This window comes from Malaya genurostris, chromosome 1 (assembly GCF_030247185.1).
Source record: "Malaya genurostris strain Urasoe2022 chromosome 1, Malgen_1.1, whole genome shotgun sequence".
Lineage (NCBI taxonomy): Eukaryota > Metazoa > Arthropoda > Insecta > Diptera > Culicidae > Malaya > Malaya genurostris.
The window spans coordinates 95,041,997-95,092,550 of record NC_080570.1 but is presented as its reverse complement, the minus strand read 5'-3'; the positions used below and the strand labels follow the sequence as shown (position 1 = coordinate 95,092,550).

At 34.6% G+C, this 50,554-nt stretch overlaps 3 protein-coding genes across 4 annotated transcripts; all 3 read left to right on the top strand.

The window, feature by feature from the left end:
- The first annotated feature begins 7,557 nt into the window (after positions 1-7,557).
- LOC131425132 (neuropathy target esterase sws) lies at positions 7,558-22,352 on the top strand. Of its 2 annotated transcripts, none has more exons than XM_058586743.1 (13): positions 7,558-7,943; positions 8,102-8,183; positions 8,553-9,112; positions 9,172-9,378; positions 9,431-9,775; positions 9,831-10,060; positions 10,123-11,119; positions 13,676-13,951; positions 14,021-14,207; positions 19,592-19,708; positions 21,311-21,522; positions 21,580-21,791; positions 21,848-22,352. In XM_058586743.1, exons 1-13 carry the CDS (start codon positions 7,845-7,847, stop codon positions 22,152-22,154), a joined length of 3,831 nt encoding a protein of 1,276 aa, XP_058442726.1. In that variant the 5' UTR covers positions 7,558-7,844; the 3' UTR covers positions 22,155-22,352. The 2 variants fall into 2 exon arrangements, with proteins under 2 accessions (XP_058442726.1, XP_058442725.1); XM_058586742.1 differs by lacking the exon at positions 19,592-19,708 and adding an exon at positions 14,511-14,627.
- Positions 22,353-30,713: 8,361 nt separating this feature from the next.
- Positions 30,714-33,097, top strand: LOC131425133 (homeobox ARX homolog alr-1). Its single transcript, XM_058586744.1, has 3 exons — positions 30,714-30,967; positions 31,126-31,301; positions 31,412-33,097. The coding sequence occupies exons 1-3, from the start codon at positions 30,917-30,919 to the stop codon at positions 32,436-32,438; spliced, it is 1,254 nt and encodes a 417-aa protein (XP_058442727.1). The 5' UTR covers positions 30,714-30,916; the 3' UTR covers positions 32,439-33,097.
- Positions 33,098-39,446: 6,349 nt separating this feature from the next.
- LOC131426969 (uncharacterized) lies at positions 39,447-49,109 on the top strand. Its single transcript, XM_058589802.1, has 3 exons — positions 39,447-39,458; positions 39,521-39,889; positions 48,813-49,109. The coding sequence occupies exons 1-3, from the start codon at positions 39,447-39,449 to the stop codon at positions 49,074-49,076; spliced, it is 645 nt and encodes a 214-aa protein (XP_058445785.1). The 3' UTR covers positions 49,077-49,109.
- Positions 49,110-50,554: the final 1,445 nt, after the last annotated feature.

The window sequence follows — 50,554 nt, the reverse complement described above, 5'->3', positions numbered from 1 at the left end:
CGAAGTTATGAAACCTTTTTTTATTTCGTTATTGGGCTAGTTATTTAACTACCCGTATTAGAGGTAAAAGATTGATTACTTAGGTATTCACTAAAAACTCTAAAAATAGCAAATTTCGTGCGGGCATCTATCTATGAACGAATGTTTTGTGAACCATTCTTTGAATGCTTGAATATTTTTGTTTAGTGTGTAGCGGGTGCACTTATGAATATATAAAACTTTGTACTATATTTGTTTAATACTTTTGTAGGTTTTAGTAATACTGAGGAACATCAATTTGTTGCGCGATTTGCTAAAATATATAGAACATTTATTAGTCAAACTGATCAAATTATATTTAATAGATCGATTTTTTTTTTCTAACCGTGAACAGACCATTTTTGATTAAACAAGATGAAATTATAAACAGATTTATAACCTTTAGCCTTGTAGAACACCTGAAGTGACATTTATTGATTTGAAGTTTCAAGCTATTCCAAAAGTTTTTGTTCAATGTCATATTTTCTAATTTTGAATAGTAATAATGGTATGTCAGTTCTATCAGAAGCTTTGCTGAAGTCAGTTTATGGAGTTTCTACGTAGTTTCCATTGCCATAGCTTCCAAAGTGAATGTAATGATTTCCAAGAGATTTGATGAAGTAGAACGACGTTTGAAAAAGCCAAGTGTCAGGTTGTGTATTTTCTACTTGTTGAAATATTTTTCCATTTATCATTTTTTCAAACAATTTTAGAATGCACGAGATAATTGCAATACCTCGATAATTACGTATGTCTGATTTTGAACCGCGGGTTGGCGGTTCAATGCATAGGACACTGGTCTCACAAGCCAGTTGTCGTATGTTCGAATTTCGACCTGGAAGAATTCTTACTGTCAGTAGGATCGTAGCACTAGCCATGCAATGATTCTGTACGCTAAAAATTGGCTGCGAAGTCTGTTGAAACAGAAAGGCCAAATGGAAGGAATGTAATGCCAGGCGGGTCTAAATAAAAACTTATAAAACTTAAAATTTAAAACTTAATGCCAGGACTTTTGCTTTGCTTGATTTTGTACCTGATTTAAAGACTGGTACTGAGAAGGGGGATTTCCATGATTCTGGGAATATTGTTTCTAGAGATAAATTAAAGAGATGGTGCAATGGTAGGTGCAGGTCCGTTTGCTGCGTTGATTTAAGCAACTCTTGAATATCTTAGACACATTGGAATCTCTACATGGATGTCTGATTTCTGTGAATGAAAAATCAATCTCGAATAGTTAAGTAGCCATTCGCTAAGTAAACTAGAGGTATTACACTCCGACACAGACATCCAAGTTGAAATTTCAATTTATGTAAGAAATTTAACGGTTGTTTAAAAAAGCAGTCAGCAAGTAGAAATTTTCTGGATGCCACGGCGAAGAAAAACTTATGTACATCGCTTATGAAATAAACGTATTTATGGGGAAAAAGTAGAAATTTTCCTGTAAAGACGCTTCGAGCCGCTTACCCGGGTAGAAGTGATTTGCAAACCAAAACCAAAATCTGTTATTAAAATCAAACATCTCAATGGTAGAAATTAACATTATTTAGTTTGAAATAAGAGTTAAAATATCAAAAATCATAACAAAGCCTGCATGAGAAAATAGCAACAAAATAAAAAATTCTGTCATTGTAATATCAAACCAAGAGCAAAATATTTATAGAAGATGAATTTGTTAATTATTTTATATTCTAGCATTTAGAATAGAGTAATATCTTAAGTATTTCTCTTTTCTTATTCTGATGCAGTTTATTCAATGGTATTTTATTTGCAGATAAAACTACTGGATCAATTTACTTAATGAAATTTAAATAGCTCATCAATAACGAAATAAGATATTATAACTAATTTTGATGTTGAACAGATATTGTACAATGTCTTGATCCCTTGATGAAATATCACGAAAATATCAAGTATCGCTATGACAACACAGAAAAATCACGCCAAGATATGATGGTAACATTTGTTATTATTTTTACCTTTGTTTGCTATTTACACCTACCCGGGTAGTAGTCCCTTATGGGCTCTTGCGTTCGAGCTTTCATACAATGGTAATTCTTGCGTGCAAAGTCGTGCGCAACGGTGATTTTTACCGGATTATTACTTTTTGAAAAAGTTCATACTAGCTTAGATGTCTGTTCTCTGTGAGTCTGAACTAAACTTTCTGTCTCAACAGCTTTCGCAACCGATTCTCACGTGTACAGGAAAATTGTATAGCTTACTTGATCTGTTCCAATCGTGCTCCACGCATCACCGCTGCGCCGTTTCCATTAGTCAAACCTGTGCGCCATCATCCTCTATTACATATTGTACTAGACGCAAAGTATTTGAAATACGACTGCAACGTGTCCGACACTGTCAGCAACAACTTTTTTAGAGCAGATAGTTTAAGCGGTTTTGCAGTCCAGACTATCTCGAACATAATGAGCTACGTTATCTAGTGATTTGTGCCCTAACATATCATTCCACGTTCTCAGCAACCATCTTGACTAAATTCTGAGCTACGAGGACTGAAAAGGCGTCAAAGCTCCGATTAAAAAAAAAACTCAAAGCACGGAGGGTTTGCTCCGACAATATTTTGTACAAATCATCAAAATCTACAAACGAACATCGAAGCGCTGGGAAACTAACTACATAAGAAATGTTCAAAGTAGGCTCAAGGCTAACCCTAAAGCTTTTTGGGAAGTACGTTAACGAACAAAGGAAGGAATTCGAGGGTGGAACGAGTTGGATCATTTTCAAGAAATTTTCCAAATGTTCGCCGAAACGTTTGCCAGTGTGTTATCCAGAGAAAACATCCCGCATAATAAAAATGGCATGGTAAGGGTAAGGGGTCCCTATTTCATCTCATTTGTAAGGACGTTACCTTAAAAACCTGATTTAACCACTAAAATCACTATGATATTTCATATTACTGCTTAATTCGCCTTGCTCCACACTGGGAATTGATTCACATTCCTTGGAAATTAAAATTATATTCAAAAAATCAGCTTAAAACACTTCTGATATGTTCACTACTGTGCTCCTAATTTCATCTCAAAGGTTTTATATTCATCATATCGTTGATCCTTTATTCATCCCATAAATTATTAATGACGACAGCAATCAAAACCAAAATATTGCACTATTAGGTTTTTTACCGTCACTGCTAACCTCAATCGGATGAACACATTTGGCAATTCAGCGGTACTGTTTGTAAACAGACTTTTCTGTTTGTTTGTCTGTTGACACACGGATGAGAACATTCACGGTCCATATCGCCTAAATAGAGTTTCAAAACATTTGTTAAGGTCTGAGGACAGAGCGCCACGTGTTGAGTATTAAATCGACCACGTGGCTCGCTAATTCCCTTTGCGCATCGTATTTCTCTTGTACTCTCTCGTATATGAGCAAACTGTACCGGGTTACCAGCATACATTTTATTATTTTGATGAGAAGTTTTATCACATTAATCTATCGTATGGGTTGGACGTTACATGGATTCCAATGAACAATGAAAAAATATTCAATTTTCAAAAAGATTGAATCTGTGTGTTTGGCAGCCTTGTCGAGCACATTTTATTTCTCTCTCCTTTTTCAGAATGCTATCAGGAAACCAAAGCGAAAAAAAATGGTGGATGCATTGAAACTGACTTTGTTTCACAGAAAAATACAAGACTTTATTTTTATAGCGATAGCATATATGTTTTTATGTACTAATCGCATCTAAACTAAATTATCTAGACTTTGTCACGGTAGATTTATGATACAAGCCTTCAAAGCCGAGATATTCGATGAACAAGTAGAGGTATGCATTTCCAAGCGTTCCAATTTCCAGCAGTTATTCAGTCAGAAAAAAATACAACACGACCGCTAAACTCAAAGAATCATTCTGAAAATTTCACAGAATATTCTCAACTATATTTCGAAGACATTGTCAGGTGGGTTTTTTTCTATATTCTGCACCGTTTCCAAGAAAATTTAATTTGAAACGGGAAAATAGCAAAAAACCTACCACTTTACGGTACTGTCCTCAGCCCTTAACGATTCGTTTCAGAGATTTATTGAATAAAAGTGGCTAGTTGTTAAGTGTAAAGATGATTGTTTGAGATGTGTTTCTCGATTTTGTTTAAACTTATTTTTAGAAACAGTTTGGAATCATTTCGACGTTTAAAATTATTTGGATAGTTTCCGTTACCTTTCGTTTTAAATTTAAAATTTTTCTGTGCAGTTAATTTGAAGAATTAATAAAATGCAGAACCAGAGATGCCATTTATTTATTTATCTTTTCGTTTGAGTGTTTGAACAGAATGATTCTACAAGGATAAATTTTTTAAATATTACCATTTAATTCTGTTATAAGTATATCACGTCACGATACAAATTCACTATGTATCTCACGACACTATAAATCTTGTATAATAAACGTCACATCACATATGCGCATTTCGAATACAATTTATATTCTTCTTCAGTGTGATAGTTTTGTTTAGTTATTGAAAGAATGCTGCAATGTTGTTCCTTTTATATGAAAGTAGGTAGATTCCTACAACAGGTATAAATACCTCGAAAAAATTATCTAATTTGTTTAGGGTAGGGAGAGATTAAGTGTTTTCTATGTTTCTCTGTCCCCTGTGTGTAGGTAGTAACTTAAAGAGCCAGGAAGACCTATTTCCTTGGTCTCTGTTTAGTAAAGAAGTGGAATTATGTTTGAAAATTTCTAGACTTTCTGCCGAATCTAATTTCCATGGGTTGGATTTATTTAGGTTTATCCACAGATAACAGATATACAGGCTCGAACAAAATTTTTCAAAATCCTGTGTAAATTTCAAATTTGCTATACGTTGGAAACACTATTGCCACCTACTCGACTGTTCGCCGCGATCTTTCAAAACGTTCCACTACGTTCCGGAACGATAACAAAATCCTCCTGCCTGTTGTAGAAATATTCCAACTACAACAATTTTAACACTTATCACACGGTTTCCCTAAGTGTTGAAGACAATTTTATTTCCATGTCGCATAAATCATACGAGAATTCGATCGGAATAAAACAAAAATAAACTTGTCATTTTAACCAACAGCAAAACAAAAATCTAGCGAGAAGTGAATACTGCACCCAAAGTTGTGTTTCATGTGAAAGCGGCACCCAAATAGTGGTGGCACCTCGTGTCGATCGTGGTGACATCTGCAAGTGTTCGCCATGCTGATTGAGCAAATTTTACACACAGTTCATATGTAAGCCTGTATATCTGTTATCTGTGGTTTATCTGTATTGTATAGATTTTTGCGTTCGCATACTGATTTAAATCATAGTACAGATTTTATACAGATTTTCTAAATTTAATACAGATTTGTAAAGATTCATAAAAAGTAAAAAGTAAAAGGTTAGATTTTTCTCTCTGAGTATCTGTTAGTATTTGATTACAGTACTTCTTTAAAAGCTTAATAAAAAACGGACAAATCACATGTTAAAATGGAAATCTTTTGTTCAAATATTTGATGGTAAACACTGATAAACATTTAAATTAAAATTTTAAACCAATTTGAACTGATTCATTTTATTAGTGAAAACTGATACAGCAGATACATATTTTCTATGAAAGTATCTGGCATCTCTGTGCACAGTCGATGACGCACACACACTTAACAGCGTTATGTTGACATATAGCGGAAAGAAACCAGTGCTACTAGTTTTGCCACAATGATCATTTCATTAGTATTTAACACGCTCTTTCTGGTAATATTTGAAGCCGAAACAGTTTTATTGAAATATAAATATCAACAATATAATTAAACTAAACCATTTTTTTGTAACATTATGAGAAAACTTGATAATTTTGCGACACCAAATGAGATTAAAACAAAGCGCAATCAAGTGAACTTTTATTGCTTGTCGGGTAGTTTTTTTAAGTTTTTAATCGTTAATTAAACGAGTGGCGAGTGAACATTACTAATTATGAAGTCATCAATCATTCAATAGTAGTCTAATTGTGCGAAATAGTGATTATGTTTTGAAACGAATCGATTAGTAGATATTCAGAAACATGACGAACTGTAAATCTTGAGTCGAAAATGTGTCCTAAATTGAAAAATGAGTTGGTTTTAAATAAAAAAACGATCACCGAAGAATTTAAAACCATTTCTTCCAATGAGAAAGTGTGACAATAGCTTGAATAATCACTTTAATACATTCCAGTTTGGTTCAGGTACGTTGTAAGATATTATTCAAGTTCAAAAAAAATAGGAGCTCAGATGAAATAAGGAGCCGTTACCCTACAAAGTATTGTATAGAGATGTTATTCGCTTTTATTCTGAATAACGACGTATTGATTTTTCGATCGAATGTGGTTCGATCGAATCATAGCTACCTTTGATTTTGCTAGCGTTATGGAGAATACAAATGAAATACGAGTGAAAATACGATACGACGTTATTCAGAATAAGGGCGATTATATGTTGTTGCAGTATAATATATGGTTATTTTATAATATGCTGTAGTAAAAAAGAATTGCAGGAGATTAAAAAAAATATAAAGAACTTCTGCTGAACCATCTGAGTTGAATTCACTATGGCTTTTATCATTGTAGTATAGTTTAATATGGCTATATTTAATAATGCTCCAACCATCTATGTTACTGTAATAAATGAGCGAATTTAAAATTTTTTTTTCGCGTCGGCTCAACTGGATTTTTCTAAACCACGTTTAACATTTCGTTCATTCAACGTTGATTTCAACGCTATCGATGAATGTTAATCTAATGGATTGTATTGTATTCTCTATAAGACATGCCGCTTAATCTAATTGAGCTATAGCTGTATTTGAGTGAGTCATGCACTTCTCCTCATATATATTCCACATTTGTGCCACTTTACAGAAATCAAAAACCTCAGTAGTTTATTGTACCGGTTTGTGACAAGCGAAAAATTATCCTTGTGTATGGTGTAGAATTGGGACAAAATATATAATATATATATAACTTTATATAATCTGATTTGGCCTGGACTATTCATAAATTCAACTAGACTATTTATTGGACATGCATCGGACCAACGGTCCAACGTATTATACCAACGTAGAACATCTGTTGGCCGTTTTTTCTTACAGGGTACATACGCAAAAAAACAATGCTCCCTTTATCCATAATCCTGAAGATCCTGAGTCCTGACTGTCTGATATTTTAAGGTAAATTTTTTCCGTGCAATAGATTATTTCGACCGTCCCACGACAAAAGGGCCTAACTGTAAATGACAGCTTCTCTTTGTTTACTTTTTCTTTCATGATTTACCGAACTGATTTTATATATGACGCTTTACTCTTCTCAAAACTTTCAAGGTAAAGTTACAAGCTTTCTATTTTTATAGGAAACTAGATAATTTGCAGTAATGGCTCCGTAATAATCAAAAGAGGAAGTAAACAAAGAGAGGCTTTCATTTGCAGTTAGGCCCTTTTGTCGTGTGACTATCGATTTGAACTCCGCTCGAATTAATTTCGAGCAGTTCATAAATGTCACTTTGACACGAACGAGAGATCCCTCGTTTATCAAAATGTTTATTATCTCATTCATGTCAGTGTTGTTCGTTGCTCATTTACTTTCCGTTTTTCTGTCGATAGTTGCGTTTCAGCGTATTTTTCAAAACTGTAAGAGTGATAAAAGTGAGAAATATTGACCCTGCTGAGTTGAAAGTTTTGAGTTATTGAATTGAAGCGTAGTATTTCATAAAACTTGTGCTCCGACGAACTTAGTCATGAACAATCGCTTATGATGTTATAGTTCTGTTTTGCGAGTTCTGACTGCCGTCGTACCCGATAATTTTTTTTATGAAAATCAATATAGTTGAGAGCAGTTATGGATGTTGTTGGATTGGTCAAACGATCTTTTTCTGACTATGGCACAATTCTGAAGGATTCCTGGTATACCATTATAGCAGAGGAACTAAGAAACAATGTAAGGGTTTGGTCATTTTTATTACGCCATCAGACGATATTGATATCTTCACCTTTTTGGTTAAGATTCTTCTTATTTCGATAGTTTATTGAGTTTAATTGTTATACTGAACTTTCCGTTCAACTAATTTGCATTGCGTTTATTGCGTTACATTGCAGTTTGCCTGGTCACTGAGTTTGCTGCTTCTATCAATTGCCATCGTTTTTGGACTTTATTGTTGGAGGCGAATCTATTTGAAGAGTAAGTAACACTTGAAATCATCAGTAGTATGTTTGTTTCCCTTTATGGGCTACTCTGGCCAAGGGTGAAAAATGTAAATACCAAATATGTGCACATAATGTACAAACACAACATTGAGAAGTTCTCAATATCTACGTTTTTGTGCATTATTGATATCTTTATATTATTTAAACTACTACTTATATAAAAAATGTTTTACTTCACCAGGAAAAAAAACAATAATGTACATTAATTATTTTTGACTTGTTTCCTTGGTTAAGACATTGAATTTGTTGGACAATATCAAGTTTTACTTTAGCACTAGTCATAAAATCACTTAACCCTCCCTACGGTTCAGTTCAATAGACTGTTAATATCTTTTAATTTTAGAGCTACGCGACAAAGCAGCCCAATTGCTATTCCAAAGCCATGATTCATCACAGCTACGCTTTCGGAAACGAGATAAAATGATGTTCTATGGTCGACGAATGCTGCGCAAAATGAAATCCATTTCTGGGCAGGCATACAGTGGTCAAGGTAGAAAGCGTAAGGCTGTGATGCGCTTTGCAAAGCGTTTGCTTCAAATTCGTCGTGATAATGATCCAATACAGCTACAGGTTGTCGAACCACCAGCGGAATATTTGGAAGAGGCGGCCGAAGGAAATGATAAGGTTCCTCCTGACGCACTATACATGCTTCAAAGTATTCGAATTTTCGGACACTTTGAGAAACCTGTGTTTCTAAAAATTTGCAAGCATACTGAAATTATAAATTTAATAGCTGGTGAATCTTTGATTAAAGTAGGTGACCCTGATGATAGTGTATTCATTGTGCAATCAGGTCAGATAAACGTGTTTCTCAATAATCCTGACGGTAGCTCGATTGCACTTAAAGTAGTTCGTAAAGGAGAATCGGTCACGTCTTTGCTCAGCTTTATCGATGTACTAGTTGTAAGTACTGCATAACTGCAGCTTTTGAACAAATATTCAACTATCACTATCATTTCCAGGGAAACACCAGTCAGTATAAAACGGTTACAGCAAGAGCAATAGAAAACTCCCAAGTGATTCGATTACCTATGTTTGCTTTCAAAGAAGTGTTCGATGAAAGTCCAGATTTGCTGATTCGAGTTATTCAGGTTATCATGATCCGTTTACAGAGGGTTACGATTACGGCGCTTCACAATTATTTAGGCCTGAGTACAGAATACATACAGGTTAGTCGGTTCTTCTACTACTAGTTGGATACTTATTTTCATGTTTATTTAGTGCTCATCCCAACGGAAAAAGGTAGCCGTTCCTATGAAAAATAGTCCTGGGCACCGGCGTGTGCCATCCGATGTGCAAGTTCCAACTCATTCGTTAGTCGGTCACGCGGTAAATAATGAAACTAAACCGGACATGCTTGCTGATTTGGCTGATCACATCGCCAGTCGACGAACGTCTGCACTCCCCAGTGAACCAATGGAGGACACTGTGATGAAGTCTATTGCGATTGAGGGCTTTCTCAAAGAATTAGGTTTAAAAGATATAGATAAACCCTTCATCGAAGACAATATTGTCTTGAAAGAGATTGCACCAGGTACAACTCTAACTCATCAGGGTCGAAGCGATGTAAGTAGAGACATGTGATTCAAAAACCAAATTTTGCCGACATCGTTATTTACAGGATGTTTTACTTATTTTTGTAATAAGTGGAGGTTTGACCATCGCACAGTATCCGCAACTGAACATTGGTTGTAATAAAAAATTGGATAAATCCGATAATCATACAGTTGCCATTCATCCTGGTGATGTAGTTGGGGGGTTGGCTGTATTGACAGGCGAAAGCAGTTTGTATACCATCAAAGCTAAGCACTATTCCCGTGTGGGTTTGCTTAGCAAAGAAGTAATTTATAAGTAAGCTGTAGAGATGAGACTTTTCAATTTCGCTAAGAAATAAATCATTTTCGCTTTTTTAGCATAATGCGTGAGCGTCCTGGAGTAGTTTTGGACATTGCAGATAGTGTAGTGAAACGATTATCACCATTAGTGCGGCAATGTGATTTTGCATTGGATTGGAATTTCCTCGAATCGGGAAGAGCAGTCTATCGTCAGGATGAAAATAGTGATTGTACATATATAGTGTTGAATGGTCGACTACGTTCAGTTATTACACACTCAAATGGGAAGAAAGAAATAGTGGGAGAATATGGCAAGGGTGACTTAATCGGTATAGTCGAGATGATCACGGAAACTCCCCGTACTACCACTGTAATGGCAGTTCGTGATTCCGAACTTGCAAAGTTGCCAGAAGGACTGTTCAATGCAATTAAGTTTAAGTATCCAATAGTTGTAACACAGTTAATCAGTTTGCTTAGCCATCGAATTCTAGGATCAATGCAATCTCCTCCAATCAACGGAAATTCTCTAACCACGGTACCATTCGATACGAATCAACAAATTCAGCACCGTTATTCAACGGTGGCTATCGTAGGAATCAGTGAGGATGTTCCTTTGACAGCATTCACGTATGAGTTATATCATTCATTGTGCGCTATTGGATCGACCTTGCGACTAACGTCGGAAGTTATCCGAAAAACATTAGGGCCTCAGATAATGGAACAATCAAATGAATACCGACTAACCAGTTGGTTGGGTCAACAAGAAGATCGTCATAACATTGCACTGTATCAGTGTGATTCTACATTTGGTCCGTGGACGCAACGTTGCTTGCGACAGGCAGACGTTATAGTCATTGTCGGTTTGGGCGATCGTCCCCCAACCATCGGAAAGTTGGAAAAAGAAATTGATAGATTAGCGATTCGAACTGCTAAAGAGTTAGTACTTCTGCATCATGAGGGAGCTGCTCGACCTAGCAATACTACCAGTTGGCTCAATATGCGCGCCTGGGTATCGCGACATCACCATATTCAGTGTCCGAAGCGTATGTTCACCAGGAGAAGTCAATATCGAATTGTAAGTATAAACTTTTTATACCGATTTCATACAAAAAATGCATATGAAAAATCTTAACATAAAAAACAAGATCAATTAAAAACCAAGTACCATGTCATGCGGTATGAATAATTCACTTATTTGTCAAACTTATGTAGGCTATATAGAAAATAATTTGCAACGTTATTTTATATACTAATAATAATTTTTACGATTTGGTTGGATTTTATAGCTTTCATATAATTGCTGTTATGAAGGCCAAAATGGGTTTTGAGGACCCGGCGCCTTCCAGCAAGAACATCCGGCCATGTAATAAAGAATTTCGCTGTACCAGCTTAAACCCGCCTGATGGTTTGTTTGTTAGAAGGGTGCGTCTTACTCATTTCAGACCTTCTGGGAGAATCCAGTCATTCACTTGTAAGATACCCTGATGCACTCCCTGCCCCTCCCCGTTGTCGATATACTTGAGCATAATACAATACAATATAATATAATATAATATAATATAATATAATATAAAATAATATAAAAAATATAATATAATAAAAAAACATAAATAAATATATCACATTCAAGCTAGTACAAACTTTTTTAAAAAGCTGTGTAAAGCATACAAGTGAAAATCCATTGAAAATCACCGTTGCACACGACTTTGCACGTATGAATGTATGTTGGATATCTGTTCTCTGTGATATAACATAATAAAAAATAATATAATATAATATAAGATGATATAACACAGCATAATATAATATAATAATATAACACAATACTTATACTTATAATACAACAAGCTGAATGACCCGGCGTTGCTCGGAAATGTTTCGGGAAGAAAAGGCCGAACAAAATTCCCGAAGTTGTCCTACTTAGTGTAATACTCTGAGCAGTTTTATGTTGCTATTCAATCAATTTTACTTTACACTTCCCATGTTTGGGGCACTTGCTGCACTCCCTCTTCCTTAAAATAATCTTTTAATCTATATTGACATAAAAGTAGTATCTGTATTTCTCAAGATGCATCATTTCTCGTAGAATAAATTTTATATTGAACTCCCCTTTTATTAGTGAACTTACTACAGCTCTCCTCCATGATAACCTTTATGACCACCTCTTAGTAGTGTACGAAGTATTTGTGCTCTTCAAAAAGTATCGATTAATTCATTAAAATTAACAATAGAAGTACTAATTAATTCAAATTTACGATAGCAATACTATTTAGCACAATCTTGACATTCTTGTCCCTCTCTTATTTTATAAAAAAATCAAGATGAAAATTGGTTTTCAAGATCCTCTTCTCCTAGTCTGAATCCGCCCCTTTATCTTGTTTGACGACGAATAAGAAAATGTTACAATAAACCTTTGTCATGAATATCTCAGCTTGTCGTGACCACCTCTGAAAAGTATAAAGTACCTGTGCCAAGTTTGGCGATTATTTACTGAGTTTTTGTGGAACTATGCCCCCCCCCCCTACTCTCCCCACCTTAAAATATCCAACCTAGTTAGGTGTGGTGAGTTTGAGTTGGTTTGGAGTTACGTTCGATTATATTAACAGTTTGAACTTTGCTCCTCCCTTGGATGAGACCCTTACTTTATCCACCCGCTCCCACTCTCTTCTTAAAAATGCTCTTAGGATCATCTGAAGCGCAAATAATATCTGTACTCAGCAAGAAGTATCGTTTTATGGAAAATTCTATAAACTTCACATTAAATTTCCTTTTTTAGAGGCACTCGTTATATCCACCCCTCACAAATATCCTTAAAACCATATTTAAGTTTTTCAAAATGTATGTATGGTTTTAAAAACAGAGATAACAGAACCGATATTCTTAGGTTCAAATCAAATGTCTTATAGTCTCATACAAAACAGAATTTTGTTCGGATTCGACTTTTGGCTCCGGAATTACACGTTATAACACGAAATGCGATAATGCGAAAAACAAAAAATTCTCCTAAATTTGGTTCAAAACAGTTTCAGGTTATGTTAGTTGCTAGCCAAACAAGATTATTTCAGTTATACCGGTTCCCAGTTTCCGGATCCGGAGGTACCGGAAACAATGTTCGAAAACTCAATAATGGAATTTTCTTTTTCTCAGAAACAGTTGAGTTGATTTTCACAAACTTAGATATAAATAACAGAGTCAACGTCTATAAAAATAGACTACTTTTGACTTTGCTCGGATCTCACTTCCGGCTCCGGAACAAAAGAGCGAGATGTGTTTAAAATTTCCTATTAAATTGGATAAAACTTAAATATTGGAAAAGTTTTACTAGTGTATATGCACACAAACTTTTTTGTTTTTTTAATCAATATTCAAAGAAAAGTTTTTTGAAGAATCCCTTTATAATATTAATGAATAGCATCATAACACCACCATAATACCATTGATATAGTTAAGGCTGTGAACTATTTCGCGAATGATTTCGGTACTTTCCTTAACTTAACGATAGTTTCTTTCGATAAAGTATGCTGCAGAATATAATAATAAAAGGGGAAAAGTGATTTGCATACAAGTTTTATAGACCGTTGAAGCCGAAAATATCTATCTTATAAGTTTGTTTTTTTTTGTGTTTTTACAGAACGATTTGTACAGCAAGGTGCTGATGTCGGAGCCGAATATTCACTCAGACTTTTCGAGGTTAGCTCGATGGTTAACCGGAAATTCGGTAGGATTGGTACTGGGAGGTGGTGGAGCACGCGGGGCTGCTCATGTTGGTATGCTTAAAGCTATCCAAGAAGCTGGTATTCCAGTTGACATGGTTGGAGGTGTTAGCATTGGAGCGTTCATGGGTGCTCTATGGTGTTCGGAGAAGAACATCACCACCGTTACGCAGAAAGCTCGTGAATGGTGTAAGGTAAGATACAAAAAATGTGAAATACTTCTTTTCAGTACCCCACTTACTAATGCAACGCTTTCGCAACAGAAAATGACGCAATGGGGTCGTCAATTGATGGATCTGACTTATCCAATCACGTCCATGTTCTCTGGAAGAGATTTTAATCAAACTATCCATGGAACCTTCGGTGATGTATGCATCGAGGATCTATGGATTCCGTACTTCACGCTTACCACCGACATTTCTGCTAGCTGTGCGCGTACACACACCCATGGTAATATTCATCGTCTCTATTTTAATTTTTTTTGGTATTTCCACTAGTTGTTCGTATCCTAAAAATACGTTCTGAGAGTTATACAATTCCGAAAAGAAATCAGTAATTGCTCAGTTGTCTTTTTCAAATAATCTCTTTATCTAAAATTTTGTGGCATTAGCTGATCATAAATATCGCATTTACTTATGTTTACCCCCCTGTCACTCTGGATGAGAATGACCTTTCCTCTAAAATATGTTAATTTCATATTACACGAAACACAATCCAAAATCTGCCACCTGAAACTTCTGTTGACAAACGAAGGCTCCCTTTGGCGCTATGTTCGATCGTCTATGTCACTTAGTGGATATATGCCACCGTTGTGTGATCCGAAAGATGGACATTTGCTGCTGGATGGCGGTTATGTCAATAACTTACCAGGTAAATATTCCTTAACGTTATGCTAACACTTATTTCTGATTACTTTCATGCCATTTTATACACATTTATGTTCACTTGAACTCTGCTGATTTCATTCCGTTCTAGTATACTTCATTTGCGACAATAAAAAGTATGTGCCGTACTAAATGCTTTTATATAATCAATATAATCCGTTTATACAGTATTATTTAAATTAAAATTCAGTCAGTTGAAAAAACAAGTACCCTCTAACAGTATATTACCATCTCGAAAAATTAACCCTTTCAGCGATGGAGTGCTGACGGTTCGATTCACTTTCCAAATTTGGCTACAGCACAGCATTTTCTGCATTACTGTAAACCTCTTCGAGGTTCTTAAAAATCATGAAAGTTTTCCGACATTTTTCAATCTATGCAGTCAAAAGTTGAAAATAACTGCAGTGGGTGTTGGACCATCTTGCATACTTTGCACATTTCACAGAAACATTCTGGAAACGCGTTATTTATTTATTTATTTATTTATTTATTTTAGTTACATAAACATGATCATGTATTGTTAATCATACGGCACATGTAGAATCACATATTTATTCATCATTATCAAGATTAAGTAAAATATAATATAAGTAATATAACAAACTTAGATAATGTTACATGATAGTTACTGTACAACACGCTTTACTTTTATAATATTATTGTTGCGTGGTACATATTGAATAACTATACAAACATGATTGAATCAATATTCATTGTTTATTATTAGCTTGATACTTTGAGGCCAAATAAATATAATGAAAAGTTTTAAATTATTCCATCGAATATAGTACAACAATCTTTTTCAACATTTAGGGGTTTTTTGTTTTGTGCAAAAAAAGCACATATTTTGTTTCAACTTTCTTTGCGTTTCGCCTTCGGCTCGTCAGTGCTTAAAGCAGTTCAAGTAGAACTGCCATCTCCGCCTAGCAGTCCAACTTGAACCGCTAAGCTTTAAGAACTGACGAGCCGAAGGCGAAAGTTGAATCTTTTTCAATTATCAAGAATACAAATGTTAAACTATTGGTTTATTAGTGTCAACACGATTAACTAAACTAGTAGGGTAACGGTACCCCCATTCATCTCAGCTCCAATAGTCATCTCATATACGAAAACCATAAGTTAAAGTGAGATCTGTTGTCTCTGTTCAATAGATTGACTTCGTCTCCCATCTCTCGAAGCAAGTGCAAAATAAAGATCGGAAAATTTAAGCTACCATTAAAGGCAGCTTCTGCTCCTTAGAAAAAAATCGTTCTACACCCAGCAGGCTCCAACGTGACAAATTTATGATTTTTTAATGAGTTGAATGACTGAAATCTCTTATCTCGGCCCTTATTATTCTTATAACATCCCAGATAACATCCATGCAATTCACCAAAAAATTATTGCATGTAAGAATAAGTGTTTAGGTATCAATTTTCCCCACGGCACCTTTTTGGTTATGACAGCAAATACATGCAATATCCGTACAAAGAGAATTTTATCATATTCGTATTTGCATCAAAATGTCGTCTACAATTCGCAACGAAAAAAATGCCCGGCACCAATGTCAGAATACACTTAGGATTATTACATCTCAATTTACATGGGAACGTTTCACAACTTTTATCAATCGTTTATGGTACCAAAAGCCACCTACAATGGAAATTTCACGTCGGTAACCGTTGTCGATCCAGAGATAATGCAGATTATTGATTTTAACAATTTATTATCTTGCCCGAGGCTCCCCTACTGGCGTCATAGAACCCTTTTGAAACTTATTTAGACTCTCGCTCACTGAAGGAATTGTTTACCACTTTGGAAGTCCTTTCTCGCATATTAGAGCAGGTTGCCGGATAAGTGGTCATTATCAGCGGCTTTGCTGTTCTTCAGCTTACCGATATATTCGCTCATCTCAGATGAATTAAGTGTTTGGTCGTCGGGTTAACATGTTCTTAGGTTGACTCCTGTATAGCTCTATGTATCTAATGTTTCACCATTCAGATGCTCTTACCTGTACATAAAAGGTTACCACTGATCTCTTAGCACACGTCAGCCTGTTTTGTGTGGCCTCTATGTGACCGTCGGCACCGTCTGAAGAAAACGTCCGAGAGTAGTTGTCAAGTATAGTGCAAACCCAAGAGCCTCCACCGTCCCCAGAAAGAACACCCATATTGTTGTCAATTCGTCCTAAATCAGTTACAACTGACTGAGATTGCTCGGAGTCCTTTGGTTTTTTGATAAATCAACAAATTCACGGAATAATATACCATCAGGCCAACTGGAAGCATCAAGAGCGAGATCTCTCATCGATGGGTCAAGTCCAATTTTGAAGGAGATGAACGTAAGGTTGGTCACATTCATGTCCTTTGGCACTAAACGAAGCTGTCGGTCCAAGTCGGGTTCTATCGGTTCCGCACTTGTCTCCAACATTCCTTGTTCGCTCTCTACAGTTGCAGCTGAATTTTTCTCCACGACTAACTGCTGGTATTCACCGTGAAACCTGTCACTTCTTCGACGCGCTGAATACTTACCTAATACGATCGCCTGCAGTGCTACTCATGGGGGATCTTCAAAAGTCACCAGGCCTTTGCATTCGTTCTGAGGACGTAGTCGATTTGGTATTCCGTTTATTGGTCGGGCGATTTACTGGTGTCATTCTGGATGTTTCTATGGGAAAAGAAGGTGAGTCAGCAAAGTTCACGCATCATTGGCCGTTGTCGTTTGAGATGATATACAAGCTCTCCAATACGATCACTGCCTTGTGTGTGTCTCCCGGCGTCGAAAATTATCGTAAGCCCGTTTTAGCTGTTCACATAATGCTTCCTTCTCGTCTCGTGCAGAAAGTGTACGCTAAAGCTGTATTTAAGAAACGGCATTAAATTCACGCATCATGTCACTGATTGGTTCCCATCCACTCACGCACTAGCGAAACTTCTGTTACACTATAAGACCAATTCCTAATACATCGGCGACATTAGATATTATATTAAATAGTGACTTGATAGCGATAACTCGCCATTTGACGACCATGTTGTATATTAAAAATCATGGCTCAAACTTTCAATTTATGCAATCTTTGTTCTAATTTATTTCAACCTACAAAATACTTGCGTGTGCGTGTGGAATAATTTTAAAGACTTGTATGTGATAGAATCTAGTATGTATAGAGTTCTTTGTTTGTGATGAACTTCAAAGAATCAACAGAAAGTAATGATTACAGAAACTATAATGAAATTAACTATAACAACAAACCGAAAACGTGATTATAACTACTTTACGTTCTAATATTTTACGAAATATGTGCAGAAAAGGTTACATTTTTAACATAAACAGTATATTAAACGCTTCTAAGTTAGAATAAGCATATAACATAAGGAGAACGGAAGACACGACTCACGTTGTCTTTCATTTATCTAGAACCGATCATTTCATATAGTTTGGTATCAGATGTTTCCCGCTTAATAGTTTTCAAACTTCGATCGCACTCTTTTTTAAGTTTGACATGTGCTTAACTATCGGACGATGGATTAGTTTAGGGGATTGCTCCTATTGTCACATTAGTAGACACCCGACTATCAAGACCTAAAAAGTTCATAACAAAAACTTGTTTTCGTAGCAAGTGCTGATACAAGTCTAGTCTCTTTAGTAGTTAAAATATCAAAATTTTCTAAAAAGTATCAAAAAGAGAAACAATTCGGATACGATGTGTTGATCGGGCAGAGAGCATTAATTTGTCCTGTCAGTTCTGTCCGATTTCCAAAAATAAATTGAATCTACCTCGTAGATGCATGTAAATAAGTTGTAATTACTGTTGAGTTGTAAGACTATAGTAAATATATTTGTATTTGTTATTTCAATAAATCTGATTCCATCAGAAAAAAACACTAGTTTGACATTCGATTTCTTTACAATTCAAACAAGTTTTCTATCCATTCTATACGAACCGTTTCTTTAAATAGCCGAACACTAGAACAACAACAACTATCAATACCAACAAAATTATTTGTTAACTTCTGTATTTCCTCAATTTGTAAGTTTTTTTGCAGTAAAGGTACTGCGTTATTTCTATTTTGTTTAGGTAATCATTGAAGCTAAAATAGAAAAATGAGAGTAAAGTTTGTAAAAGACTACTACCAATCGGAAACATTAACGCTCAGAACTATTTTGTGGGTTATTCTCTTTGATTTCATTTTATTTTGTGTTTGTTTCCGTTAATCGAACTGTCAAATGGATGAAAATTGGAAAACAAAAACATTATCTTCGACAGTTGTTCGAAATTGGCCTGCAAATAAAATTGAACATCTGTGTGACTTGGCAAAAAGCACAGTGAGGATCAAAGCTATGAAAAATGGTGTATGTGTTTTCATATTTCGATGAATATTTCATGTATTGAAGTCTTCGGGATGAGAATTTTGTTAGGTGAATATTACTGTAGAACATAATGCCACATCGTTCTATTTTTACAGTTTTGTCTGCAGGAAAAATAAATTTTAATAAAATTTCATCGACATCATATCGATTACATCAGACAATCATATTAAATAGTAGCTGTTGCACAGTTTTCTGAAAAACAAATATACATATTTCGTTCTTCACTTATCTGTCGTTTCAAGTATAACTGTCCCATATAAATAGGAACTCCCATAGCATATGAGACAATTATGCGTAGAACGGCAGTTATGTCGTTGGAAATAATTTTTGAAATAAAAATTAGATGAGTTAGATTTAGTTGCAAATTATAAAAAAATGATGATCTTTCTGAACACAAAACAAGGCAACAAACGTAAGGAGTCGTTCTAGATCAGGCCTTGAATATACGGCAATCAATATTATCACAGAATGATTGGAAACACATATACCGTTTTTTCTAGTTTCTAGTTCTTCGTGCGACACATGCGGAAATCTTGAACCATTTTATCTCTGTGTTATATGATTATTGCTAAACATGTTATTTGAATCAACACCAATTAGGGACACTATGGCGTTTTGTACGTGCTAGTATGTCTGTAGCAGGAATATTCCCTCCTATCTGTGATAATAGAGATGGTCATCTACTGTTAGATGGTTGTTACACAAATAACGTACCAGGTAAATGTGCATATTCTTTATAATATTTTGTTTTTTTTTGTATATTATGTTATAGGAAAGCAAGCACTCGCTAGAAATTTGTCAATATTTTTTTCATGATTTCTATTAGTTTACTACTTCTTTTTGTTTTTACACTTTTAAAAATGAATTGATTAGCTTACTACAAAACAAAGCTCAAATTTAGATTTTCTGACTAGTATTTTGCAGATCAGTTCAATACGTTTATTATTTTTCTTCGCCAATGAATTTTTCATTTATGTTTCGTAAGTTTTGAATAACAATAGATTGTCTACATCTCACAATATGCGTCTCACCTCGATGATCCTAACCTTATTTCATTCTCATCAAGGGTTTGTATTATAATACGTTTGGCCCACCGTACATTGATCCAGTATAGAGACTGCATGCATAATTTGCGTTAATATTTTCGATTTTCGACAGACTTTACAGTTATTTTGTCTCTAAAGAAACAATTTCATTTTGCACTCGAAGTTTAAAATAAATCTTGTCATTTCACTTCATAAATAGGTGTACATATGCTTGCAAATGTACGCCGAAATTCGACGTTACGAATACGTCAAGAAGTTACAAAAACTTTCTATCGTAAAAATATTCATTAGTTTCACTGAAGATAGTATAACGATTTTGAGTGTCACGGACTGGAGGTGTCGATCAACGGTGTCAAGAAATTAGGGGAGAAGGGGTTAAAACACACTCACATATAAAATCATCAACATGTACTTAATATTATTATAGGTTTCTTCAGAAATTCTGTGTTCGAATTTTATATAAAAGCAGGAATAAAACTATACACTAAAAGTGTAGATATTAAAGTAAAGATATATAAAGCTTCGAATTGATTCTTATCAAATGATATGATTTATTTAAGATACTGTATTTTAAATGATTCTTCAAAGTGAGACTTTCACCATACAATTCTGATTCAAATATTTTATTTTAAGTCATTTTCATTTTGTCGCTTTGTTATATCAAAGATCATACACAAACGACACAAAGATTTGATATCGGCACTTAAAAGCTGGCATAATTACAGAAAAAATATTTCTGAAATCTTCCATTACGTTACGTTAGCTCAAAGAATGAGATGAAAACAAGTGCAATCGCATCAAACTATAACAGTCACTATAACAGAAGTATTGCACATTTTTCTCTTTATTTTTACATAAATATTGCTTCTTAAGATCGAAACGAATATACATCGATCGATTACAACGACTTCCGTTGATTGTAGGCCGAGTAATAAGAAAAATAATGAGCTGATTCGACTAAAGAGATAACTATTGCTACAGTTTCCCTATATACAATTTAAGCAATTTCAAATCTTTTTGTAAGTTGGGAGATTAAAATTTAACATTGAGCTGCAAATGATAGTTACTGTAACAAGTTGATTAGTAGTTAAATGCTATAGACAAAATCCAATCTGCTCCGATAGCATCAAATTCATGGAATTGATCTCTAATGCGTTTGAGTTTTGAAAATAGATTGATAATCGATAACCTTGATAAATACCGATTTCAGGCAAATTCTAAAAATGAATAAAAAAAATATCAAGCATTAATCGCAAAGCAATTTTCACAACAGCGGACGTTATGCGTGCCCAAGGTGCTGCCCATATAATTGCGATAGACGTAGGATCGCAGGACGATACCGATCTTACGGATTACGGTGATGATCTTTCCGGTTGGTGGTTACTATACAAACGCTGGAACCCTTTCACATCGCCCGTCAAAGTGCCGAATCTTCCCGATATTCAATCTAGACTGGCATACGTTTCTTGTGTGAGGCAACTTGAGGTACAAGTAAATCATTGTTTCATAGCACTTTTATTACAACTTAGTATATTTTCACAGGAGGTTAAAAAAAGTGATTATTGCGAATATATTCGCCCACCTATAGATAAATACAAAACATTAGCGTTTGGAAGCTTTGATGAAATAAAAAACGTAGGTTTCGAGCACGGAAAATCTTTCTTTGAGGACATGGCGAAATGCGGTCGATTATCTCGCTTCAACCAATGGAGCGTAAAAGATGTGCCTCATAAAGTGATGCACTCTTTTAATGAGTAATTATATGCCAATATCTGAACGAAATTTTTTATCGAATGCTCTTTAATTATAGATACACATTCATTGACTTGGCTCAAATTGTATGCAAGGTACCGGAGACATACCCTGAACGTGGTTATTCATCCAGTGAAGATGATTACTATGATGGATATGCATCGGAACCATCAAACATTCCGATGAACAAAAGTGCATCCTTACGCATAATGAGAACAGCCGGTTCGTTATCACTGTCCGAGAACGAAATGGATTCAGATGAATTAGAGATTCCAGTTGCATTCAAGAAACTGCAAGGAACGCCTACGCCAGAGAGAAATGCCAGTGTCCCACTCACACCAGAGAAGACTATTCATAGTGATTGATTAATCTCAATATCGAATATTTTTAATTTCTAAGCACATAGAAAACCTAAACGAAAGACAAATTTGGCGAATCAGAAAGAACGGATCCTCTTATTTTTATACCTAAGAATTACTGCAGATTGCGACCCAGGAGGTCTAAACCAAAGCCTTTCGGGGGTAGATTTTTTCATTGTAAATATATAAAAGATTTTTCCAATATTTTTGTTTTTTTTTTAACTCAAAATTAATTTTATCTCCTTTTTGGGTGACGCAGAACATTTACATCCAAAAACACAATTACCAAACACATGTCTAAAAAACTGGTCTCCCGTGTTAGTACAAGACACTTTCGCATTCGATTTTCTCTAAACAAATATTTCTGCTGTGAAACATATCATACAAGAAACTTGTTGCACATCATACAGTCAAAGTGCGCTTTTCAAATGCTCACAATGCAAGTATCTGTAGCAAGTGTTCTCTGGTATGCGTGAACTTAATTCAAAGGATTTTTTGTTTGTTCAAAAGATGACGTTCATGTGAAGGTTTTAGGCTATATTATACAAGGAAAATCTATCGGTAAAATGGATAAAATATAGAAAAAATTTTTGTATTGAACCGGAAATTTTCCACTCAATGCGATGATTGTTTGGTGCGTATCGAGTTGTGCAAGGTTTACCCACCAAAGAGCAAAATATGAACACTAGATTTTTAATAAAAGACGTTTGGCGTGCAACGAGCTGTTTTGTGTGCAAATTTTACTGAGCCTCTTTCATCACTCCGAATACCAAGGGTGTAAAAAAGTGGGAACGCTAATTTTGACTGACTATATCTTACCCATTTTTGGACGGATTTCAAAACTTTTTATACCATCAACAAAATAAATTCATTCTGAATAAAATCCATTTGAAATGATGGAAAACCGAATATTCGGTTCAAAGTTATTATAAAAAGTTCCAACTAAAGTCTATTGAAAAAAAGTGGGAACGCTTACTTTGGCTGGCCATATCTCAGCTGTTAAAAGTCCGATTTTGAAAATTTATTTATCATTAGACATATACGTCTATCACAACATAAATATAACAGAAAATTTTTCAATTACACTTTGTTAATGAATATTATGATCAAAAACGTAACCAAAAGTCCAAGCATAAATTATCGAAAACATCGTATTCTCGACATATCTTTAAATTCAAAGCGACGACATATGCATTTTAATATACCAATAGATTGCATTTGATATCAGCTATATGTTTTAGAAGAAATCAATTTCAACTTCACTGAAAATGTCTCAAAAAATTCGATATTTTCACAGAAATTTTAGAATATTAGAAGTATTCGAAGAATGCTAAATACAGCTAAGCATTTTTGTACGCCAATCGATTGAATTTGATACTAGCTATAACATAGTTTCAAATTTAAATCCAACAATTAGATATTCCACAGAAATTTTAAAATTGAAATAAAATTAAACCTATTTGACACTTAGCATGACATTCATATCGAATTTTTAGGCGTTGTTGACCAATCGATTGAATATAGCTTCAAAGAAAATTTTTAACAGGAAATTACAATTACAATTTGCTAATAATCTCAAGAAATTATGCATTTTTACAGAAATTTTTGAATCTTAGAGTTTTTTGTGACTTAGTTAAGCAGACATTCAAGAATGTTCGTGTACCAACCGACTAATATTGTATGATATGTTTCACAGCAGAAATATTTGTTTAGAGAAAATCGGATGCGGATTTTATTCCGATTGAATTTATCTTTCCAATGGTAAAAAAAGTTTTGAAATTTGTCCAAAAATGGCTAAGATATAGTCAGTCAAAGCGTTCCCACTTCTCATGGTACCCTTGGTAGTCCGCGTAACTTTTCACCCCCTTGGTATTCGGAGTGTTATACATGTGCTCCACTGTTACGAACAATATGCTAAATTAATGTCGTTTTCGCTTGAGAAAACTGAAACTGAGCCAGAGTAGTTTCATCAAACAAACACTTTACACGAAACGGTGTTGGTTTCGCACTTAGCAACGGGGATTTGAGCAAACCTAATATAAAACCAGGCTCGAAACTGACTCGATTTTTAGTTCAACAACGTTGAAACTAGGTTCGAATATAGCTTCAAACAAACGGTTTGACAGCAATTAGGGTGGAAACTGGGCTAGGTCATAAATCAAATAAACATAGATTTCCCACTATACGGAGGCACTAACAGGGCTTCTAGTGAGAAACGATTGTACTTTTTTCCATTAGCTACTATCATAAACAAAATAAACCTAGATTCCCCAGTGTGATGTTGAGCAACCCATGACACCAAAAGCGCCGTCTGATGGTGAATGGGTGCCTTAATGCTCCTAAAATGCATGTACAAAGTTGCCTGCGCATTTAACACAACAAAAAAAAAAGTACAACCATTCCTCACTAGAAGCGCTGTTAGTGTCTCCGTACAATGGGAAATATATGTTTATTTGATTTATGACAGTAGCTAATGGAAAAAAGTACACCCGTTTCTCACTTGAAGCGCTGTTAGTGTTACAATGGGAAATCTATGTATATTTGATGTATGCTACTATGGCGCTTTTGGTGTCACGGGTTGCTTAATTACATTACTATTACACTGGGGAATCTAATTTTTTTTATTTAGGGTTAGTTTTAGTATCAAGAGAAAACGATATAAGTATGAGTGCCAAATGAACAGGCCAGGTTATTTTATTATTCGAGGTTTTCCTAAAATTCCAAAAATAAGAATCTCTATCTTCACAATGGATGCAATTATTGCTGTCACAATGCACTAAAAATTCATTCAGAGATAATAGGATTCATATGTGCATGTGACAAAGTCAAATTATCACCGTTAACTCAAACATTAAAGCTGTTTAGCTCTCAATCTTATGGAGTAATTCCATTTGAATTCAAAGGATGTTTTATGGCTTTTTTCGGCTTAAATTTTGCTACTTTAAATTGCATGTCTGTTTATTCATTTGAGCCCAAGTGTTATCAATTGGCCCAAACACAATCCAAATTATATCAACCCATTCGAGGCGTGTTTGGGCATATCTTTCTTTCAACGTCGGTTTTTGCAGATTACTTTAAAATTTCAAATTATTCTCGGTGAAGAGTTTCGTACAATTTTTCACCTCCATGAAAAGATTTATCCATTTGCTTATAAACTGTTTAGACTTTTGCCTGTATTTTGCTTGGTTCATTTTTAAATCTTTAAAATGCGAGCACGAAAAACTACTTCAAAGAGCGATTTTTTAAAAAATCTGAAATCGAATTAAAAGCAGATGCCAGTTGAGTCATTTTGACAGAACATGAAAGACAATACTGTTCAACATGCAAGAAAAAAATACATTACATTTTACTTCATTGATCGCGAGCAATCATGCCCACGCTCTTCCGAAACCAATTAAATAGGTCGTTTAAATATTCTGATTTTGTGAGTGCTCGAAATAATTTTATCCGAAGATAATTTTTGAGAAATACGAAGTTCACCGGAACAGCTACAGTTACAGAAATAAGAGGAAACTAGTGTGATGGCATTTCACTCGTAATGTTGGTAGTTTTGTTAACTTGTTTGACTGGTCGCTCGTTCTTTTGGAACGATATTGTCAAAAATGTGCCTTCCAAACTACCAGCTGTCGCCACTATGGTTTTAAGCACGAAATGTTATCGGGGCAGCAATTTTGATTGCCAAATTCGAAGATGAAAAAGTTTTTATTCCACGCATTCCAATGATGCCTACTGATATGCTAGGGTAACGGCTCCCTATTTCATCTGAGCTCCTATTTCCATCTCATACCTTCACCTCATTACTTTGAACATGAATAATATTTTACAACCTACCTGAACCAAACTGTGAAATGTTTTAAAATGATTATAAAAGCTATTGTCACACTTTCCTATTGAAAGAATTGGTTTTAAGTTCTTCGTTTATGGTTTTTTTTATTGAAAATAAACTCACTTTTCAATTTAGGACACATTTTCGTCTCAAGATTTACAGTTCGTCATGTTTCTGATTATCTACTAATCGATTCGTCTCAAAACATGATCACTTTTTCGCACAATTACACTACCATTGAATGCTGGATGACTTCATAATTAGTAATGTTCACTTGCCACTTGTTTAATTAACGATTTAAAACTTCAAAAACTACCCTACAAACAATAAAAGTCTTTAAAAATATGAGATGAAAGTTTTTCACTGAGTTCACTTGATTGCACTTTGTTTTCATCTCATTTTGTTTCGCAAAGTTGCCAAGTTATCTCAAAATGTTACAAAAAATAAATTGTCTATCTTCTTCAAATTATTATCAAAAAGTATGTTTTTGGTATCCGTGACATTAGTTTAATTATATTATTGATATTAATACTTCAATAAAACTGTTTTTGCTTCGAATATTACCAGAAAGAGCGTGTTAAATACTAATGAAATAACCATTGTGGCAAATATAGTAGCACTGGTTTCATTCCGCTATACGTCAACATAACGCTGTAAAGTGTGTGTGTTTCATCGGCTGTGCACAGAGATGCCAGATATTTTCATAGAAAATATGTATTCCGTTGAATAGAAGGTCGATATCTGCTCTATCTGTTTTCACTAATGAAATGATGTTAACAGATAGTTCTTTATATCTCCGTAAGTCATTGCCCCGCTCACGAGAATATTCAACGAGTTGATATATACAATAACAATATATATTATATATATATATATATATATATATATATATATATATATATATATATATATATATATATATATATATATATATATATATATATATATATATATATATATATATATATATATATATATATATATATATATATATATATCAATTCAAATTGGTTCAAAATTTTAATATAAATGTTTGTCAGTGTTCATAATCAATTACCTACATAAAAGATTTCCACTTTAACATGTGATTTGTCTGTTGATTAATAAACTTTTAAAGAATCACTGCAATCAAATACTAATAGATACTTAGAGAGAAAAGTCTAATTTTTTACTTCTCACTTCCCTGTACAAATCTGTATTAAATTTAGGAAATCTGTATAAAATCTGCACTTTGATTTAAATCAGTATGCGAACACAAAAATCTATACAATACAAATAAATCTGTATAAATGGCATCTCTGGCTCTACACTTTGTTTTAAGAAGGGCTAATGAATAAATAGTAACAATTACATTTTGGTTTTTATTTAAAGTTCACCAAATTAACTTTACAGTAAAGTTTTAAATTCAAAGCGAAAGGTAACGGAAACAACCGAAAATTTTGAAATGATTTCAATCTGGTTTTAAAAATATTGTGTGTTGTGTCTCATAGTTTGCATTAGGCCGTTTTTAAGAAGAATTCTGACATTTTGAACCTGAGAGTGTAATAGTGGAATATTTTGTTTTGATTGCTGTCACCATTGCTAATTTATAGGATGAATAAAGGATCAACGATAGGATGGATAAAAATCCATTGAGATGGAATTAGGAGCAGAGTAGTGAACATTTCATAAGAGTTTTTTGCTGTTTTATGAACATTATTTTAATTTCCAAGGAATGTAAATCAAATCTCAATGTGGAGCAAGGCGAATGAAGCAGTAATATGAAATAGTTATAGTGATTTTAGTGGCTAAATCGGGGTTTGAAGCCGACGTCCTTACAAATGAGATGAAATAGGGAGCCCTTACCCTATTTGAATTTAAACAAATCATAATCGTTAGGAGTGATGTGAATTTGTTTTCTTTTCACATGAATAATTATATGTGGCCTGTTCACGTGTCTGCAAATCATCGGTTTCATATGTTTATACCGAAATTGAAAAAAAACGAAACCTCGAGCCGTTGTTCTAAATTTTCATCCCTTATAAAAATCGCCACACGAAAATTTTACAACTTCTTTGTATAGACGCCAAACAAAAACTAATCGTGCGATATGCGTCAAAATTTGACAGAATGTGTATAAAAGTGTTGCCAAAGTTAAGAGAATAAAAGTTTACCGATTGGACAAGCGCGGGAATTTTAAAATGAAAATTCCGGTTCTTTTTACCTTTTTTTATATATAAAAAAATAGGTACAGAATTCGCTCAAACTTTCGAAAATTTTTCCGAGGCCCGGAGGGCCGAATGACATATACCAATCGATTCAGCTCGACGAACTGAGCAAATGTCTGTGTGTCTGTATGTGTGTTGTCAACTAAGAGGTTGAGATCTCAGAGATGGCTTGACCGATTTTGATCAAACTAGTCGCAAATGAAAGGTCTCCCCGTCACCCAAAACGCTATTGAATGGTTTTGAGATCGGATGTTTACTTTTTGAGTTATTCGAAGTTTTATGTCAAAATTTTCAGTTTTTTGACAGTATCTGTCACAATTGACCTTGAAAACAGAATATGTTTTCAGACTTAGATTCCGCACGATAATACCTATTCAACAAGCCATAGATTGTTAAAATCCGTCCATTTTTAACGGAGATATCGAAATTTTTGTGTAAACGACTTTTCCCCCTATTCCAGCAGTAGGAGTTTTGAGCGCTGTATGACAAAGCAATGCTTGGGAGCAACGGAAAACACGATTTTTTATTCTGTTACATACAATTGTTTCTAAGTACCAAAAAGACTGTGTACAGCATCCTTTTTCATGACAATTTGCCTCGGACCGATTTTAGCACGGCTCGTTTTTGGCAACATAATCGTTCGAATATGACATATATAAACCAGATGATGGCAGATTTTTTTTAATTATATTGTTTTAAACTACTTACAGCAATAAATAACATAACATCCATATACCATTCGAATCAGTTCGTCGAGATCAGCAAATGCGTGTGTGACAAATAATTTTACTCAATTTTCTCTGAAAATTTCTTTTCTGCAAATTCAGATTCATACGAAAAGTCGTATGCTCCCAAACAAAGTTCCTGAATTATGTTTGGTTCCGACCTCTGGTTCCGGAACTACAGGATGATATATGAAACGAAATCAAAATTGTGTAACTCATTCTTCTCGTAAATGGCTAAACCGATCTAAGATTCAAATGAAATCTAAGAATCATCTAAGATGCAAATGAAAAGTTTCAAGATTCTTTAAAACATCTTGCTCTTCAGTCAGATCCAACTTCCGGTTTCGGGGATACAAGGTGATTAGTATAAAAATGTCTATTCCACATAAATTAATCAGGTTTATCGGGTTAGCAGATTTGGATAGTCGATAAAAAAAATTAACTTTTTTCAGTTTTAGTGGTATTCAGTTGTCGATTCAGAAGGCACCTAAAAATTTAATTCGTGCTATGATTTCTCAAAGATGTCTTCACTGATTTTCAAATATTTTGAAACAAATGTAAACTATACAGCTATTGAGGTGAATTTATCTGACTTCTGCCATACCGATTTTAGAATTCCGGTTCCAGTATAAAATCGTTTCTCAAAGCTCAATCGTTTTCTCAAAAAAGCCTAATCAAATTTCAGAAACAAAAATTCAAATTGAATTGAACTTATATACAAAATTAATTAGTTTTATACATACATACAAAAATTAATGAATTTTATCCAATTAAGCTTCAAAGTTGTACTCAAAACTGTAATTTATTCGTCATATGGCCATACGAATCGGTTTGGGTTGTGCTAGTTCCTGAATACCGGCTCTGGAAGTACCCTAAATTACCGTAAACTCTAAAGTGGAACTTACATATCATGGCATGTTTAATCGATTATCACACTTCTAGATTTAAATTCGATTGTATTTGCAGTTTCGACATTACAGAATAATGAGTGATTACAATCTCAAATTGTCGCTTAAAACGACGGTCATTAAAATAATGCAATGAAAACTTAAACACCGAAGAATATTCATGCAAAAAACACTTGCGGATTGATGAAAAAGGTATCATCTCACTGCTAGGTGGATTAATCACGTTTTTGATCATAAGGTAGAACCTAGTTTAGAAATTTACCTGATGCAAGCCAAATCATTGAATTTTATTTAGGAAATATTGAAGTATTTTCAATTCTCCTATGACTAAACATTGGATAGTATCAAGAATTAAATCCTATTTTCTCTGATTATAGTCGTTTGGTTGCATGATTAACACAATGACTTTTTCGGTCTGGAAAAAGAGTAATAAAAAGGTAAGATCGGAGATAGGACACTTTTGCTATTCGAAATCAACAGACTTACTGAAAGATGTGAAACCTAAACTGAACTCAACGTATTGATTTACAGAGGTCAATCGATATTGAAAATTTGAATCGACCAAGGACATTTATAACCTTAAATAAAAGAGATTCGTTTGTTAGCGCAAAAAAGGAATCTTCGTTTCATTCAAGAATTTCGTATTTCGTGGCTGACTCGAATAATTTTTTTAGTCCCGATTAGAAAACCATAATAAAGTTGTAACTCGTTTTGATATTTATACCACAAAAGATATAATTATGTACAGTTTTCCACTGCATAGATAATTCTGTTGAAATTGTTCCAAAGTTTGATTTGCTAATAGTGGTATTTATTTATATATGAAACTATGATCAAAAAATTTTAAGTTTTGAACGTTATAGCGAAATTTGATACCATTTTGATAACGACATCTAATCAGCTATGCGGTGGCAAGGAATCAAATTGCTATAGACTGCGTGAAAAATTCCCGGCGCTGTGATACAAAAAGCTAACTATGCACCACTATGCAGCACTTTTTATATTCTGATTATTGAATAATTCTTACTGTGTCTGTGATCTCAACATTATGAAAATAGATAGACAGAAATTCGTGTAAAAAAGCCGAAAGACCGCGTGAAGCATGAAGACCAATGTCGCATTAACACTCGTAAAGTTAGTGTGGCTTATAGAGGTAAAAACTACAATTTCGGTCAAGAATCGTTTTTATCAGTGTCTTCAATCATATTAATTTTCAATTCATTCATTTTTATTATTTGAAGTTTTGATAAATAAATGAAAATGAAATGCGTATTTGGTCAGAAGATATCAATACATTGTTTTGAATTCTAGAGATTGAAACACGTGGTAAGCCACTCTACTACGGTACAAAAAATGCAACGAAGAATCCTTAGTAATGATCGAATCGACATATTCAATCGCATACCTGGACTTTCTTTTCTGGATTGGTCAGTCACTTCCAGTCCGTTGGCAACAAACAGCATGAAACGAAAGCAACGCAGATACAGGTTAGTTAATAATTTATTTCCACTCACGCAGAATTTATATATTCCGCAAATGCTGCTACGATAGAAACATGTTGCGTAATGCTTCTTTTGCTCTTTTCTTTTTTCCATAGAACAACATTTAATTCAATACAGCTGCAGGAATTGGAACGAGCTTTCCAGAGAACTCATTATCCAGATGTATTTTTCAGAGAAGAGTTAGCAGTAAGAATCGATCTAACTGAAGCACGTGTACAAGTGTGGTTTCAAAACCGTAGAGCGAAATGGAGGAAAAGTGAGAAGGGTTCAGTGGGAGACGACGGTGAAAATGAAGTCGCCATTGCCAATAGTTCAAATAACTCGGGACCGACGCGAGTTGCTGCGGATGAAGTGCCTACAAGTGTCAGTTATGAAACTATTCCTCAAAATATGAATTTAGCGAATATGCAACTGAATCTGAACGAAAGCGTGTCCCAAGTACCAAGTTTCGATCAAGATGGAAAATTATCGCTAGGTCAGATGTCGCCGGGAAGACTGTCTCCGAATTTGTTCCTAAATCTAAACTTCGACCAAATCAACTCTATCGATGGCCGCGGAAGCAATTTAACATTCGAGTGGAATAGTTATCCACCAACAAGCACACCAGGAAAGCATGCAACCCATTTCTCTAATTCCATAACAGACATGAACAACACAATTTGTAATTCGACCCTAAGTTCCTCCGTCGCGACATCTAGTGGCCCGTCTTCATCTTCAGGCAACGGGCTTCAGTTTATGAACATCCATAATTTGGTTAGCTCATCCCCACCGCCTTCTTCATCTGTTTATGACGATGAAATGAAGTTCCTCAACGTTGATCAATTCAATATGGATAACTTCAAAAGTGAATCGTTGTTCAATCTCGATCAAACGCTTTTGTCACCTAGTGATCATCATGCCGCTCTCCACGCAACTCTTCACAGTTCATCGTTTCAAACAAGCATTAGTTGCCATCACGACGAAAAATCGCATCTTAGTTTAGATTTGAACAATTTCAGTTTGAACGACAATGGGCCAGAGAAATCTAACAAATCGCCATCCGAGCTACTAGATTTAGAAAAACCAATTAATATTAACATTAACGTGGAAGGGATAGATCAATTAGATGATGAAAAATTCTGATGGAATCACATGTGTGATCATAAATGCTGTTTGTGTCGATATTAGCTGACTCATGAACATTGATCAAAGCAATGAATTGGCTTTAAATTGGTTACTAGCGATCCTTTTATAAAGTGCCATTTTTTCTTTAAAACTGTGTATAAATCTTAAATCTAGTCAAATTGAGCTAATCCAAAGCGTTGAGAAAGAACAACAGTTACCATGCATAGACCAAGCCAAAACATAAAATTGTTGACCAAAATGAGCAGTTGAAAAATAATCGATAGCTTTTCCAGTGTTCAAAACAAACGTATTGATGTATCATAATACTAGAGTAGTTTATGCTTTGTTTTAGTTGAGAATAAAGTTCGAGGAAACAGAACAATAAGCAGCTTTTTGGATTTTCACCATTAGCCGTTGGCGTATAGTGTGTCAGTGGTTGACTAGTGTTTGCATGCTTCAGCTTAGAGTAATGCGAACTTCATGTGGAACAAGTGAACGAAATGAAAAACCATACAGGAAATAAACAAAATTCTACACCATAATACAATACTCAAAGAACGATGTGCGTGTATAGGTGAACAATAATTAATTAATAATTAATTCACGACTGTTCGTTCTTTTGAAGTCAAAATCTCCTAAAGCATGCATTATTTTTAATCGACAAGATCAAACTCTCTTAAACTTCGGAGAAAGTAATGATTTGAAGTTCGACTATTTGAACTATCAAGTGTCGTGTTTTGTTCTATAGAAAGCCTAGGCAATCAGTGTGAAACCCGAGTCTTGAACCGAGACCTGAACGACTATGTTTATATACCATCCCACTCAGTTCGTTGTGATAGCAAAATTACTGTATATGTCCTTTTGTATGCATGTATGCAGGCCCGTGCGCAGGGGGGAGGGGAGGAGGAGTGGTTTGAGGTAGTGTGGTAAAAGTGGGGTAAAACACAAAACACCCCCCCCCACCCCCTCCTCAATGAAAGATTTTTCAACATTAGGTTCCATGAAGAATAGAGTACTTGACAATTCATACTTCGTTCTCAGAATTTATTTTACAGTGTCAATATTGAAGATGACGCACTTTTCTTTCAAATTTTTGCGACTTCCCAAACTTTTGAAATTTTTTAATTTTTTTTATTAAACAGCATATCAAATATATAAGCAAGTCATTTCACGTTATATAAATTATGTTCAATACCGTCAAGTTAATTTATAGAAAAGTCCTGTGTGGAAACACGGACAATACACGGAATTTTAAAGACAAAATAGTATATATTAGAAATTATATTATAGAGGACAGGTTTTTCAATAACGCATAGTTTTCTAAAAATTACAGAAAAGTGCATCTTTTACTTCCAGACTTACGTAATGGATGCAATTTTCATTGTCACAATACGTTAAAATATCATTAAGAGGCAACAGCATTGAGGTGAGTAAGTGACTAACTCCTTGCGTAATAGAAACTCACGTTGAATCGATCAATTACTCAATATAATATCGATCAATTACTTAATATAATATAATAATCACCCTCATGCGATGGCCTGTTAAGAGAATGTTTTATAAGTTTTACTTTATTTATCACGATTAAATTCTAATATCCCCTGTAACGCCAGTACACTTTCACTAAGGTGTAATACTTATAAAACCGTTAAGTGTTTTAAACTACATTTTGCAGCATCCATCAGTTACTAACGAACTTATAAAACTTATAGTAATTATTACAACTTAATGAAAATGTAGTGACGTGACAGTGGACAGTGGGGTTCAATGATAAAGAAAGTGAAATTTGTTTTCGATAATAATTCCCTAAAACACAAAGCTTGATTTGAAATGACCTCTCAAAAAGAATGATGGATTTTTGAAAAATTATGCATGTAGACTGTTATTAATGTTTAGAAAGTTTTTACGTGAAATCCAAGAGACAAAATTGCACCGATCAAAAAAATTAAGCAATGACTCGTACAGTCGTGATAAATGTACTGAAGCAGAAGCTTTGAGTACATGTTTCACTAATTTGTTCAGCAGATTAGAAAATTGACCGAAAACCGCGAAAATGTTACCGCAGCGACGGGACTCGAACCCTAACGCTAACTCCTAACCGGGGAAATTGTTTTAACAATTAAACTACCCTACATTTGAAAACACATGAAGAGAAAGTCCAATTGACTAGACGAAAACCAAGCATGCTTCGCTGTACTTGATCACTATCCCGATCAGATGGGAATAACAGAATTATAACAACTAGAGTAATTTATTTCAGAAATATTTTGTAACAAATTTTGAAATATTTCTGGCTGGTAGCTGTTAAAATAACAAAAATCATAACAAAAAAGACTCTAGCGGGAACAAAATCGTAACAGATTTTGAAACGTTTGTATCACAATTATTATTGAATTTGATATAACTATGGAAGTCCAAAAGCAGGATTTTAGAACAATAGTTCTAATAAATTAGATAGCAAATTTAACACAGAAAAACTATATCACAGCCAACTTTTAGCATCGTTTCAATCCAAAATTGTTGAATGATGTTTTTATTATCAGGTGTACAACTTTGCTTCCGTCGTTTTCCGATAGGTCACTGTACCGGCTGAGACTGGTTAAAGTGAGTGTGTACAGTGCCTAACGAATTGTCATCGCCGTTTCAGTGACAGTTGTTCTTGTTTTCGTATTATTCACGCTCGAAAATGTCTGTTTATGTGCCCAATTCTCGACATTTGCGGGAAGTTTTACATTTCTGTTACAATTCGAAAAAAATGCAGTTGAAACGCATCGAATGCTCTCAGAAACTTACGGTGATGCTGTTCTGAGTAAAAGAACGTGTCGAGAGTGGTTTCAACGTTTTAAAAATGGTGATTTCGATGTCGAAGACAAACATGGAGAAAAAACCTTCAAAGATGAACAACGAGCCTTTTTAATGAAGATTCCTGCCAAACCCAAGAAGAGCTTGCCGAATCGTTGGGAGTGAGTCAACAAGCCATTTCAAAACGTCTCAAAACCCTGGGCATGATTCATAAAGAAAGAAACTGGGTGCCGTACGAGTTGAAACCGAAGAACATCGAGCGCCGTCTACTGCTTCAAAGACAAAATCGTAAGGGGTTTTTACATTAAATCGTAACCGGTGATGAAGAGTGGGTTCGATACGATAATCCTAATGGCCGAAAATCATGTGGAAAACCCGGGCATGCTACTTCGTCGAAGGCAAAACCGAATATTCACGGTGACAAGGTTATGATTTGTATTTGGTGGAATCAGCTCTTAACGCAACTGATGCGCCTTAGTCGCGCGCTAAAAGAAAAGCGGCCACAATATCAAGAGCGACATGACAAAGTCATCCTCCAACACGACAATGCTCGGCCTCACGTCGCAAAAGTACCTGGAAATGCTAAAATGGGAAGTCTTCCCCCACCCGCCGTATTCCCCAGATGTCGCCTCTTCTGATTTTCACCTATTCCGTTCGATGGCACACGGCGTGACAGATCAACATCAAAAATTTATTTAGTGATCTGATTTCTTCTTTTAGTTTTTTGAAATTCCGATCATTATATTTCGATGTAAAGCTACGGAAAAACTCCTTTTTTTTCAATTAATGAACTTTATCATGAGTCTTGCAAATGAAAATAAAACATCATAACTGATTTTGTTATTATATTGCTATAATAAGTTTTAACTTTCAACAGTTTTCATTTCTCAAAATAACATTATCTCAAAATAACACAGGCTGTCTCCATTTCACGGTACGTCACATGGCGATCTTCCATTATCAGATTTTTCACAGTATCGGCCAGACAACTGGCAAAATAACTGATTTTGGACACCCTTCTTTGAATTCATCGGCAAGCGTACTACGACCACGAATAAATTCGTTATACCAGACTTTTACAGTCGCATAGGATAGTGCTGCTCTGCCAAAGATCGAACTAAGTTGATTAAAGTACTCTTGTCTTGAAAATCCACGACGAAAATTGTAATAAATCATAGCACGAAAATGTTCACCATTCAATTCCATTTATTTTCCGATGTAACATTTTCAACTCACTCTAAACGAAACAAATAGCGCTCAAATGACAGAATGTTCTGAAGATAATAGTGAAAAATGTCAAATTTTATTAGGAAACGTCAAATCCATCGGGCAAAACAACGTATAAGGCAAATATTTAACATAATAGTTATGATATAATATTAGATGGATGCACAAGCTGTTCAAATGAGTGGGAAATATAGGCCGTAATCTGTTTGAAACGTTAAAAATTTTTCGTTATTATGATGAGTTAGACATTCTATGGCAAAAATAACGGACTATTTCATTGGTCAATATATACCACAAATATAATTTAAGAATTTGGCTCGGGGGACGGGTATAGCGTGATGGGATAGTCAATGCCTTTCAAGCAGCCCGCCTGGGTTCGATTCCCAACCCCGCACATAGAGTCAGAAAGTTTTTCTGGCTCGAAGAGGCGAATGACGTTGAGGTTAAAACCTCTATAATGGAAATAAAAAAAATGGTAGGCTAGACAAGATTAAGAAAGCTTAAATAGGATAATAATTATAAAATTGAATTGAACAGAAAAAGGGCTAAAGCGAAGGCTGTAATTGGGAATGGAAATGCCTTTTATACTAAGGCTTGACTCCGGCATATTCATAATTATCAATCCGTAAATGAGTTTGATGATCAACTAACCAGACCAACAAATCGGTGTTCAATTATATGGAAGTTGGAAATTTTTACCATCCATCAGGCTTCAACTTACAAGACCTGAATTTCGAAAGAGGTTCCAGGTTGCTTTGAAAATTTCGTTACTTTTTTCAGTCGTTGCTTATTTGACTGTTTGAACATTTCTAACAATCATCACCTTGTGATTTCGAAAGCGTGAGGCGGATCCGGACGAAATTCAGTAATTCCCTATAGAATTAAAGATCTTTGACTCTATGAAGTATGTGGATTCATGGCTGAATAAAAATCACCATTCTGCCATGGACCCAAACAGTAGAATTCTGATACGGGAAAAAGTTTCTGAGGAAAATCTGATTGAAATTTGGAAGCTACTTTAAATTTACTAGCATATTGACAATGAAAGTAATAATAATAGTGGCGTACCGAGGAAATTTGGCGCACGGGGCAAAATAAGATTTGCCGCCCTTATCGTTGGTTTAGTGAGCAAAAAAAAGCTGAACTCCGTTTCCGGAAAGATGCCTTGGGCGAGCAAAAAAAAAGTTCCCAAAGATTGGTTTGCCGCCCCCTAGAAACGTTGCGCCTCCACAGTTTTAGAGACATTATAATCGAATTTTACTATCTAGATCTTGCGACTAAAGGCGATATTCAATCACTTGGAGGCATTTAGTAGCATCCTTTCAACTCTGCATTAGCTTGGAAAAAAATGTTCAATTGTGATTCTAACCATTTGGAGTCGTCAGGGTTAATAATGATATTGAGCAGCTTGAAAACATCAGTAAACGATTGCTTGAGGCATTTTATGAAGAAATTTCTTTTTAATAAATTATAAAGATGAACTGTCCGAGATGGCATGAGATGAGATTAAGAATTACAGAATTTTTCACTATCGCCAAATGTTTCAGAATCTTCTCAATTGGTCGCCTAATTTTTCAGTCTTGTTAGTTAATATTTGAAAGAATAGACTATTTTATTCAAGGGCCATTGGAAAAGTTTCCCAAAAGTTCCCTTAGTAATATTTTGTAAATTATAGAAGCCGTTCTGCGATGTTATATTGTTAGCCTTTTTTATGTTACGTTGAATGGGATAAAAATGACAGTGTACAGAGAATGTAAAGAACTTATTTTAGAAAACTGAAAAGGTTTGCGAGGCAATATCAACATCAAAAAAATTGATATGTTTACGTTTCGTCTTTGACTCATCAGTGCATAGCAGTTCAAATTGAACTGCTTTATGCAAAACTCGGCAGTTCAATTTGAACCGCTAAGCAGACGTAAAGTTTCTGCTACTTACAGAACACTTGTTTTCTTTGCATCGAAATGCAATGTCTATACTGACGTGCCGAACGAAAACGTGCTTTCGACTTTTTCTGGCCGATGCAGGTTTGGTCATTCAGGGGTTAGCCAAATTTTGTGCTAGGGCACATAAACGTAAACATATCAAAATCGGTTATGTGCCCTAGCACAAAATTTAGCTAACCCCTGAATGATCAAAAAAATTATTGCTTCATCCATCAACGAAAAAATACTGTAGGATTTCTAACCGTTTATTTGTCTCTTTCGCCGTCTATAAAAAAATATCACAGTGCCATAGAAAACTTCGAATTTGCAAGTATAGAATGTTCATGATCATTCGAAGTATCACAGTGCCACAATGATTCCGAGAGCCCCAACAGTAGTGTTCAAGAGAGTCCCAAATCTAAATCAGAGCAATTTGTCGGGGTTTATAAAAAAAAGTATAAGCAGTACAGTTTAATTGAATAAAATAGTCTAAATTATCCGGACAAAAAAAACCATAGCAACATTGTAAATTGCTTGAGTTGTTCCATAGATACGAAATCGATTTTTTTACACGAGTCGCTCCTATAAAAACCAAGCGTTGCATTGAAATTTGATAACATTAAAATAATCGATTGACTAAGGGAAAAACTAAATTCGCACCATGTACTATTCTAGCATCAAGGGCCTTTGTGTTTAAAACAAATAGCATATCTCACTACCGCTTTCGATGTGTTATGATAACCTAGATCAATATCATAATACATGGAAATTTATTGTTTCCCTGATATTCGCATCTCATAGACACACAACATCCCATTGTTAGTGGAATGCTCAAAAGGTTTATAAATAGAATGATAAAATACACCTACTCCAATATTGTGACATGCGATCTAGTAAATCCTATAAATCCTAGTTGTCCTTTATTATGATTCTAAAGGGGTGAGGTATTCATACATTATCTTAGCCGTTGTTCTCAATTGTAGTCCATTAGTATCCAATAGATACCCGATAGGTGCATCGATATTGTAACGTATAAAAGCGGCTAATGAAGTATCACTGACTCAGTATTCCAAAGATGATTTTAACGGTAAGGACACGGATGAAGTGTCTGGAAAACTGATAATTTAATAAAAAGTCATGGATTTTTAGGTTTTTGCTTTTTGCATTACCACTGTGCTAACCGTCCCTACACAGGAAAAAACAAGCAGCTCTTCGGCAATTTTCGAAAACATTTTACTCTCTGCTGATTTTGATCAGGATAGTTTTGCAGAATTGCTGAGCACTGGCTCAGTAAACTGCTTCCCGCCGGAGGATCGAAAGCACAAATACGAATGGGCCGGAGGTTTCAATCAGAAACATATTTTAGACGAATTGAACAGTAATGACAATAGCATTGATATGGACAGCAGCTATATCGATGAAAACTCAAAGACAAATCGTTTCGACAAAAGAAATGATAAGAATATGGAATATTCCTCGGATACCTACGCATCAACTTCTTGTGCTTGTCAAACAAAGGTGAGTAAATGTGAAAAAAAATGAAAGCATTACATAGCACTGATATAGGCTATGAAGGATGAAAAATATCGAGTGATTAAACATATTAAACATAGAATACAATAATCACCGTCTGCAAGATGAATCAATTTTCAGCAGCATTCGCAAGTTCTTTGTCATTTTAAAAGTGTAGTGAGTTATTTTTTAAAATGTAAGAAATAAATTAGTCACAAGGTGCAAGGGGCTGTACGGTAGGTGATTAAAGCGTTCCCAACGGAAATTTTGAATTTTCTCCCAGTTATTTGCTGCGCATTGTCATGAAGACATAACATGATAATTGTTCAGACAGTAGAACATCCCATGGGGGAAAGTCATCAGTTGATGAATAAAACGAAGGCTATAGCAGGATAATCATGTGAATTCTGCTCCATTGTTATACTACATTGGAGAGGACATAAACTGAAGACAAGTTTCCCAAAATTTCAACCGCGTTACTGGTAAATTAACGGACTTAGTGTGGTCATATTGATTTTCTTTTTATTTAAGTTTTGAAGCAACCACTCCTTCGAAACGTATGAAAAAGTTCAGGGATGTTTAATGCGTTATGTGAAAGGTAAATTTTTTTAAAAATTTTCGAAGCTGTATTTCTTCCACTAAAAATAAATGAAAATTTGGAAACATATTGTTTCCCACGTCAGATTTTTGCATCACTCGGGATTTTTAGTAATGAGTAAATTATTTCTGGATGCTTTAAAGTGCTTGAGTTCCATATTTTTAAAAAGTGAGGATTTTCAAAACATTTTTTTTCTATTAACAATTGACTATGCTTCCGTATCAGGAAACCCTAAAACACCTTCTCGAAGAAAGTCGGTGTTGAACAATCGTTCGCACCGCACGCTTATAGCTCTTGGCTCCTGGAATTTTTTCCTGGCTACCTAGAGTTTCATGATATTAGGCTACCTAGAGTTTCATGATATTGGCTACCTAGAGTTTCATGATATTAGAGTGAGTAAGTAATACAAAGAGTGATATTAGAGTGACTAAGAAATAAATCAGCCTTTCTTAAGGCTAGTTATCCAAAGAACTATTCTTCGAACTAATCAGTATTTATTAGGACTACCACAAAATCAGTTTTTATCAAAACTTTTCCAAACTAGGAAGCTAATCGACGACTAATTTAGCCAAGTTAATTAAATTTAAAATTTCATTCATTTCAAAAATGACTGCGTCCAACCGGAAAGGCAACAAGCCTAAGGCTAAAAATAATTCAATACGGAATAAATCACAATCCGTTATTCAACATTTTCCTAATAACATTCACGATCCTATAGAATTTGAATGTAAAAATAAAAGACAACGGACAGATAGCGACATAGACGAAAATTCTTCAAAAATTTCCAAAATGGACGCTTGTCGTTCTGGGAAGAAATAACAATCTATGCCACCAGTGACGGTGATGATTTCCGATTTCAAAGCATTCCGGATTGAGCTTTCTACTTTTCTCCCGGAAGTAAAAGTCTCATTTCAAATCGGACGAAGAGGAGAATGTCGAGTCTTGGTTGATGGATTATAAGATTATGAACGTCTTATCCGATATTTGTTCGAGAAACTTCATAAATTTTATTCATATGATATAAAATCAGACAGACCCTTCAAGGCTGTCTTGAAAGGATTATCAAATGATCAAAGTACTGATGAAATTAGAAAAGAACTAAAGGAACTGCTTGGTTTTCCCTGATAGTACTGTTGTTGTACCGTTGAATTCCACTCCTAACAGCTCAAACAGAAATTTAGTGCTTGGTTTTGCCCCTTCCCAAGTAATACTTATGAAAAAAAGAGCGAATGGTAGGGTAAAGTGTTATAATATGCCCCCCTTAAGAAAACATTGAGATATTTCCAAGTGTATTGATATATTTTCCTCGAGAATGTAAGTATTTCATTGCAATACGGATGAGGAACATAATTTTCATTGAATCCAATAGAAAAGATGAGAATTGATTGATATAAACACATTTTCCAAAACGGTCACATTCTTAGTTTTTTCGCTCGCCTCAGATATAATGCCCCAGCAGCCGTAAAATATGTCTCACAACAAATCAGTGGCATGACACGCAACAAAAGACATTTTATCCCACAACAATGATGCATTATGCTTTTTGAAATGTCCATAAAGTTACTGTTTTGAGATAATTAGTATGTCAAAGAAATGACGGATAAAACATCTATTTAGTCGAAGCAAAACTTTACATCGAAAAGCTGTCAAACGAGATTTTCAGTTTTTTCATACTTTCCTGCAAACAACAACCACCAATCTTGCATAGCAGAAAGATCCTACGAAAAGATAGTGTTAGTGATAAAACTTTGGTTCAGAAAAGTCTTCAATACTTAAGACAGGAAAGGGGGCATTTTGGGTAGCAAGGGCGCTTTATAAGACTTTCCCCTACTTCTAAACCACGCTCTGGAATTTCCCATGAACTTTACCTAATACACTTCAATCGAAGTGATGTAAACAATTTGAAAACTTTAGAAAAAGTACGTTTCATTTCCCACATTAAAATCCATTGGGAACATTATAAACGGCATTATCGTATTGCAAACTTAACGCAATGTCGTCGTTGCCAAGACTTCGGCCATGGAACCAAAAATTGTCACATGGATATATGGTGTTGTAATTGTGGTAAATCGCATTCGAAAGACGTTTGTCCAATGAATGAAACCAAACCAATTATTTGAAATGTCCTGTCAGGGACAAAATTTAAAACGCTCGTTCGCTTCGACAACAAGTCAAATCAACGACCTTAAATTTACAGAACATACCTGAAAATCAAAAAACCGTTACAAATGCCACGCCTAATTCTTCTAAGGCACTTATTTCTTCGAATTTAAAATAAAAAACAGATTCGCCTTCCAATTCGTCTTCTAACGAAAACAATTTATTGACAGGTAGAACGACCTCGTCATCATCTTCTTCTAATGTCAGTTATGCTAGTATAACAGGTAGAAATCTACCACTTAATTCTTCTAATGTAATTAATCAAAACACAGGACCGCCTTGCAGTTCATCTTCTAACGAAAACAATTTATTAATAGGTAAATCGGCCATATCATCTTCTAATGTAGTCGAAGTCGATTTAGGCGATATAACTGAAAATAAAATGATCTACATACAAGATAAACTTTTTCAAAAGTAATCCATATTATGTGGTTCATCGATTTGACAGGTTTACTGGAATGGGTTGTGGAGTTGCAATTTTTGTCCAACGGCAAATTAAACATCGAATTTTACCTTCTTTCAACACTAAAGTTTTTGAAAGCTTGGGAATCGAAGCTGAAACCATTCATGGAATTTATTTAATCGCTGGAGCATATTTGCCATTCCAATGCACCGGCGAACAATTAAATTTCTTTAAAGGCGATTTGCAAAAACTCACAAGATATCGATCGAAATTTTTCGTAATAGAGGACTTAAATGCTAAGCATGTCCAGTGGAATTGTAGGCAAAATAACAGTAATGGTAAAATACTTCATAATCAACTCTCAGCTGGTTACTTCACAGTTCTTCATCCCAGTAATCCGACTTGTTTCTCTTCCGTGAAAAACCCGTCTACAATTGATCTGGTTCTAACGGATCAAAGTCACATTTGTAGTGAACCTATTACACATGCTGACTTTGACTAAGATCATCTTCCTGTAACATTCAGACTTTCCAACGAAGCTTTAATTACTCCAATTAGTTTTATATTCAACTATCATAGAGCTAATTGGTTGGATTACAGATCTCACATTGAAAATCATGTGGATCATGAAACTATTTTAGAAAATTCTGCGGACATCGACACAGCAATTGATAATTTGAATCATTACATTATCGAAGCTAGAAATCTTTCAGTTCCCAAAGCTCAAACTAAATTAAATTCTTCTATCATCGATGACAATCTTCAACTGCTCATTCGGTTGAAGAATGTTCGTCGACGTCAGGAATTACAAAATTGAAATTAAACAGATTTACTCTTTTGCGAAATGAAAATTTTGCTAAAGAAGTTGAACAAATTAAACCATATTCTAAACCTTTCTGGAAACTTTCTAAGGTTCTTAAGAAAACCAATTCCTGCTCTCAAGGAAGGAAATCAAATACTTCTTACAAATGGCGAAAAAGCTCAAAAACTTGCTCAGTAGTTCGAGAGTGTCCACAATTTTAATATGAACGTTGTGAGTCCTATTGAAAATGAAGTCTCACTGAAATATGATCATATTTCAACCCAAGTGTTATCACAAGATGACATTATTGAGACGAATTTTGATGAAATTAAAACAATTATTAGGAAACTTAAAAACATGAAGGCTCCTGGTAATGATGGAATTTTTAATATTCTTATTAAAAATCTTTCCGATGTTGCCTTGAGACTCCTGGTTAAAATTTTCAACAAGTGTTTTTCATTAGCTTACTTCCCAAAAAGATGGAAAAACGCTAAAGTAATTCCTATCCTCAAACCTGATAAAACCCCAGCAGAAACATCAAGTTATCGACCAATTAGCTTACTTTCTTCTATCAGTACACTTTTTGAAAAAATTATCTTGTTAAGAATGATGTCTCATATAAATGAGAATTCAATTTTTTTACCAGAGCAGTTTGGATTTCGTCATGAACATTCAACTACTCATCAACTTGTCAGAGTAACCAACATGATAAAATCAAATAAATCTTCTGGGTTATCCACTGGAGTTGCTCTTCTAGACATAGAAAAAGGCATTCGACAGTGTTTGGCACAAAGGTTTAATGGCAAAAATATCTGATTCCAGTTTCCTATTTATTTGATCAAAATGATTCAAAATTATTTAATTGATCGTACTCTTCAGGTTAGCTATCAGAATTGTAAATCTGAATTGCTACCCGTACGAGCCGGTGTTCCGCAGGGTTCGAGCGTAGCTCCAATCTTATATAATATTTTCACTTCTGATCTTACAAATTGGTTGTAAGAAATCGCTATTCTGTGACGACACAAGTCTGTTTACCACAGGTAGAAATCTAAGAGTGATCTGCAGTCGCCTACAAAGAAGTTTAAATATTTTCAGTGGTTATCTATCAAAATGGAAAATTAAACCAAATGCCGCAAAAAAGCAATTAATTATCTTTCCTCATAAGCCAAGAGCTTTTTTTCTTAAACCAAACAATAATCACGTTCTCAAATTGAATGGCTTGGAATTGACATGGTCTGATCAAGCTAAATACTTAGGTTTAACGTATGACAAAAACACACTTTCAAGGATCACATTGAAGGAATCCAGGCAAAGTGTAATAAATATATTAAATGTTTATATCCTCTTATAAACAGAAATTCTAAGCTGTGCCAAAAAAACAAATTGTTAATTTATAAACAAAATTTTAGACCAACCATGCTTTATGCAGTACCAATTTGGTCAAGTTGTTGTTCCACCAGGAAGAAAACGCTTCAAAGGATTCAGAATAAAATTCTGAAAATGATTTTGAAGCGTCCTCCCTGGTTTAGTACAAATGAGTTACACAGACTCACAAATATAGAACCATTAGATGTAATGTCACATAATATTATAAGCAAATTCCGACAAAAACCGATGCAATCTTCAATTGAATCGATTCGCTCTCTGTATTAGTTAGTAATTAGTATATAAGTTCCTTTTCCCCATTACACAATACAAGTAGGTTTAGAATTTTCCCTACACAAAAATCTCAGAATTGCGGAAGCAAATGATGTCCTCATGGTAATAACCAAATCATGTATATTATAAGGTTGAAAAGTCACCACTTGTGGCTGAACACCCTATTTAAATCTTAATAATTAAATTTTAACTCATATTCCATTAAATAGTTATTAAAAAAAACCTTCTCGAAGAAAATCACTTTAATAAATCATCATGATCTTGAGTTACAAGGATTTCAAAACTTAGATTATACACTAGTGTCACAATGTGAGAGAAATTTTAACTTTAGTTCACACTATTTGATATGTTTTGAACTCCCGAAAATTCTTTCTGAAAACACTGACATTTTATACCATCATAATCTTCATAATCTATTTTCTATTGTAAACACTCTAGCCCATCATTTTGATATTCAATCATACTAACTCCATCTGAGGGAATCCGAATCAACACTTTCACTATTTGACAAACTTGGAGTTCCTTGAAAACTTGTTTAAAACCAACATTCTTCCAAATGCTAAAATGAATGGTTCTTATATCAACCATATGCCAGCAAGTTATGTTTTCTACATGATATTCAGTCACTTGGTAAACATGTATATAAACATCTGAACCGGTTCTTACTGCTTTGTAGCTTTTTATGTTGTAGAGTATGAATGTGTATTTATAACGCATAGGGTTAAACTCATTTCCTTCTTTTTCTTGTTTCGATCTTCAAGACCTACACTTGAGTTGCATAAACTACTAGAACAAAGCACCATGCGCTACCTTTTAATAGAATTTGATGGGGACGCATGGTCATTTGAAAATTTTGTTTTTAGAAAAAAGGAAATACAGCGGTCATCCAAATTTGTAAAAATATGAAGCCAAAGCCTTATCAAGCATCCAAAAATTATTCATTTATTACTAAAATATCCAGAGTGGTGTAAAAATCTGAAGTGGGAAAAAATATTTTTTTTTTGTGGTATAACAATATGAATTCCTTTTTGAAGCAGATATCACATGATTATCCTGCTATAGCCTTTGTTGTTAGTTCAATCCAAGATGCAGTTTTCATTGATCTATTGGTGCATTATTAGTCATCTTAAAACTAATTCCAGTTGCTTAATTAGGCCGCATGAGGAAACATCGAAGTTTTGAGTTTACTCTTGATTTACGAAATTTTTCAAAAGTTCTAGCTTGTTGTTTATATTGAGAGAATTCTCTCTTCACGACCGCACAATACAGTTCGATAGGTTGTAACTCCGAGCAATTAGGTGGATTCGCCTCATTCGGTCCATAGAATCCATTCCGAAACGGTAAACAAGGAAATATACCGTGAAGAATGCCTAAAGTAGCATTCTTCGCGGTATACTTCCTTGTTTACCGTTTCGGTAGAGATGTAGCTTTCGTTTGATAGACCACAGTTGCCCATTCAAACCAATAAATTTTCTGAAAACTTTGTCTTTTTCTTCGTCTTGAATTTATGAAAACCAAGTTATTTCGCGAGTTTTCGTACTGAAAGATCCGGATTTTCATTGCGACCCTACACAATTGCTTTTCGCACTTGCTCTTCTTTCGACGCCATCTTTGATCTAAAACTTTGTAGTATCACCAAAAATTATTTAGTATTTCCAGAGATATATGTATTTAATGCACATAAATGGAGCGTCGTATTTCACACAAATTTGTATTCGAAAACATATAAAATTGTGTGGTATGAAAATTACATGGCTTGAAATCGAATGAAATAAAAAACAAAAGATCGATAGTAACAGCGCGACTTGAACCAAGAACCATCATATCACAAAGCACGTCAGTTAATCGACTGAACCACAGAAGCCCATATCTGCTGTATGAATAACTGATACATAAAGACTGTCCCAGAAAGTATGGACGCAACCAAAAACCGCTGCCATTTTGCAATGGTTCAGAATCTGTCAATTTTCATGACTGCGTCCTGTTGTTTACACTCTTCTCTAACTACTTGTGCAGTTGTTTATTCGTTTTCATTAGTTTGTTTCGAAATGCGTGGACGTTCAGCAGAACAACGTCGAAAAATTGTGTACAAATGGTGCACAGAACGCGGACTGTTACTGAGAAAGATAGCAAAAATGGAAGGAGTAAGTGAAAAAGCCGTGCGAAATGCAATCAGGAAGTTCGGTGAGGATAACACCTTTGAGGATAGACCGAAAACGGGTCGAAAAAAGGTCCTGCTTACTCTCAGTTGGATAAACGTATACTGAAGGCGTTCGAGCAAAAGAAGAAGGTTTCAGTTCGGGATGTGGCCAAAAATGTGGGCACTTCGAAGTCAAATGTTCTTCGTGCAAACGTTTGAATCTTCGAGCCTATAAGAAGCAAAAACAACCAAAACGTAGTCCGAAACAAGAAGCATCGATCAGGCCGAAGGTTCGAAAGCTGTATAATACGATTCTTGCTGGAAATTTGAACTGCATAATCATGGGCGACGAAACCTACGTGAAACTCGATTACAAATCCTTGCCGGGACCACAATATTATACGGCACGAGAAGGGCAAGTGTTAAACCAGTGCCAAGCATTTTGTAGCTGCGGTAAGATTTCGAAACCCTTCATCACCACTGCTTCAGTGAACAGCGAAATATACATCAAGAAATGTTTACAAAAACGGAATGTCACTATCGTCAAGGAATGTCTTTTTCGTCCCAAAAGACATGAACCCACCAAATTGCCCACAACTTCAACCAATTGAGGAATTTCGGGTATTAACGATGGCACATCTTAGGAAACATGTCTCGGCAGCCGAAACCATTTAACAGTTCGAAAAAGATTGGAAAAAAGTGTCAAACAAGAAGTCTGTACGGAATTTAATGAGGAACGTTCGCAAGAAGTCTACAATGGCTAAGTATCAAATGTTGAGAAAATTATTCTGTTGTTGTAGTCTAATATTATCAGTATATCGAATAAAATTTGAATATCTAACACTTGTGAATTATTTACAGAGAAATAAAAGTGCGTCCATACTTTCTGGGATAGTCTTTATAAATCCATTCAGCGGCACTTGGTATACGCGTGCAAATTACATTCAAAGCCAGTAAAATTTTGTACGACTGAAATATTGCGTCACTTGAAAAGTTAAGTAATTATGAATTGTATCGTTTGTAGAATTATGTAACCTGTAAAATTCATAATTCTTTGCCGTGAAGATTTACATTTTATTTCGGATATTAAAAAAAAAAGTTTTCACTCATTCAGCCGCACAATAATTCGACTCACTTTTCACTAATTATTTTTACTATCTTTTGTAGTATGAACTTTTAGATTTGGGCTACACGCACTTTCCGAGGTATATCGTGAACGCAATTTGTCAAAATCGTAACATCAACAGTCGAAAATGCTGGCGCGGATTGCGTTGCAAGGAAATTCCATATAAGGTACGAGTACTGACCAAACGCTCTGAAAACGAATCGAACGACCCAGATCATCACTCCACTTTGTTACCAGAACCGTTGCGAGGCTATTGGCGTTTCAAGACTGTGACTATTGCAGCGGCTTGTCAGTGCTCTGTGTAAGAGATAATGTACTAGAATGTAGATAATTTAAATTTGTGTAATGTAAGTTTCATATTGTCCAGAAGTAATGCAGTAAGTACTCAAAGTACAAATTACAGACAACCGAATTGATATTATCCGAAATCCAATTACTAGACTTTTATCACCACAACAATTTTTTAATAACAGACTGACAGACAGATTGATGACTGAAAGCGCTGAAATAAATATTTGTGAGCAAACAGAAGAAACTGAACTCGGAATTATTCTTCTCAGAATGTGAGACACAGCTCAGAAATCAACATAATTTAAAAAGTTTTCCATAAATTTCTAACTTTGTACGGTCGATACGTAGTTTCAGTAAAAGTCCAAACGTAAAACAATTTACGTGAATTTTCGGTGTGAGCAATTCGATTTTGAAAATGGCGAGTCGTTTAAAAATTCGTAAGAATTTTTTACTAGTCACAGTTTTTTACTACAAAGCAAAAAGAATTGTGATTTTGGTTTAAACAATTAAGTCAACTACGCTGGTTTTGTCAGCTTAACAAACCCACGATGTAATCGGTTGCTATTGTTTTTTTCCAGCCATTGAACTTTTATGCAATTTTTCTGAAATGTATATTCTTTTTTTTTCATGATAAGAATCCTATTGATTTATATGACAATCTGAGAAAGTCTCCATGTGATTTCAATTAATATTTAAAATAACAATTCTCTGGTATCTAAATGCGATATGAATACTACACAGAATTTCATCTATGAATCAAACAACTTTCACTGGATTATAAATTGAATTTTTGGTGTTGTACTGTTTTCGTTACCACAAGGTTATTCTCATCGTATTTCGCATTGTTTGTAGCAAGATTAGTGAAAATGCCTAAAGGAAATATAAACTCAAAATAAACTAAATTCAACAATGCAATAATTGTTTTCGTATTCTGAAATATTCAGTACAGCTTGCGAATCAGACTCAACAGTCAACATACTACAAGATACCAATAAGTTAGAGATTCTTTTATTGCTTCCGGTTATTTTTTTATGTGGAACAAATCTTTATTTTCTATATAGGTGTGCAAATCAGAAACTCAAGAAAAACTACACGTAGAAATGTGGTCAGGCTTTCAACACTTACAGCTCAGTCTATTTTGTATCAATTATTAATATTATTTCATCATTTGATAAAAAATATTTCTACGTTTTGATTTGAATGTATCAAGCCACGTACGAGGTCTGTTCAAAAAGTTCCCGGAATTTTTTAATTGCGCGCGTCTGGAGAGTCCGGTGGTCAAATTTTTTTTTATTGTGCTGATACATATGTCCCTAATGTATGGTGAAATTTTCAGATGTATTCATTGTTTACATTATGTCTTGTAGAGCCTGGTGTAGACGTGTTTTTTTTTAGCTCGGCGATTTTTGTTAGTTTAAACAATGGAAGAATTGAAGAGTCAAAGAATTTGTATTAAATTTTGCGTGAAAAATGAAATAAAGTGTAACCAAGT

Excerpts from the sequence above, each read along its gene's own strand:
- LOC131425132 (XM_058586743.1), top strand. The coding sequence starts at position 7,845 with ATGGATGTTGTTGGATTGGTCAAACGATCTTTTTCTGACTATGGCACA. Across the intron at positions 9,379-9,430 it reads TGAGTACAGAATACATACAG|TGCTCATCCCAACGGAAAAA; the intron begins GTTAGTCGGTTC and ends ATGTTTATTTAG. Across the intron at positions 11,120-13,675 it reads GGAGAAGTCAATATCGAATT|AACGATTTGTACAGCAAGGT; the intron begins GTAAGTATAAAC and ends GTGTTTTTACAG.
- LOC131425133 (XM_058586744.1), top strand. The coding sequence starts at position 30,917 with ATGAAGACCAATGTCGCATTAACACTCGTAAAGTTAGTGTGGCTTATA. Across the intron at positions 30,968-31,125 it reads AGTTAGTGTGGCTTATAGAG|AGATTGAAACACGTGGTAAG; the intron begins GTAAAAACTACA and ends TTTGAATTCTAG. Across the intron at positions 31,302-31,411 it reads CGAAAGCAACGCAGATACAG|AACAACATTTAATTCAATAC; the intron begins GTTAGTTAATAA and ends TTTTTTCCATAG.
- LOC131426969 (XM_058589802.1), top strand. Across the intron at positions 39,890-48,812 it reads CTTGTGCTTGTCAAACAAAG|TATGAACTTTTAGATTTGGG; the intron begins GTGAGTAAATGT and ends TATCTTTTGTAG.